Source organism: Garra rufa, unplaced genomic scaffold (assembly GCF_049309525.1).
Source record: "Garra rufa unplaced genomic scaffold, GarRuf1.0 hap1_unplaced_001, whole genome shotgun sequence".
NCBI lineage: Eukaryota > Metazoa > Chordata > Actinopteri > Cypriniformes > Cyprinidae > Garra > Garra rufa.
In genome coordinates, this window is record NW_027394276.1 from 18,401,189 (window position 1) to 18,473,277 (window position 72,089).

The window sequence follows — 72,089 nt, forward strand, 5'->3', positions numbered from 1 at the left end:
AGAAATGGATGATATATACTCACAATTGTGAGAAATAAAGCCAGAATTGCAATATAAACTCATAATTCAGGCTTTTTTTCTCAGAAATGGATGATATAACCTAGCAATTGTTAGCAATAAAGCCAGGCTTGCAATATAAACTCATAATTCAGGCTTTCTTTCTCAAAAATGGATAACATAAACTCACAATTGTGAGAAATAAAGTCAGAATTGCAATATAAACTCATAATTCAGGCTTTCTTTCACAAAAATGGATAACATAAACTCACAATTGTGAGAAATAAAGCCAGAATTGCAAAATAAACTCATAATTCAGGCTTTCTTTCTCAGAAATGCATCATATATACCCACAATTGTGAGAAATAAAGCCAGAATTGCAATATAAACTCATAATTCAGGCTTTCTTTCTCAGAAATGGAGGATATAACCTAGCAATTGTGAGCTATAAAGCCAGAATTGCAATATAAACTCATAATTCAGGCTTTCTTTCTCAAAAATGGATAACTTAAAATCACAATTGTGAGAAATAAAGCCAGAATTGCAATATACAGTAAACTCATAATTCAGGCTTTATTTCTCAGAAATGCATCATATATACCCACAATTGTGAGAAATAAAGCCAGAATTGCAATATAAACTCATAATTCAGGCTTTCTTTCTCAGAAATGGAGGATATAACCTAGCAATTGTGAGCTATAAAGCCAGAATTGCAATATAAACTCATAATTCAGGCTTTCTTTCTCAAAAATGGATAACATAAACTCACAATTGTGAGAAATAAAGCCAGAATTGCAATATAAACTCATAATTCAGGCTTTCTTTCTCAGAAATGGATGATATATACTCACTATTGTGAGAAATAAAGCCAGAATTGCAATATAATTTTTATAATTCAGGCTTTCTTTCTCAGAAATGGGTGATATATATAATCACTATTGTGAGAAATAAAGTGAGAATTGCAATATAAATTCATAATTCAGGCTTTCATTCTCAAAAATGGATAACAAACTCACAATTGTTAAAAATAAAGCCAGAATTGCAATATAAACTCATAATTCAGGCTTTCTTTCTCAATAATGGATAACTTAAACTCACAATTGTGAGAAATAAAGCCAGAATTGCAATATTAACTCACAATTCAGGCTTTCTTTCTCAAAAATGGATGATATATACTCACAATTGTGAGAAATAAAGCCAGAATTGCAATATTAACTCACAATTCAGGCTTTCTTTCTCAAAAATGGATAACATAAACTCACTATTGTGAGAAATAAAGCCAGAATTGCAATATAAACTCATAATTCAGGCTTTCTTTCTCAGAAATGGAGGATATAACCTAGCAATTGTGAGCTATAAAGCCAGAATTGCAATATAAACTCATAATTCAGGCTTTCTTTCTCAAAAATGGTTAACATAAACTCACAATTGTGAGAAATAAAGCCAGAATTGCAATATAAACTCATAATTCAGGCTTTCTTTCTCAGAAATGGATGATATATACTCACTATTGTGAGAAATAAAGCCAGAATTGCAATATAATTTTTATAATTCAGGCTTTCTTTCTCAGAAATGGGTGATATATATAATCACTATTGTGAGAAATAAAGTGAGAATTGCAATATAAACTCACAATTCAGGCTTTCTTTCTCAAAAATGGATAACTTAAACTCACAATTGTGAGAAATAAAGCCAGAATTGCAATATAAAATCACAATTCAGGCTTCCTTTCTCAAAAATGGATAACTTAAACTGACAATTGTGAGAAATAAAGCCAGAATTGCAATATAAACTCATAATTCAGCCTTTCTTTCTCAGAAATGGATAACATAAACTCACAATTGTGAGAAATAAAGCCAGAATTGCAATATAAACTCATAATTCAGGCTTTCTTTCTCAAAAATGGATGATATATTCTCACAATTGTGAGAAATAAAGCCAGAATTGCAATATAAACTCACAATTCAGGCTTTCTTTCTCAGAAATGGATGATATATACTCACAATTGTGAGCAATAAAGCCAGAATTGCAATTTAAACTCAAATTTCTGGCTTTCTTTCTCTAAAATGGATGATATATACTCACAATTGTGAGAAATAAAGCCAGAATTGCAATATAATTTTTATAATTCAGGCTTTCTTTCTCAGAAATGGATAACTTAAACTCACAATTGTGAGAAATAAAGCAAGAATTGCAATATAAACTCACAATTCAGGCTTTCTTTCTCAAAAATGGATAACTTAAACTCACAATTGTGAGAAATAAAGCCAGAATTGCAAAATAAATTCATAATTCAGGCTTTCTTTCTCAGAAATGGATGATATATACTCACAATTGTGAGAAATAAAGCCAGAATTGCAATATAAACTCATAATTCAGGCTTTTTTTCTCAGAAATGGATGATATAACCTAGCAATTGTTAGCAATAAAGCCAGGCTTGCAATATAAACTCATAATTCAGGCTTTCTTTCTCAAAAATGGATAACATAAACTCACAATTGTGAGAAATAAAGTCAGAATTGCAATATAAACTCATAATTCAGGCTTTCTTTCACAAAAATGGATAACATAAACTCACAATTGTGAGAAATAAAGCCAGAATTGCAAAATAAACTCATAATGCAGGCTTTCTTTCTCAGAAATGCATCATATATACCCACAATTGTGAGAAATAAAGCCAGAATTGCAATATAAACTCATAATTCAGGCTTTCTTTCTCAGAAATGGAGGATATAACCTAGCAATTGTGAGCTATAAAGCCAGAATTGCAATATAAACTCATAATTCAGGCTTTCTTTCTCAAAAATGGATAACTTAAAATCACAATTGTGAGAAATAAAGCCAGAATTGCAATATACAGTAAACTCATAATTCAGGCTTTATTTCTCAGAAATGCATCATATATACCCACAATTGTGAGAAATAAAGCCAGAATTGCAATATAAACTCATAATTCAGGCTTTCTTTCTCAGAAATGGAGGATATAACCTAGCAATTGTGAGCTATAAAGCCAGAATTGCAATATAAACTCATAATTCAGGCTTTCTTTCTCAAAAATGGATAACATAAACTCACAATTGTGAGAAATAAAGCCAGAATTGCAATATAAACTCATAATTCAGGCTTTCTTTCTCAGAAATGGATGATATATACTCACTATTGTGAGAAATAAAGCCAGAATTGCAATATAATTTTTATAATTCAGGCTTTCTTTCTCAGAAATGGGTGATATATATAATCACTATTGTGAGAAATAAAGTGAGAATTGCAATATAAATTCATAATTCAGGCTTTCATTCTCAAAAATGGATAACAAACTCACAATTGTTAAAAATAAAGCCAGAATTGCAATATAAACTCATAATTCAGGCTTTCTTTCTCAATAATGGATAACTTAAACTCACAATTGTGAGAAATAAAGCCAGAATTGCAATATTAACTCACAATTCAGGCTTTCTTTCTCAAAAATGGATGATATATACTCACAATTGTGAGAAATAAAGCCAGAATTGCAATATTAACTCACAATTCAGGCTTTCTTTCTCAAAAATGGATAACATAAACTCACTATTGTGAGAAATAAAGCCAGAATTGCAATACAATTTTTATAATTCAGGCTTTCTTTCTCAGAAATGGATAACTTAAACTCACAATTGTGAGAAATAAAGCAAGAATTGCAATATAAACTCACAATTCAGGCTTTCTTTCTCAAAAATGGATAACTTAAACTCACAATTGTGAGAAATAAAGCCAGAATTGCAAAATAAATTCATAATTCAGGCTTTCTTTCTCAGAAATGGATGATATATACTCACAATTGTGAGAAATAAAGCCAGAATTGCAATATAAACTCATAATTCAGGCTTTTTTTCTCAGAAATGGATGATATAACCTAGCAATTGTTAGCAATAAAGCCAGGCTTGCAATATAAACTCATAATTCAGGCTTTCTTTCTCAAAAATGGATAACATAAACTCACAATTGTGAGAAATAAAGTCAGAATTGCAATATAAACTCATAATTCAGGCTTTCTTTCACAAAAATGGATAACATAAACTCACAATTGTGAGAAATAAAGCCAGAATTGCAAAATAAACTCATAATTCAGGCTTTCTTTCTCAGAAATGCATCATATATACCCACAATTGTGAGAAATAAAGCCAGAATTGCAATATAAACTCATAATTCAGGCTTTCTTTCTCAGAAATGGAGGATATAACCTAGCAATTGTGAGCTATAAAGCCAGAATTGCAATATAAACTCATAATTCAGGCTTTCTTTCTCAAAAATGGATAACTTAAAATCACAATTGTGAGAAATAAAGCCAGAATTGCAATATACAGTAAACTCATAATTCAGGCTTTATTTCTCAGAAATGCATCATATATACCCACAATTGTGAGAAATAAAGCCAGAATTGCAATATAAACTCATAATTCAGGCTTTCTTTCTCAGAAATGGAGGATATAACCTAGCAATTGTGAGCTATAAAGCCAGAATTGCAATATAAACTCATAATTCAGGCTTTCTTTCTCAAAAATGGATAACATAAACTCACAATTGTGAGAAATAAAGCCAGAATTGCAATATAAACTCATAATTCAGGCTTTCTTTCTCAGAAATGGATGATATATACTCACTATTGTGAGAAATAAAGCCAGAATTGCAATATAATTTTTATAATTCAGGCTTTCTTTCTCAGAAATGGGTGATATATATAATCACTATTGTGAGAAATAAAGTGAGAATTGCAATATAAATTCATAATTCAGGCTTTCATTCTCAAAAATGGATAACAAACTCACAATTGTTAAAAATAAAGCCAGAATTGCAATATAAACTCATAATTCAGGCTTTCTTTCTCAATAATGGATAACTTAAACTCACAATTGTGAGAAATAAAGCCAGAATTGCAATATTAACTCACAATTCAGGCTTTCTTTCTCAAAAATGGATGATATATACTCACAATTGTGAGAAATAAAGCCAGAATTGCAATATTAACTCACAATTCAGGCTTTCTTTCTCAAAAATGGATAACATAAACTCACTATTGTGAGAAATAAAGCCAGAATTGCAATATAAACTCATAATTCAGGCTTTCTTTCTCAGAAATGGAGGATATAACCTAGCAATTGTGAGCTATAAAGCCAGAATTGCAATATAAACTCATAATTCAGGCTTTCTTTCTCAAAAATGGATAACATAAACTCACAATTGTGAGAAATAAAGCCAGAATTGCAATATAAACTCATAATTCAGGCTTTCTTTCTCAGAAATGGATGATATATACTCACTATTGTGAGAAATAAAGCCAGAATTGCAATATAATTTTTATAATTCAGGCTTTCTTTCTCAGAAATGGGTGATATATATAATCACTATTGTGAGAAATAAAGTGAGAATTGCAATATAAACTCACAATTCAGGCTTTCTTTCTCAAAAATGGATAACTTAAACTCACAATTGTGAGAAATAAAGCCAGAATTGCAATATAAAATCACAATTCAGGCTTCCTTTCTCAAAAATGGATAACTTAAACTGACAATTGTGAGAAATAAAGCCAGAATTGCAATATAAACTCATAATTCAGCCTTTCTTTCTCAGAAATGGATAACATAAACTCACAATTGTGAGAAATAAAGCCAGAATTGCAATATAAACTCATAATTCAGGCTTTCTTTCTCAGAAATGTATTATATATACTCACAATTGTCAGAAATAAAGCCAGAATTGCAATATAATTTTTATAAATCAGGCTTTCTTTCTCAGAAATGGGTGATATATATACTCACAATTGTGAGAAATAAAGCCAGAATTGCAATATAAACTCATAATTCAGGCTTTCTTTCTCAATAATGGATAACTTAAACTCACAATTGTGAGAAATAAAGCCAGAATTGCAATATATAAACTCATAATTCAGGCTTTCTTTCTCAAAAATGGATGATATATTCTCACAATTGTGAGAAATAAAGCCAGAATTGCAATATAAACTCACAATTCAGGCTTTCTTTCTCAGAAATGGATGATATATACTCACAAATGTCAGAAATAAAGCCAGAATTGCAATATAAACTCATAATTCAGGCTTTCTTTCTCAGAAATGGATGATATATACTCACAATTGTGAGAAATAAAGCCAGAATTGCAATATAAACTCATAATTCAGGCTTTCTTTCACAAAAAATGGATAACATAAACTCACAATTGTGAGAAATAAAGCCAGAATTGCAATATAAACTCATAATTCAGGCTTTCTTTCTCAAAAATGGATGATATATTCTCACAATTGTGAGAAATAAAGCCAGAATTGCAATATAAACTCACAATTCAGGCTTTCTTTCTCAGAAATGGATGATATATACTCACAATTGTGAGCAATAAAGCCAGAATTGCAATTTAAACTCAAATTTCTGGCTTTCTTTCTCTAAAATGGATGATATATACTCACAATTGTGAGAAATAAAGCCAGAATTGCAATATAATTTTTATAATTCAGGCTTTCTTTCTCAGAAATGGATAACTTAAACTCACAATTGTGAGAAATAAAGCAAGAATTGCAATATAAACTCACAATTCAGGCTTTCTTTCTCAAAAATGGATAACTTAAACTCACAATTGTGAGAAATAAAGCCAGAATTGCAAAATAAATTCATAATTCAGGCTTTCTTTCTCAGAAATGGATGATATATACTCACAATTGTGAGAAATAAAGCCAGAATTGCAATATAAACTCATAATTCAGGCTTTTTTTCTCAGAAATGGATGATATAACCTAGCAATTGTTAGCAATAAAGCCAGGCTTGCAATATAAACTCATAATTCAGGCTTTCTTTCTCAAAAATGGATAACATAAACTCACAATTGTGAGAAATAAAGTCAGAATTGCAATATAAACTCATAATTCAGGCTTTCTTTCACAAAAATGGATAACATAAACTCACAATTGTGAGAAATAAAGCCAGAATTGCAAAATAAACTCATAATTCAGGCTTTCTTTCTCAGAAATGCATCATATATACCCACAATTGTGAGAAATAAAGCCAGAATTGCAATATAAACTCATAATTCAGGCTTTCTTTCTCAGAAATGGAGGATATAACCTAGCAATTGTGAGCTATAAAGCCAGAATTGCAATATAAACTCATAATTCAGGCTTTCTTTCTCAAAAATGGATAACTTAAAATCACAATTGTGAGAAATAAAGCCAGAATTGCAATATACAGTAAACTCATAATTCAGGCTTTATTTCTCAGAAATGCATCATATATACCCACAATTGTGAGAAATAAAGCCAGAATTGCAATATAAACTCATAATTCAGGCTTTCTTTCTCAGAAATGGAGGATATAACCTAGCAATTGTGAGCTATAAAGCCAGAATTGCAATATAAACTCATAATTCAGGCTTTCTTTCTCAAAAATGGATAACATAAACTCACAATTGTGAGAAATAAAGCCAGAATTGCAATATAAACTCATAATTCAGGCTTTCTTTCTCAGAAATGGATGATATATACTCACTATTGTGAGAAATAAAGCCAGAATTGCAATATAATTTTTATAATTCAGGCTTTCTTTCTCAGAAATGGGTGATATATATAATCACTATTGTGAGAAATAAAGTGAGAATTGCAATATAAATTCATAATTCAGGCTTTCATTCTCAAAAATGGATAACAAACTCACAATTGTTAAAAATAAAGCCAGAATTGCAATATAAACTCATAATTCAGGCTTTCTTTCTCAATAATGGATAACTTAAACTCACAACTGTGAGAAATAAAGCCAGAATTGCAATATTAACTCACAATTCAGGCTTTCTTTCTCAAAAATGGATGATATATACTCACAATTGTGAGAAATAAAGCCAGAATTGCAATATTAACTCACAATTCAGGCTTTCTTTCTCAAAAATGGATAACATAAACTCACTATTGTGAGAAATAAAGCCAGAATTGCAATATAAACTCATAATTCAGGCTTTCTTTCTCAGAAATGGAGGATATAACCTAGCAATTGTGAGCTATACAGCCAGAATTGCAATATAAACTCATAATTCAGGCTTTCTTTCTCAAAAATGGATAACATAAACTCACAATTGTGAGAAATAAAGCCAGAATTGCAATATAAACTCATAATTCAGGCTTTCTTTCTCAGAAATGGATGATATATACTCACTATTGTGAGAAATAAAGCCAGAATTGCAATATAATTTTTATAATTCAGGCTTTCTTTCTCAGAAATGGGTGATATATATAATCACTATTGTGAGAAATAAAGTGAGAATTGCAATATAAATTCATAATTCAGGCTTTCATTCTCAAAAATGGATAACAAACTCACAATTGTTAAAAATAAAGCCAGAATTGCAATATAAACTCATAATTCAGGCTTTCTTTCTCAATAATGGATAACTTAAACTCACAATTGTGAGAAATAAAGCCAGAATTGCAATATTAACTCACAATTCAGGCTTTCTTTCTCAAAAATGGATGATATATACTCACAATTGTGAGAAATAAAGCCAGAATTGCAATATTAACTCACAATTCAGGCTTTCTTTCTCAAAAATGGATAACATAAACTCACTATTGTGAGAAATAAAGCCAGAATTGCAATATAAACTCATAATTCAGGCTTTCTTTCTCAGAAATGGAGGATATAACCTAGCAATTGTGAGCTATAAAGCCAGAATTGCAATATAAACTCATAATTCAGGCTTTCTTTCTCAAAAATGGATAACATAAACTCACAATTGTGAGAAATAAAGCCAGAATTGCAATATAAACTCATAATTCAGGCTTTCTTTCTCAGAAATGGATGATATATACTCACTATTGTGAGAAATAAAGCCAGAATTGCAATATAATTTTTATAATTCAGGCTTTCTTTCTCAGAAATGGGTGATATATATAATCACTATTGTGAGAAATAAAGTGAGAATTGCAATATAAACTCACAATTCAGGCTTTCTTTCTCAAAAATGGATAACTTAAACTCACAATTGTGAGAAATAAAGCCAGAATTGCAATATAAAATCACAATTCAGGCTTCCTTTCTCAAAAATGGATAACTTAAACTGACAATTGTGAGAAATAAAGCCAGAATTGCAATATAAACTCATAATTCAGCCTTTCTTTCTCAGAAATGGATAACATAAACTCACAATTGTGAGCAATAAAGCCAGAATTGCAATATAAACTCATAATTCAGGCTTTCTTTCTCAGAAATGTATTATATATACTCACAATTGTCAGAAATAAAGCCAGAATTGCAATATAATTTTTATAAATCAGGCTTTCTTTCTCAGAAATGGGTGATATATATACTCACAATTGTGAGAAATAAAGCCAGAATTGCAATATAAACTCATAATTCAGGCTTTCTTTCTCAATAATGGATAACTTAAACTCACAATTGTGAGAAATAAAGCCAGAATTGCAATATATAAACTCATAATTCAGGCTTTCTTTCTCAAAAATGGATGATATATTCTCACAATTGTGAGAAATAAAGCCAGAATTGCAATATAAACTCACAATTCAGGCTTTCTTTCTCAGAAATGGATGATATATACTCACAAATGTCAGAAATAAAGCCAGAATTGCAATATAAACTCATAATTCAGGCTTTCTTTCTCAGAAATGGATGATATATACTCACAATTGTGAGAAATAAAGCCAGAATTGCAATATAAACTCATAATTCAGGCTTTCTTTCACAAAAAATGGATAACATAAACTCACAATTGTGAGAAATAAAGCCAGAATTGCAATATAAACTCATAATTCAGGCTTTCTTTCTCAAAAATGGATGATATATTCTCACAATTGTGAGAAATAAAGCCAGAATTGCAATATAAACTCACAATTCAGGCTTTCTTTCTCAGAAATGGATGATATATACTCACAATTGTGAGCAATAAAGCCAGAATTGCAATTTAAACTCAAATTTCTGGCTTTCTTTCTCTAAAATGGATGATATATACTCACAATTGTGAGAAATAAAGCCAGAATTGCAATATAATTTTTATAATTCAGGCTTTCTTTCTCAGAAATGGATAACTTAAACTCACAATTGTGAGAAATAAAGCAAGAATTGCAATATAAACTCACAATTCAGGCTTTCTTTCTCAATAATGGATAACTTAAACTCACAATTGTGAGAAATAAAGCCAGAATTGCAATATTAACTCACAATTCAGGCTTTCTTTCTCAAAAATGGATGATATATACTCACAATTGTGAGAAATAAAGCCAGAATTGCAATATTAACTCACAATTCAGGCTTTCTTTCTCAAAAATGGATAACATAAACTCACTATTGTGAGAAATAAAGCCAGAATTGCAATATAAACTCATAATTCAGGCTTTCTTTCTCAGAAATGGAGGATATAACCTAGCAATTGTGAGCTATAAAGCCAGAATTGCAATATAAACTCATAATTCAGGCTTTCTTTCTCAAAAATGGATAACATAAACTCACAATTGTGAGAAATAAAGCCAGAATTGCAATATAAACTCATAATTCAGGCTTTCTTTCTCAGAAATGGATGATATATACTCACTATTGTGAGAAATAAAGCCAGAATTGCAATATAATTTTTATAATTCAGGCTTTCTTTCTCAGAAATGGGTGATATATATAATCACTATTGTGAGAAATAAAGTGAGAATTGCAATATAAACTCACAATTCAGGCTTTCTTTCTCAAAAATGGATAACTTAAACTCACAATTGTGAGAAATAAAGCCAGAATTGCAATATAAAATCACAATTCAGGCTTCCTTTCTCAAAAATGGATAACTTAAACTGACAATTGTGAGAAATAAAGCCAGAATTGCAATATAAACTCATAATTCAGCCTTTCTTTCTCAGAAATGGATAACATAAACTCACAATTGTGAGAAATAAAGCCAGAATTGCAATATAAACTCATAATTCAGGCTTTCTTTCTCAGAAATGTATTATATATACTCACAATTGTCAGAAATAAAGCCAGAATTGCAATATAATTTTTATAAATCAGGCTTTCTTTCTCAGAAATGGGTGATATATATACTCACAATTGTGAGAAATAAAGCCAGAATTGCAATATAAACTCATAATTCAGGCTTTCTTTCTCAATAATGGATAACTTAAACTCACAATTGTGAGAAATAAAGCCAGAATTGCAATATATAAACTCATAATTCAGGCTTTCTTTCTCAAAAATGGATGATATATTCTCACAATTGTGAGAAATAAAGCCAGAATTGCAATATAAACTCACAATTCAGGCTTTCTTTCTCAGAAATGGATGATATATACTCACAAATGTCAGAAATAAAGCCAGAATTGCAATATAAACTCATAATTCAGGCTTTCTTTCTCAGAAATGGATGATATATACTCACAATTGTGAGAAATAAAGCCAGAATTGCAATATAAACTCATAATTCAGGCTTTCTTTCACAAAAAATGGATAACATAAACTCACAATTGTGAGAAATAAAGCCAGAATTGCAATATAAACTCATAATTCAGGCTTTCTTTCTCAAAAATGGATGATATATTCTCACAATTGTGAGAAATAAAGCCAGAATTGCAATATAAACTCACAATTCAGGCTTTCTTTCTCAGAAATGGATGATATATACTCACAATTGTGAGCAATAAAGCCAGAATTGCAATTTAAACTCAAATTTCTGGCTTTCTTTCTCTAAAATGGATGATATATACTCACAATTGTGAGAAATAAAGCCAGAATTGCAATATAATTTTTATAATTCAGGCTTTCTTTCTCAGAAATGGATAACTTAAACTCACAATTGTGAGAAATAAAGCAAGAATTGCAATATAAACTCACAATTCAGGCTTTCTTTCTCAAAAATGGATAACTTAAACTCACAATTGTGAGAAATAAAGCCAGAATTGCAAAATAAATTCATAATTCAGGCTTTCTTTCTCAGAAATGGATGATATATACTCACAATTGTGAGAAATAAAGCCAGAATTGCAATATAAACTCATAATTCAGGCTTTTTTTCTCAGAAATGGATGATATAACCTAGCAATTGTTAGCAATAAAGCCAGGCTTGCAATATAAACTCATAATTCAGGCTTTCTTTCTCAAAAATGGATAACATAAACTCACAATTGTGAGAAATAAAGTCAGAATTGCAATATAAACTCATAATTCAGGCTTTCTTTCACAAAAATGGATAACATAAACTCACAATTGTGAGAAATAAAGCCAGAATTGCAAAATAAACTCATAATTCAGGCTTTCTTTCTCAGAAATGCATCATATATACCCACAATTGTGAGAAATAAAGCCAGAATTGCAATATAAACTCATAATTCAGGCTTTCTTTCTCAGAAATGGAGGATATAACCTAGCAATTGTGAGCTATAAAGCCAGAATTGCAATATAAACTCATAATTCAGGCTTTCTTTCTCAAAAATGGATAACTTAAAATCACAATTGTGAGAAATAAAGCCAGAATTGCAATATACAGTAAACTCATAATTCAGGCTTTATTTCTCAGAAATGCATCATATATACCCACAATTGTGAGAAATAAAGCCAGAATTGCAATATAAACTCATAATTCAGGCTTTCTTTCTCAGAAATGGAGGATATAACCTAGCAATTGTGAGCTATAAAGCCAGAATTGCAATATAAACTCATAATTCAGGCTTTCTTTCTCAAAAATGGATAACATAAACTCACAATTGTGAGAAATAAAGCCAGAATTGCAATATAAACTCATAATTCAGGCTTTCTTTCTCAGAAATGGATGATATATACTCACTATTGTGAGAAATAAAGCCAGAATTGCAATATAATTTTTATAATTCAGGCTTTCTTTCTCAGAAATGGGTGATATATATAATCACTATTGTGAGAAATAAAGTGAGAATTGCAATATAAATTCATAATTCAGGCTTTCATTCTCAAAAATGGATAACAAACTCACAATTGTTAAAAATAAAGCCAGAATTGCAATATAAACTCATAATTCAGGCTTTCTTTCTCAATAATGGATAACTTAAACTCACAACTGTGAGAAATAAAGCCAGAATTGCAATATTAACTCACAATTCAGGCTTTCTTTCTCAAAAATGGATGATATATACTCACAATTGTGAGAAATAAAGCCAGAATTGCAATATTAACTCACAATTCAGGCTTTCTTTCTCAAAAATGGATAACATAAACTCACTATTGTGAGAAATAAAGCCAGAATTGCAATATAAACTCATAATTCAGGCTTTCTTTCTCAGAAATGGAGGATATAACCTAGCAATTGTGAGCTATAAAGCCAGAATTGCAATATAAACTCATAATTCAGGCTTTCTTTCTCAAAAATGGATAACATAAACTCACAATTGTGAGAAATAAAGCCAGAATTGCAATATAAACTCATAATTCAGGCTTTCTTTCTCAGAAATGGATGATATATACTCACTATTGTGAGAAATAAAGCCAGAATTGCAATATAATTTTTATAATTCAGGCTTTCTTTCTCAGAAATGGGTGATATATATAATCACTATTGTGAGAAATAAAGTGAGAATTGCAATATAAATTCATAATTCAGGCTTTCATTCTCAAAAATGGATAACAAACTCACAATTGTTAAAAATAAAGCCAGAATTGCAATATAAACTCATAATTCAGGCTTTCTTTCTCAATAATGGATAACTTAAACTCACAATTGTGAGAAATAAAGCCAGAATTGCAATATTAACTCACAATTCAGGCTTTCTTTCTCAAAAATGGATGATATATACTCACAATTGTGAGAAATAAAGCCAGAATTGCAATATTAACTCACAATTCAGGCTTTCTTTCTCAAAAATGGATAACATAAACTCACTATTGTGAGAAATAAAGCCAGAATTGCAATATAAACTCATAATTCAGGCTTTCTTTCTCAGAAATGGAGGATATAACCTAGCAATTGTGAGCTATAAAGCCAGAATTGCAATATAAACTCATAATTCAGGCTTTCTTTCTCAAAAATGGATAACATAAACTCACAATTGTGAGAAATAAAGCCAGAATTGCAATATAAACTCATAATTCAGGCTTTCTTTCTCAGAAATGGATGATATATACTCACTATTGTGAGAAATAAAGCCAGAATTGCAATATAATTTTTATAATTCAGGCTTTCTTTCTCAGAAATGGGTGATATATATAATCACTATTGTGAGAAATAAAGTGAGAATTGCAATATAAACTCACAATTCAGGCTTTCTTTCTCAAAAATGGATAACTTAAACTCACAATTGTGAGAAATAAAGCCAGAATTGCAATATAAAATCACAATTCAGGCTTCCTTTCTCAAAAATGGATAACTTAAACTGACAATTGTGAGAAATAAAGCCAGAATTGCAATATAAACTCATAATTCAGCCTTTCTTTCTCAGAAATGGATAACATAAACTCACAATTGTGAGAAATAAAGCCAGAATTGCAATATAAACTCATAATTCAGGCTTTCTTTCTCAGAAATGTATTATATATACTCACAATTGTCAGAAATAAAGCCAGAATTGCAATATAATTTTTATAAATCAGGCTTTCTTTCTCAGAAATGGGTGATATATATACTCACAATTGTGAGAAATAAAGCCAGAATTGCAATATAAACTCATAATTCAGGCTTTCTTTCTCAATAATGGATAACTTAAACTCACAATTGTGAGAAATAAAGCCAGAATTGCAATATATAAACTCATAATTCAGGCTTTCTTTCTCAAAAATGGATGATATATTCTCACAATTGTGAGAAATAAAGCCAGAATTGCAATATAAACTCACAATTCAGGCTTTCTTTCTCAGAAATGGATGATATATACTCACAAATGTCAGAAATAAAGCCAGAATTGCAATATAAACTCATAATTCAGGCTTTCTTTCTCAGAAATGGATGATATATACTCACAATTGTGAGAAATAAAGCCAGAATTGCAATATAAACTCATAATTCAGGCTTTCTTTCACAAAAAATGGATAACATAAACTCACAATTGTGAGAAATAAAGCCAGAATTGCAATATAAACTCATAATTCAGGCTTTCTTTCTCAAAAATGGATGATATATTCTCACAATTGTGAGAAATAAAGCCAGAATTGCAATATAAACTCACAATTCAGGCTTTCTTTCTCAGAAATGGATGATATATACTCACAATTGTGAGCAATAAAGCCAGAATTGCAATTTAAACTCAAATTTCTGGCTTTCTTTCTCTAAAATGGATGATATATACTCACAATTGTGAGAAATAAAGCCAGAATTGCAATATAATTTTTATAATTCAGGCTTTCTTTCTCAGAAATGGATAACTTAAACTCACAATTGTGAGAAATAAAGCAAGAATTGCAATATAAACTCACAATTCAGGCTTTCTTTCTCAAAAATGGATAACTTAAACTCACAATTGTGAGAAATAAAGCCAGAATTGCAAAATAAATTCATAATTCAGGCTTTCTTTCTCAGAAATGGATGATATATACTCACAATTGTGAGAAATAAAGCCAGAATTGCAATATAAACTCATAATTCAGGTTTTTTTTCTCAGAAATGGATGATATAACCTAGCAATTGTTAGCAATAAAGCCAGGCTTGCAATATAAACTCATAATTCAGGCTTTCTTTCTCAAAAATGGATAACATAAACTCACAATTGTGAGAAATAAAGTCAGAATTGCAATATAAACTCATAATTCAGGCTTTCTTTCACAAAAATGGATAACATAAACTCACAATTGTGAGAAATAAAGCCAGAATTGCAAAATAAACTCATAATTCAGGCTTTCTTTCTCAGAAATGCATCATATATACCCACAATTGTGAGAAATAAAGCCAGAATTGCAATATAAACTCATAATTCAGGCTTTCTTTCTCAGAAATGGAGGATATAACCTAGCAATTGTGAGCTATAAAGCCAGAATTGCAATATAAACTCATAATTCAGGCTTTCTTTCTCAAAAATGGATAACTTAAAATCACAATTGTGAGAAATAAAGCCAGAATTGCAATATACAGTAAACTCATAATTCAGGCTTTATTTCTCAGAAATGCATCATATATACCCACAATTGTGAGAAATAAAGCCAGAATTGCAATATAAACTCATAATTCAGGCTTTCTTTCTCAGAAATGGAGGATATAACCTAGCAATTGTGAGCTATAAAGCCAGAATTGCAATATAAACTCATAATTCAGGCTTTCTTTCTCAAAAATGGATAACATAAACTCACAATTGTGAGAAATAAAGCCAGAATTGCAATATAAACTCATAATTCAGGCTTTCTTTCTCAGAAATGGATGATATATACTCACTATTGTGAGAAATAAAGCCAGAATTGCAATATAATTTTTATAATTCAGGCTTTCTTTCTCAGAAATGGATAACTTAAACTCACAATTGTGAGAAATAAAGCCAGAATTGCAATATAAACTCATAATTCAGGCTTTCTTTCTCAAAAATGGATGATATATTCTCACAATTGTGAGAAATAAAGCCAGAATTGCAATATAAACTCACAATTCAGGCTTTCTTTCTCAGAAATGGATGATATATACTCACAATTGTGAGCAATAAAGCCAGAATTGCAATTTAAACTCAAATTTCTGGCTTTCTTTCTCTAAAATGGATGATATATACTCACAATTGTGAGAAATAAAGCCAGAATTGCAATATAATTTTTATAATTCAGGCTTTCTTTCTCAGAAATGGATAACTTAAACTCACAATTGTGAGAAATAAAGCAAGAATTGCAATATAAACTCACAATTCAGGCTTTCTTTCTCAAAAATGGATAACTTAAACTCACAATTGTGAGAAATAAAGCCAGAATTGCAAAATAAATTCATAATTCAGGCTTTCTTTCTCAGAAATGGATGATATATACTCACAATTGTGAGAAATAAAGCCAGAATTGCAATATAAACTCATAATTCAGGCTTTTTTTCTCAGAAATGGATGATATAACCTAGCAATTGTTAGCAATAAAGCCAGGCTTGCAATATAAACTCATAATTCAGGCTTTCTTTCTCAAAAATGGATAACATAAACTCACAATTGTGAGAAATAAAGTCAGAATTGCAATATAAACTCATAATTCAGGCTTTCTTTCACAAAAATGGATAACATAAACTCACAATTGTGAGAAATAAAGCCAGAATTGCAAAATAAACTCATAATGCAGGCTTTCTTTCTCAGAAATGCATCATATATACCCACAATTGTGAGAAATAAAGCCAGAATTGCAATATAAACTCATAATTCAGGCTTTCTTTCTCAGAAATGGAGGATATAACCTAGCAATTGTGAGCTATAAAGCCAGAATTGCAATATAAACTCATAATTCAGGCTTTCTTTCTCAAAAATGGATAACTTAAAATCACAATTGTGAGAAATAAAGCCAGAATTGCAATATACAGTAAACTCATAATTCAGGCTTTATTTCTCAGAAATGCATCATATATACCCACAATTGTGAGAAATAAAGCCAGAATTGCAATATAAACTCATAATTCAGGCTTTCTTTCTCAGAAATGGAGGATATAACCTAGCAATTGTGAGCTATAAAGCCAGAATTGCAATATAAACTCATAATTCAGGCTTTCTTTCTCAAAAATGGATAACATAAACTCACAATTGTGAGAAATAAAGCCAGAATTGCAATATAAACTCATAATTCAGGCTTTCTTTCTCAGAAATGGATGATATATACTCACTATTGTGAGAAATAAAGCCAGAATTGCAATATAATTTTTATAATTCAGGCTTTCTTTCTCAGAAATGGGTGATATATATAATCACTATTGTGAGAAATAAAGTGAGAATTGCAATATAAATTCATAATTCAGGCTTTCATTCTCAAAAATGGATAACAAACTCACAATTGTTAAAAATAAAGCCAGAATTGCAATATAAACTCATAATTCAGGCTTTCTTTCTCAATAATGGATAACTTAAACTCACAATTGTGAGAAATAAAGCCAGAATTGCAATATTAACTCACAATTCAGGCTTTCTTTCTCAAAAATGGATGATATATACTCACAATTGTGAGAAATAAAGCCAGAATTGCAATATTAACTCACAATTCAGGCTTTCTTTCTCAAAAATGGATAACATAAACTCACTATTGTGAGAAATAAAGCCAGAATTGCAATACAATTTTTATAATTCAGGCTTTCTTTCTCAGAAATGGATAACTTAAACTCACAATTGTGAGAAATAAAGCAAGAATTGCAATATAAACTCACAATTCAGGCTTTCTTTCTCAAAAATGGATAACTTAAACTCACAATTGTGAGAAATAAAGCCAGAATTGCAAAATAAATTCATAATTCAGGCTTTCTTTCTCAGAAATGGATGATATATACTCACAATTGTGAGAAATAAAGCCAGAATTGCAATATAAACTCATAATTCAGGCTTTTTTTCTCAGAAATGGATGATATAACCTAGCAATTGTTAGCAATAAAGCCAGGCTTGCAATATAAACTGATAATTCAGGCTTTCTTTCTCAAAAATGGATAACATAAACTCACAATTGTGAGAAATAAAGTCAGAATTGCAATATAAACTCATAATTCAGGCTTTCTTTCACAAAAATGGATAACATAAACTCACAATTGTGAGAAATAAAGCCAGAATTGCAAAATAAACTCATAATTCAGGCTTTCTTTCTCAGAAATGCATCATATATACCCACAATTGTGAGAAATAAAGCCAGAATTGCAATATAAACTCATAATTCAGGCTTTCTTTCTCAGAAATGGAGGATATAACCTAGCAATTGTGAGCTATAAAGCCAGAATTGCAATATAAACTCATAATTCAGGCTTTCTTTCTCAAAAATGGATAACTTAAAATCACAATTGTGAGAAATAAAGCCAGAATTGCAATATACAGTAAACTCATAATTCAGGCTTTATTTCTCAGAAATGCATCATATATACCCACAATTGTGAGAAATAAAGCCAGAATTGCAATATAAACTCATAATTCAGGCTTTCTTTCTCAGAAATGGAGGATATAACCTAGCAATTGTGAGCTATAAAGCCAGAATTGCAATATAAACTCATAATTCAGGCTTTCTTTCTCAGAAATGGATAACTTAAACTCACAATTGTGAGAAATAAAGCAAGAATTGCAATATAAACTCACAATTCAGGCTTTCTTTCTCAATAATGGATAACTTAAACTCACAATTGTGAGAAATAAAGCCAGAATTGCAATATTAACTCACAATTCAGGCTTTCTTTCTCAAAAATGGATGATATATACTCACAATTGTGAGAAATAAAGCCAGAATTGCAATATTAACTCACAATTCAGGCTTTCTTTCTCAAAAATGGATAACATAAACTCACTATTGTGAGAAATAAAGCCAGAATTGCAATATAAACTCATAATTCAGGCTTTCTTTCTCAGAAATGGAGGATATAACCTAGCAATTGTGAGCTATAAAGCCAGAATTGCAATATAAACTCATAATTCAGGCTTTCTTTCTCAAAAATGGATAACATAAACTCACAATTGTGAGAAATAAAGCCAGAATTGCAATATAAACTCATAATTCAGGCTTTCTTTCTCAGAAATGGATGATATATACTCACTATTGTGAGAAATAAAGCCAGAATTGCAATATAATTTTTATAATTCAGGCTTTCTTTCTCAGAAATGGGTGATATATATAATCACTATTGTGAGAAATAAAGTGAGAATTGCAATATAAACTCACAATTCAGGCTTTCTTTCTCAAAAATGGATAACTTAAACTCACAATTGTGAGAAATAAAGCCAGAATTGCAATATAAAATCACAATTCAGGCTTCCTTTCTCAAAAATGGATAACTTAAACTGACAATTGTGAGAAATAAAGCCAGAATTGCAATATAAACTCATAATTCAGCCTTTCTTTCTCAGAAATGGATAACATAAACTCACAATTGTGAGAAATAAAGCCAGAATTGCAATATAAACTCATAATTCAGGCTTTCTTTCTCAGAAATGTATTATATATACTCACAATTGTCAGAAATAAAGCCAGAATTGCAATATAATTTTTATAAATCAGGCTTTCTTTCTCAGAAATGGGTGATATATATACTCACAATTGTGAGAAATAAAGCCAGAATTGCAATATAAACTCATAATTCAGGCTTTCTTTCTCAATAATGGATAACTTAAACTCACAATTGTGAGAAATAAAGCCAGAATTGCAATATATAAACTCATAATTCAGGCTTTCTTTCTCAAAAATGGATGATATATTCTCACAATTGTGAGAAATAAAGCCAGAATTGCAATATAAACTCACAATTCAGGCTTTCTTTCTCAGAAATGGATGATATATACTCACAAATGTCAGAAATAAAGCCAGAATTGCAATATAAACTCATAATTCAGGCTTTCTTTCTCAGAAATGGATGATATATACTCACAATTGTGAGAAATAAAGCCAGAATTGCAATATAAACTCATAATTCAGGCTTTCTTTCACAAAAAATGGATAACATAAACTCACAATTGTGAGAAATAAAGCCAGAATTGCAATATAAACTCATAATTCAGGCTTTCTTTCTCAAAAATGGATGATATATTCTCACAATTGTGAGAAATAAAGCCAGAATTGCAATATAAACTCACAATTCAGGCTTTCTTTCTCAGAAATGGATGATATATACTCACAATTGTGAGCAATAAAGCCAGAATTGCAATTTAAACTCAAATTTCTGGCTTTCTTTCTCTAAAATGGATGATATATACTCACAATTGTGAGAAATAAAGCCAGAATTGCAATATAATTTTTATAATTCAGGCTTTCTTTCTCAGAAATGGATAACTTAAACTCACAATTGTGAGAAATAAAGCAAGAATTGCAATATAAACTCACAATTCAGGCTTTCTTTCTCAAAAATGGATAACTTAAACTCACAATTGTGAGAAATAAAGCCAGAATTGCAAAATAAATTCATAATTCAGGCTTTCTTTCTCAGAAATGGATGATATATACTCACAATTGTGAGAAATAAAGCCAGAATTGCAATATAAACTCATAATTCAGGCTTTTTTTCTCAGAAATGGATGATATAACCTAGCAATTGTTAGCAATAAAGCCAGGCTTGCAATATAAACTCATAATTCAGGCTTTCTTTCTCAAAAATGGATAACATAAACTCACAATTGTGAGAAATAAAGTCAGAATTGCAATATAAACTCATAATTCAGGCTTTCTTTCACAAAAATGGATAACATAAACTCACAATTGTGAGAAATAAAGCCAGAATTGCAAAATAAACTCATAATTCAGGCTTTCTTTCTCAGAAATGCATCATATATACCCACAATTGTGAGAAATAAAGCCAGAATTGCAATATAAACTCATAATTCAGGCTTTCTTTCTCAGAAATGGAGGATATAACCTAGCAATTGTGAGCTATAAAGCCAGAATTGCAATATAAACTCATAATTCAGGCTTTCTTTCTCAAAAATGGATAACTTAAAATCACAATTGTGAGAAATAAAGCCAGAATTGCAATATACAGTAAACTCATAATTCAGGCTTTATTTCTCAGAAATGCATCATATATACCCACAATTGTGAGAAATAAAGCCAGAATTGCAATATAAACTCATAATTCAGGCTTTCTTTCTCAGAAATGGAGGATATAACCTAGCAATTGTGAGCTATAAAGCCAGAATTGCAATATAAACTCATAATTCAGGCTTTCTTTCTCAAAAATGGATAACATAAACTCACAATTGTGAGAAATAAAGCCAGAATTGCAATATAAACTCATAATTCAGGCTTTCTTTCTCAGAAATGGATGATATATACTCACTATTGTGAGAAATAAAGCCAGAATTGCAATATAATTTTTATAATTCAGGCTTTCTTTCTCAGAAATGGGTGATATATATAATCACTATTGTGAGAAATAAAGTGAGAATTGCAATATAAATTCATAATTCAGGCTTTCATTCTCAAAAATGGATAACAAACTCACAATTGTTAAAAATAAAGCCAGAATTGCAATATAAACTCATAATTCAGGCTTTCTTTCTCAATAATGGATAACTTAAACTCACAACTGTGAGAAATAAAGCCAGAATTGCAATATTAACTCACAATTCAGGCTTTCTTTCTCAAAAATGGATGATATATACTCACAATTGTGAGAAATAAAGCCAGAATTGCAATATTAACTCACAATTCAGGCTTTCTTTCTCAAAAATGGATAACATAAACTCACTATTGTGAGAAATAAAGCCAGAATTGCAATATAAACTCATAATTCAGGCTTTCTTTCTCAGAAATGGAGGATATAACCTAGCAATTGTGAGCTATAAAGCCAGAATTGCAATATAAACTCATAATTCAGGCTTTCTTTCTCAAAAATGGATAACATAAACTCACAATTGTGAGAAATAAAGCCAGAATTGCAATATAAACTCATAATTCAGGCTTTCTTTCTCAGAAATGGATGATATATACTCACTATTGTGAGAAATAAAGCCAGAATTGCAATATAATTTTTATAATTCAGGCTTTCTTTCTCAGAAATGGGTGATATATATAATCACTATTGTGAGAAATAAAGTGAGAATTGCAATATAAATTCATAATTCAGGCTTTCATTCTCAAAAATGGATAACAAACTCACAATTGTTAAAAATAAAGCCAGAATTGCAATATAAACTCATAATTCAGGCTTTCTTTCTCAATAATGGATAACTTAAACTCACAATTGTGAGAAATAAAGCCAGAATTGCAATATTAACTCACAATTCAGGCTTTCTTTCTCAAAAATGGATGATATATACTCACAATTGTGAGAAATAAAGCCAGAATTGCAATATTAACTCACAATTCAGGCTTTCTTTCTCAAAAATGGATAACATAAACTCACTATTGTGAGAAATAAAGCCAGAATTGCAATATAAACTCATAATTCAGGCTTTCTTTCTCAGAAATGGAGGATATAACCTAGCAATTGTGAGCTATAAAGCCAGAATTGCAATATAAACTCATAATTCAGGCTTTCTTTCTCAAAAATGGATAACATAAACTCACAATTGTGAGAAATAAAGCCAGAATTGCAATATAAACTCATAATTCAGGCTTTCTTTCTCAGAAATGGATGATATATACTCACTATTGTGAGAAATAAAGCCAGAATTGCAATATAATTTTTATAATTCAGGCTTTCTTTCTCAGAAATGGGTGATATATATAATCACTATTGTGAGAAATAAAGTGAGAATTGCAATATAAACTCACAATTCAGGCTTTCTTTCTCAAAAATGGATAACTTAAACTCACAATTGTGAGAAATAAAGCCAGAATTGCAATATAAAATCACAATTCAGGCTTCCTTTCTCAAAAATGGATAACTTAAACTGACAATTGTGAGAAATAAAGCCAGAATTGCAATATAAACTCATAATTCAGCCTTTCTTTCTCAGAAATGGATAACATAAACTCACAATTGTGAGAAATAAAGCCAGAATTGCAATATAAACTCATAATTCAGGCTTTCTTTCTCAGAAATGTATTATATATACTCACAATTGTCAGAAATAAAGCCAGAATTGCAATATAATTTTTATAAATCAGGCTTTCTTTCTCAGAAATGGGTGATATATATACTCACAATTGTGAGAAATAAAGCCAGAATTGCAATATAAACTCATAATTCAGGCTTTCTTTCTCAATAATGGATAACTTAAACTCACAATTGTGAGAAATAAAGCCAGAATTGCAATATATAAACTCATAATTCAGGCTTTCTTTCTCAAAAATGGATGATATATTCTCACAATTGTGAGAAATAAAGCCAGAATTGCAATATAAACTCACAATTCAGGCTTTCTTTCTCAGAAATGGATGATATATACTCACAAATGTCAGAAATAAAGCCAGAATTGCAATATAAACTCATAATTCAGGCTTTCTTTCTCAGAAATGGATGATATATACTCACAATTGTGAGAAATAAAGCCAGAATTGCAATATAAACTCATAATTCAGGCTTTCTTTCACAAAAAATGGATAACATAAACTCACAATTGTGAGAAATAAAGCCAGAATTGCAATATAAACTCATAATTCAGGCTTTCTTTCTCAAAAATGGATGATATATTCTCACAATTGTGAGAAATAAAGCCAGAATTGCAATATAAACTCACAATTCAGGCTTTCTTTCTCAGAAATGGATGATATATACTCACAATTGTGAGCAATAAAGCCAGAATTGCAATTTAAACTCAAATTTCTGGCTTTCTTTCTCTAAAATGGATGATATATACTCACAATTGTGAGAAATAAAGCCAGAATTGCAATATAATTTTTATAATTCAGGCTTTCTTTCTCAGAAATGGATAACTTAAACTCACAATTGTGAGAAATAAAGCAAGAATTGCAATATAAACTCACAATTCAGGCTTTCTTTCTCAAAAATGGATAACTTAAACTCACAATTGTGAGAAATAAAGCCAGAATTGCAAAATAAATTCATAATTCAGGCTTTCTTTCTCAGAAATGGATGATATATACTCACAATTGTGAGAAATAAAGCCAGAATTGCAATATAAACTCATAATTCAGGTTTTTTTTCTCAGAAATGGATGATATAACCTAGCAATTGTTAGCAATAAAGCCAGGCTTGCAATATAAACTCATAATTCAGGCTTTCTTTCTCAAAAATGGATAACATAAACTCACAATTGTGAGAAATAAAGTCAGAATTGCAATATAAACTCATAATTCAGGCTTTCTTTCACAAAAATGGATAACATAAACTCACAATTGTGAGAAATAAAGCCAGAATTGCAAAATAAACTCATAATTCAGGCTTTCTTTCTCAGAAATGCATCATATATACCCACAATTGTGAGAAATAAAGCCAGAATTGCAATATAAACTCATAATTCAGGCTTTCTTTCTCAGAAATGGAGGATATAACCTAGCAATTGTGAGCTATAAAGCCAGAATTGCAATATAAACTCATAATTCAGGCTTTCTTTCTCAAAAATGGATAACTTAAAATCACAATTGTGAGAAATAAAGCCAGAATTGCAATATACAGTAAACTCATAATTCAGGCTTTATTTCTCAGAAATGCATCATATATACCCACAATTGTGAGAAATAAAGCCAGAATTGCAATATAAACTCATAATTCAGGCTTTCTTTCTCAGAAATGGAGGATATAACCTAGCAATTGTGAGCTATAAAGCCAGAATTGCAATATAAACTCATAATTCAGGCTTTCTTTCTCAAAAATGGATAACATAAACTCACAATTGTGAGAAATAAAGCCAGAATTGCAATATAAACTCATAATTCAGGCTTTCTTTCTCAGAAATGGATGATATATACTCACTATTGTGAGAAATAAAGCCAGAATTGCAATATAATTTTTATAATTCAGGCTTTCTTTCTCAGAAATGGATAACTTAAACTCACAATTGTGAGAAATAAAGCCAGAATTGCAATATAAACTCATAATTCAGGCTTTCTTTCTCAAAAATGGATGATATATTCTCACAATTGTGAGAAATAAAGCCAGAATTGCAATATAAACTCACAATTCAGGCTTTCTTTCTCAGAAATGGATGATATATACTCACAATTGTGAGCAATAAAGCCAGAATTGCAATTTAAACTCAAATTTCTGGCTTTCTTTCTCTAAAATGGATGATATATACTCACAATTGTGAGAAATAAAGCCAGAATTGCAATATAATTTTTATAATTCAGGCTTTCTTTCTCAGAAATGGATAACTTAAACTCACAATTGTGAGAAATAAAGCAAGAATTGCAATATAAACTCACAATTCAGGCTTTCTTTCTCAAAAATGGATAACTTAAACTCACAATTGTGAGAAATAAAGCCAGAATTGCAAAATAAATTCATAATTCAGGCTTTCTTTCTCAGAAATGGATGATATATACTCACAATTGTGAGAAATAAAGCCAGAATTGCAATATAAACTCATAATTCAGGCTTTTTTTCTCAGAAATGGATGATATAACCTAGCAATTGTTAGCAATAAAGCCAGGCTTGCAATATAAACTCATAATTCAGGCTTTCTTTCTCAAAAATGGATAACATAAACTCACAATTGTGAGAAATAAAGTCAGAATTGCAATATAAACTCATAATTCAGGCTTTCTTTCACAAAAATGGATAACATAAACTCACAATTGTGAGAAAAAGAGCCAGAATTGCAAAATAAACTCATAATGCAGGCTTTCTTTCTCAGAAATGCATCATATATACCCACAATTGTGAGAAATAAAGCCAGAATTGCAATATAAACTCATAATTCAGGCTTTCTTTCTCAGAAATGGAGGATATAACCTAGCAATTGTGAGCTATAAAGCCAGAATTGCAATATAAACTCATAATTCAGGCTTTCTTTCTCAAAAATGGATAACTTAAAATCACAATTGTGAGAAATAAAGCCAGAATTGCAATATACAGTAAACTCATAATTCAGGCTTTATTTCTCAGAAATGCATCATATATACCCACAATTGTGAGAAATAAAGCCAGAATTGCAATATAAACTCATAATTCAGGCTTTCTTTCTCAGAAATGGAGGATATAACCTAGCAATTGTGAGCTATAAAGCCAGAATTGCAATATAAACTCATAATTCAGGCTTTCTTTCTCAAAAATGGATAACATAAACTCACAATTGTGAGAAATAAAGCCAGAATTGCAATATAAACTCATAATTCAGGCTTTCTTTCTCAGAAATGGATGATATATACTCACTATTGTGAGAAATAAAGCCAGAATTGCAATATAATTTTTATAATTCAGGCTTTCTTTCTCAGAAATGGGTGATATATATAATCACTATTGTGAGAAATAAAGTGAGAATTGCAATATAAATTCATAATTCAGGCTTTCATTCTCAAAAATGGATAACAAACTCACAATTGTTAAAAATAAAGCCAGAATTGCAATATAAACTCATAATTCAGGCTTTCTTTCTCAATAATGGATAACTTAAACTCACAATTGTGAGAAATAAAGCCAGAATTGCAATATTAACTCACAATTCAGGCTTTCTTTCTCAAAAATGGATGATATATACTCACAATTGTGAGAAATAAAGCCAGAATTGCAATATTAACTCACAATTCAGGCTTTCTTTCTCAAAAATGGATAACATAAACTCACTATTGTGAGAAATAAAGCCAGAATTGCAATACAATTTTTATAATTCAGGCTTTCTTTCTCAGAAATGGATAACTTAAACTCACAATTGTGAGAAATAAAGCAAGAATTGCAATATAAACTCACAATTCAGGCTTTCTTTCTCAAAAATGGATAACTTAAACTCACAATTGTGAGAAATAAAGCCAGAATTGCAAAATAAATTCATAATTCAGGCTTTCTTTCTCAGAAATGGATGATATATACTCACAATTGTGAGAAATAAAGCCAGAATTGCAATATAAACTCATAATTCAGGCTTTTTTTCTCAGAAATGGATGATATAACCTAGCAATTGTTAGCAATAAAGCCAGGCTTGCAATATAAACTGATAATTCAGGCTTTCTTTCTCAAAAATGGATAACATAAACTCACAATTGTGAGAAATAAAGTCAGAATTGCAATATAAACTCATAATTCAGGCTTTCTTTCACAAAAATGGATAACATAAACTCACAATTGTGAGAAATAAAGCCAGAATTGCAAAATAAACTCATAATTCAGGCTTTCTTTCTCAGAAATGCATCATATATACCCACAATTGTGAGAAATAAAGCCAGAATTGCAATATAAACTCATAATTCAGGCTTTCTTTCTCAGAAATGGAGGATATAACCTAGCAATTGTGAGCTATAAAGCCAGAATTGCAATATAAACTCATAATTCAGGCTTTCTTTCTCAAAAATGGATAACTTAAAATCACAATTGTGAGAAATAAAGCCAGAATTGCAATATACAGTAAACTCATAATTCAGGCTTTATTTCTCAGAAATGCATCATATATACCCACAATTGTGAGAAATAAAGCCAGAATTGCAATATAAACTCATAATTCAGGCTTTCTTTCTCAGAAATGGAGGATATAACCTAGCAATTGTGAGCTATAAAGCCAGAATTGCAATATAAACTCATAATTCAGGCTTTCTTTCTCAAAAATGGATAACATAAACTCACAATTGTGAGAAATAAAGCCAGAATTGCAATATAAACTCATAATTCAGGCTTTCTTTCTCAGAAATGGATGATATATACTCACTATTGTGAGAAATAAAGCCAGAATTGCAATATAATTTTTATAATTCAGGCTTTCTTTCTCAGAAATGGGTGATATATATAATCACTATTGTGAGAAATAAAGTGAGAATTGCAATATAAATTCATAATTCAGGCTTTCATTCTCAAAAATGGATAACAAACTCACAATTGTTAAAAATAAAGCCAGAATTGCAATATAAACTCATAATTCAGGCTTTCTTTCTCAATAATGGATAACTTAAACTCACAATTGTGAGAAATAAAGCCAGAATTGCAATATTAACTCACAATTCAGGCTTTCTTTCTCAAAAATGGATGATATATACTCACAATTGTGAGAAATAAAGCCAGAATTGCAATATTAACTCACAATTCAGGCTTTCTTTCTCAAAAATGGATAACATAAACTCACTATTGTGAGAAATAAAGCCAGAATTGCAATATAAACTCATAATTCAGGCTTTCTTTCTCAGAAATGGAGGATATAACCTAGCAATTGTGAGCTATAAAGCCAGAATTGCAATATAAACTCATAATTCAGGCTTTCTTTCTCAAAAATGGATAACATAAACTCACAATTGTGAGAAATAAAGCCAGAATTGCAATATAAACTCATAATTCAGGCTTTCTTTCTCAGAAATGGATGATATATACTCACTATTGTGAGAAATAAAGCCAGAATTGCAATATAATTTTTATAATTCAGGCTTTCTTTCTCAGAAATGGGTGATATATATAATCACTATTGTGAGAAATAAAGTGAGAATTGCAATATAAACTCACAATTCAGGCTTTCTTTCTCAAAAATGGATAACTTAAACTCACAATTGTGAGAAATAAAGCCAGAATTGCAATATAAAATCACAATTCAGGCTTCCTTTCTCAAAAATGGATAACTTAAACTGACAATTGTGAGAAATAAAGCCAGAATTGCAATATAAACTCATAATTCAGCCTTTCTTTCTCAGAAATGGATAACATAAACTCACAATTGTGAGAAATAAAGCCAGAATTGCAATATAAACTCATAATTCAGGCTTTCTTTCTCAGAAATGTATTATATATACTCACAATTGTCAGAAATAAAGCCAGAATTGCAATATAATTTTTATAAATCAGGCTTTCTTTCTCAGAAATGGGTGATATATATACTCACAATTGTGAGAAATAAAGCCAGAATTGCAATATAAACTCATAATTCAGGCTTTCTTTCTCAATAATGGATAACTTAAACTCACAATTGTGAGAAATAAAGCCAGAATTGCAATATATAAACTCATAATTCAGGCTTTCTTTCTCAAAAATGGATGATATATTCTCACAATTGTGAGAAATAAAGCCAGAATTGCAATATAAACTCACAATTCAGGCTTTCTTTCTCAGAAATGGATGATATATACTCACAAATGTCAGAAATAAAGCCAGAATTGCAATATAAACTCATAATTCAGGCTTTCTTTCTCAGAAATGGATGATATATACTCACAATTGTGAGAAATAAAGCCAGAATTGCAATATAAACTCATAATTCAGGCTTTCTTTCACAAAAAATGGATAACATAAACTCACAATTGTGAGAAATAAAGCCAGAATTGCAATATAAACTCATAATTCAGGCTTTCTTTCTCAAAAATGGATGATATATTCTCACAATTGTGAGAAATAAAGCCAGAATTGCAATATAAACTCACAATTCAGGCTTTCTTTCTCAGAAATGGATGATATATACTCACAATTGTGAGCAATAAAGCCAGAATTGCAATTTAAACTCAAATTTCTGGCTTTCTTTCTCTAAAATGGATGATATATACTCACAATTGTGAGAAATAAAGCCAGAATTGCAATATAATTTTTATAATTCAGGCTTTCTTTCTCAGAAATGGATAACTTAAACTCACAATTGTGAGAAATAAAGCAAGAATTGCAATATAAACTCACAATTCAGGCTTTCTTTCTCAAAAATGGATAACTTAAACTCACAATTGTGAGAAATAAAGCCAGAATTGCAAAATAAATTCATAATTCAGGCTTTCTTTCTCAGAAATGGATGATATATACTCACAATTGTGAGAAATAAAGCCAGAATTGCAATATAAACTCATAATTCAGGCTTTTTTTCTCAGAAATGGATGATATAACCTAGCAATTGTTAGCAATAAAGCCAGGCTTGCAATATGAACTCATAATTCAGGCTTTCTTTCTCAAAAATGGATAACATAAACTCACAATTGTGAGAAATAAAGTCAGAATTGCAATATAAACTCATAATTCAGGCTTTCTTTCACAAAAATGGATAACATAAACTCACAATTGTGAGAAATAAAGCCAGAATTGCAAAATAAACTCATAATTCAGGCTTTCTTTCTCAGAAATGCATCATATATACCCACAATTGTGAGAAATAAAGCCAGAATTGCAATATAAACTCATAATTCAGGCTTTCTTTCTCAGAAATGGAGGATATAACCTAGCAATTGTGAGCTATAAAGCCAGAATTGCAATATAAACTCATAATTCAGGCTTTCTTTCTCAAAAATGGATAACTTAAAATCACAATTGTGAGAAATAAAGCCAGAATTGCAATATACAGTAAACTCATAATTCAGGCTTTATTTCTCAGAAATGCATCATATATACCCACAATTGTGAGAAATAAAGCCAGAATTGCAATATAAACTCATAATTCAGGCTTTCTTTCTCAGAAATGGAGGATATAACCTAGCAATTGTGAGCTATAAAGCCAGAATTGCAATATAAACTCATAATTCAGGCTTTCTTTCTCAAAAATGGATAACATAAACTCACAATTGTGAGAAATAAAGCCAGAATTGCAATATAAACTCATAATTCAGGCTTTCTTTCTCAGAAATGGATGATATATACTCACTATTGTGAGAAATAAAGCCAGAATTGCAATATAATTTTTATAATTCAGGCTTTCTTTCTCAGAAATGGGTGATATATATAATCACTATTGTGAGAAATAAAGTGAGAATTGCAATATAAATTCATAATTCAGGCTTTCATTCTCAAAAATGGATAACAAACTCACAATTGTTAAAAATAAAGCCAGAATTGCAATATAAACTCATAATTCAGGCTTTCTTTCTCAATAATGGATAACTTAAACTCACAACTGTGAGAAATAAAGCCAGAATTGCAATATTAACTCACAATTCAGGCTTTCTTTCTCAAAAATGGATGATATATACTCACAATTGTGAGAAATAAAGCCAGAATTGCAATATTAACTCACAATTCAGGCTTTCTTTCTCAAAAATGGATAACATAAACTCACTATTGTGAGAAATAAAGCCAGAATTGCAATATAAACTCATAATTCAGGCTTTCTTTCTCAGAAATGGAGGATATAACCTAGCAATTGTGAGCTATAAAGCCAGAATTGCAATATAAACTCATAATTCAGGCTTTCTTTCTCAAAAATGGATAACATAAACTCACAATTGTGAGAAATAAAGCCAGAATTGCAATATAAACTCATAATTCAGGCTTTCTTTCTCAGAAATGGATGATATATACTCACTATTGTGAGAAATAAAGCCAGAATTGCAATATAATTTTTATAATTCAGGCTTTCTTTCTCAGAAATGGGTGATATATATAATCACTATTGTGAGAAATAAAGTGAGAATTGCAATATAAACTCACAATTCAGGCTTTCTTTCTCAAAAATGGATAACTTAAACTCACAATTGTGAGAAATAAAGCCAGAATTGCAATATAAAATCACAATTCAGGCTTCCTTTCTCAAAAATGGATAACTTAAACTGACAATTGTGAGAAATAAAGCCAGAATTGCAATATAAACTCATAATTCAGCCTTTCTTTCTCAGAAATGGATAACATAAACTCACAATTGTGAGAAATAAAGCCAGAATTGCAATATAAACTCATAATTCAGGCTTTCTTTCTCAGAAATGTATTATATATACTCACAATTGTCAGAAATAAAGCCAGAATTGCAATATAATTTTTATAAATCAGGCTTTCTTTCTCAGAAATGGGTGATATATATACTCACAATTGTGAGAAATAAAGCCAGAATTGCAATATAAACTCATAATTCAGGCTTTCTTTCTCAATAATGGATAACTTAAACTCACAATTGTGAGAAATAAAGCCAGAATTGCAATATATAAACTCATAATTCAGGCTTTCTTTCTCAAAAATGGATGATATATTCTCACAATTGTGAGAAATAAAGCCAGAATTGCAATATAAACTCACAATTCAGGCTTTCTTTCTCAGAAATGGATGATATATACTCACAAATGTCAGAAATAAAGCCAGAATTGCAATATAAACTCATAATTCAGGCTTTCTTTCTCAGAAATGGATGATATATACTCACAATTGTGAGAAATAAAGCCAGAATTGCAATATAAACTCATAATTCAGGCTTTCTTTCACAAAAAATGGATAACATAAACTCACAATTGTGAGAAATAAAGCCAGAATTGCAATATAAACTCATAATTCAGGCTTTCTTTCTCAAAAATGGATGATATATTCTCACAATTGTGAGAAATAAAGCCAGAATTGCAATATAAACTCACAATTCAGGCTTTATTTCTCAGAAATGGATGATATATACTCACAATTGTGAGCAATAAAGCCAGAATTGCAATTTAAACTCATATTTCTGGCTTTCTTTCTCAAAAATGGATGATATATACTCACAATTGTGAGAAATAAAGCCAGAATTGCAATATAATTTTTATAATTCAGGCTTTCTTTCTCAGAAATGGATAACTTAAACTCACAATTGTGAGAAATAAAGCAAGAATTGCAATATAAACTCACAATTCAGGCTTTCTTTCACAAAAATGGATAACATAAACTCACAATTGTGAGAAATAAAGCCAGAATTGCAAAATAAACTCATAATTCAGGCTTTCTTTCTCAGAAATGCATCATATATACCCACAATTGTGAGAAATAAAGCCAGAATTGCAATATAAACTCATAATTCAGGCTTTCTTTCTCAGAAATGGAGGATATAACCTAGCAATTGTGAGCTATAAAGCCAGAATTGCAATATAAACTCATAATTCAGGCTTTCTTTCTCAAAAATGGATAACTTAAAATCACAATTGTGAGAAATAAAGCCAGAATTGCAATATACAGTAAACTCATAATTCAGGCTTTCTTTCTCAGAAATGCATCATATATACCCACAATTGTGAGAAATAAAGCCAGAATTGCAATATAAACTCATAATTCAGGCTTTCTTTCTCAGAAATGGAGGATATAACCTAGCAATTGTGAGCTATAAAGCCAGAATTGCAATATAAACTCATAATTCAGGCTTTCTTTCTCAAAAATGGATAACATAAACTCACAAATGTGAGAAATAAAGCCAGAATTGCAATATAAACTCATAATTCAGGCTTTCTTTCTCAGAAATGGATGATATATACTCACTATTGTGAGAAATAAAGCCAGAATTGCAATATAATTTTTATAATTCAGGCTTTCTTTCTCAGAAATGGGTGATATATATAATCACTATTGTGAGAAATAAAGTGAGAATTGCAATATAAATTCATAATTCAGGCTTTCATTCTCAAAAATGGATAACAAACTCACAATTGTTAAAAATAAAGCCAGAATTGCAATATAAACTCATAATTCAGGCTTTCTTTCTCAATAATGGATAACTTAAACTCACAATTGTGAGAAATAAAGCCAGAATTGCAATATTAACTCACAATTCAGGCTTTCTTTCTCAAAAATGGATGATATATACTCACAATTGTGAGAAATAAAGCCAGAATTGCAATATTAACTCACAATTCAGGCTTTCTTTCTCAAAAATGGATAACATAAACTCACTATTGTGAGAAATAAAGCCAGAATTGCAATATAAACTCATAATTCAGGCTTTCTTTCTCAGAAATGGAGGATATAACCTAGCAATTGTGAGCTATAAAGCCAGAATTGCAATATAAACTCATAATTCAGGCTTTCTTTCTCAAAAATGGATAACATAAACTCACAATTGTGAGAAATAAAGCCAGAATTGCAATATAAACTCATAATTCAGGCTTTCTTTCTCAGAAATGGATGATATATACTCACTATTGTGAGAAATAAAGCCAGAATTGCAATATAATTTTTATAATTCAGGCTTTCTTTCTCAGAAATGGGTGATATATATAATCACTATTGTGAGAAATAAAGTGAGAATTGCAATATAAACTCACAATTCAGGCTTTCTTTCTCAAAAATGGATAACTTAAACTCACAATTGTGAGAAATAAAGCCAGAATTGCAATATAAAATCACAATTCAGGCTTCCTTTCTCAAAAATGGATAACTTAAACTGACAATTGTGAGAAATAAAGCCAGAATTGCAATATAAACTCATAATTCAGCCTTTCTTTCTCAGAAATGGATAACATAAACTCACAATTGTGAGAAATAAAGCCAGAATTGCAATATAAACTCATAATTCAGGCTTTCTTTCTCAGAAATGTATTATATATACTCACAATTGTCAGAAATAAAGCCAGAATTGCAATATAATTTTTTATAAATCAGGCTTTCTTTCTCAGAAATGGGTGATATATATACTCACAATTGTGAGAAATAAAGCCAGAATTGCAATATAAACTCATAATTCAGGCTTTCTTTCTCAATAATGGATAACTTAAACTCACAATTGTGAGAAATAAAGCCAGAATTGCAATATAAACTCATAATTCAGGCTTTCTTTCTCAAAAATGGATGATATATTCTCACAATTGTGAGAAATAAAGCCAGAATTGCAATATAAACTCACAATTCAGGCTTTCTTTCTCAGAAATGGATGATATATACTCACAAATGTCAGAAATAAAGCCAGAATTGCAATATAAACTCATAATTCAGGCTTTCTTTCTCAGAAATGGATGATATATACTCACAATTGTGAGAAATAAAGCCAGAATTGCAATATAAACTCATAATTCAGGCTTTCTTTCTCAAAAATGGATGATATATTCTCACAATTGTGAGAAATAAAGCCAGAATTGCAATATAAACTCACAATTCAGGCTTTCTTTCTCAGAAATGGATGATATATACTCACAATTGTGAGCAATAAAGCCAGAATTGCAATTTAAACTCATATTTCTGGCTTTCTTTCTCAAAAATGGATGATATATACTCACAATTGTGAGAAATAAAGCCAGAATTGAAATATAATTTTTATAATTCAGGCTTTCTTTCTCAGAAATGGATAACTTAAACTCACAATTGTGAGAAATAAAGCAAGAATTGCAATATAAACTCACAATTCAGGCTTTCTTTCTCAAAAATGGATAACTTAAACTCACAATTGTGAGAAATAAAGCCAGAATTGCAAAATAAATTCATAATTCAGGCTTTCTTTCTCAGAAATGGATGATATATACTCACAATTGTGAAAAATAAAGCCAGAATTGCAATATAAACTCATAATTCAGGCTTTTTTTCTCAGAAATGGATGATATAACCTAGCAATTGTTAGCAATAAAGCCAGGCTTGCAATATAAACTCATAATTCAGGCTTTCTTTCTCAAAAATGGATAACATAAACTCACAATTGTGAGAAATAAAGCCAGAATTGCAAAATAAACTCATAATTCAGGCTTTCTTTCTCAGAAATGCATCATATATACCCACAATTGTGAGAAATAAAGCCAGAATTGCAATATAAACTCATAATTCAGGCTTTCTTTCTCAGAAATGGAGGATATAACCTAGCAATTGTGAGCTATAAAGCCAGAATTGCAATATAAACTCATAATTCAGGCTTTCTTTCTCAAAAATGGATAACTTAAAATCACAATTGTGAGAAATAAAGCCAGAATTGCAATATACAGTAAACTCATAATTCAGGCTTTATTTCTCAGAAATGCATCATATATACCCACAATTGTGAGAAATAAAGCCAGAATTGCAATATAAACTCATAATTCAGGCTTTCTTTCTCAATAATGGATAACTTAAACTCACAATTGTGAGAAATAAAGCCAGAATTGCAATATAAACTCATAATTCAGCCTTTCTTTCTCAGAAATGGATAACATAAACTCACAATTGTGAGAAATAAAGCCAGAATTGCAATATAAACTCATAATTCAGGCTTTCTTTCTCAGAAATGTATTATATATACTCACAATTGTCAGAAATAAAGCCAGAATTGCAATATAATTTTTATAAATCAGGCTTTCTTTCTCAGAAATGGGTGATATATATACTCACAATTGTGAGAAATAAAGCCAGAATTGCAATATAAACTCATAATTCAGGCTTTCTTTCTCAATAATGGATAACTTAAACTCACAATTGTGAGAAATAAAGCCAGAATTGCAATATAAACTCATAATTCAGGCTTTCTTTCTCAAAAATGGATGATATATTCTCACAATTGTGAGAAATAAAGCCAGAATTGCAATATAAACTCACAATTCAGGCTTTCTTTCTCAGAAATGGATGATATGTACTCACAAATGTCAGAAATAAAGCCAGAATTGCAATATAAACTCATAATTCAGGCTTTCTTTCTCAGAAATGGATGATATATACTCACAATTGTGAGAAATAAAGCCAGAATTGCAATATAAACTCATAATTCAGGCTTTCTTTCACAAAAAATGGATAACATAAACTCACAATTGTGAGAAATAAAGCCAGAATTGCAATATAAACTCATAATTCAGGCTTTCTTTCTCAAAAATGGATGATATATTCTCACAATTGTGAGAAATAAAGCCAGAATTGCAATATAAACTCACAATTCAGGCTTTCTTTCTCAGAAATGGATGATATATACTCACAATTGTGAGCAATAAAGCCAGAATTGCAATTTAAACTCAAATTTCTGGCTTTCTTTCTCTAAAATGGATGATATATACTCACAATTGTGAGAAATAAAGCCAGAATTGCAATATATTTTTTTTAATTCAGGCTTTCTTTCTCAGAAATGGATAACTTAAACTCACAATTGTGAGAAATAAAGCAAGAATTGCAATATAAACTCACAATTCAGGCTTTCTTTCTCAAAAATGGATAACTTAAACTCACAATTGTGAGAAATAAAGCCAGAATTGCAAAATAAATTCATAATTCAGGCTTTCTTTCTCAGAAATGGATGATATATACTCACAATTGTGAGAAATAAAGCCAGAATTGCAATATAAACTCATAATTCAGGCTTTTTTTCTCAGAAATGGATGATATAACCTAGCAATTGTTAGCAATAAAGCCAGGCTTGCAATATAAACTCATAATTCAGGCTTTCTTTCTCAAAAATGGATAACATAAACTCACAATTGTGAGAAATAAAGTCAGAATTGCAATATAAACTCATAATTCAGGCTTTCTTTCACAAAAATGGATAACATAAACTCACAATTGTGAGAAATAAAGCCAGAATTGCAAAATAAACTCATAATTCAGGCTTTCTTTCTCAGAAATGCATCATATATACCCACAATTGTGAGAAATAAAGCCAGAATTGCAATATAAACTCATAATTCAGGCTTTCTTTCTCAGAAATGGAGGATATAACCTAGCAATTGTGAGCTATAAAGCCAGAATTGCAATATAAACTCATAATTCAGGCTTTCTTTCTCAAAAATGGATAACTTAAAATCACAATTGTGAGAAATAAAGCCAGAATTGCAATATACAGTAAACTCATAATTCAGGCTTTATTTCTCAGAAATGCATCATATATACCCACAATTGTGAGAAATAAAGCCAGAATTGCAATATAAACTCATAATTCAGGCTTTCTTTCTCAGAAATGGAGGATATAACCTAGCAATTGTGAGCTATAAAGCCAGAATTGCAATATAAACTCATAATTCAGGCTTTCTTTCTCAAAAATGGATAACATAAACTCACAATTGTGAGAAATAAAGCCAGAATTGCAATATAAACTCATAATTCAGGCTTTCTTTCTCAGAAATGGGTGATATATATAATCACTATTGTGAGAAATAAAGTGAGAATTGCAATATAAATTCATAATTCAGGCTTTCATTCTCAAAAATGGATAACAAACTCACAATTGTTAAAAATAAAGCCAGAATTGCAATATAAACTCATAATTCAGGCTTTCTTTCTCAATAATGGATAACTTAAACTCACAATTGTGAGAAATAAAGCCAGAATTGCAATATTAACTCACAATTCAGGCTTTCTTTCTCAAAAATGGATGATATATACTCACAATTGTGAGAAATAAAGCCAGAATTGCAATATTAACTCACAATTCAGGCTTTCTTTCTCAAATATGGATAACATAAACTCACTATTGTGAGAAATAAAGCCAGAATTGCAATATAAACTCATAATTCAGGCTTTCTTTCTCAGAAATGGAGGATATAACCTAGCAATTGTGAGCTATAAAGCCAGAATTGCAATATAAACTCATAATTCAGGCTTTCTTTCTCAAAAATGGATAACATAAACTCACAATTGTGAGAAATAAAGCCAGAATTGCAATATAAACTCATAATTCAGGCTTTCTTTCTCAGAAATGGATGATATATACTCACTATTGTGAGAAATAAAGCCAGAATTGCAATATAATTTTTATAATTCAGGCTTTCTTTCTCAGAAATGGGTGATATATATAATCACTATTGTGAGAAATAAAGTGAGAATTGCAATATAAACTCACAATTCAGGCTTTCTTTCTCAAAAATGGATAACTTAAACTCACAATTGTGAGAAATAAAGCCAGAATTGCAATATAAAATCACAATTCAGGCTTCCTTTCTCAAAAATGGATAACTTAAACTGACAATTGTGAGAAATAAAGCCAGAATTGCAATATAAACTCATAATTCAGCCTTTCTTTCTCAGAAATGGATAACATAAACTCACAATTGTGAGAAATAAAGCCAGAATTGCAATATAAACTCATAATTCAGGCTTTCTTTCTCAGAAATGTATTATATATACTCACAATTGTCAGAAATAAAGCCAGAATTGCAATATAATTTTTATAAATCAGGCTTTCTTTCTCAGAAATGGGTGATATATATACTCACAATTGTGAGAAATAAAGCCAGAATTGCAATATAAACTCATAATTCAGGCTTTCTTTCTCAATAATGGATAACTTAAACTCACAATTGTGAGAAATAAAGCCAGAATTGCAATATATAAACTCATAATTCAGGCTTTCTTTCTCAAAAATGGATGATATATTCTCACAATTGTGAGAAATAAAGCCAGAATTGCAATATAAACTCACAATTCAGGCTTTCTTTCTCAGAAATGGATGATATATACTCACAAATGTCAGAAATAAAGCCAGAATTGCAATATAAACTCATAATTCAGGCTTTCTTTCTCAGAAATGGATGATATATACTCACAATTGTGAGAAATAAAGCCAGAATTGCAATATAAACTCATAATTCAGGCTTTCTTTCACAAAAAATGGATAACATAAACTCACAATTGTGAGAAATAAAGCCAGAATTGCAATATAAACTCATAATTCAGGCTTTCTTTCTCAAAAATGGATGATATATTCTCACAATTGTGAGAAATAAAGCCAGAATTGCAATATAAACTCACAATTCAGGCTTTCTTTCTCAGAAATGGATGATATATACTCACAATTGTGAGCAATAAAGCCAGAATTGCAATTTAAACTCAAATTTCTGGCTTTCTTTCTCTAAAATGGATGATATATACTCACAATTGTGAGCAATAAAGCCAGAATTGCAATATAATTTTTATAATTCAGGCTTTCTTTCTCAGAAATGGATAACTTAAACTCACAATTGTGAGAAATAAAGCAAGAATTGCAATATAAACTCACAATTCAGGCTTTCTTTCTCAAAAATGGATAACTTAAACTCACAATTGTGAGAAATAAAGCCAGAATTGCAAAATAAATTCATAATTCAGGCTTTCTTTCTCAGAAATGGATGATATATACTCACAATTGTGAGAAATAAAGCCAGAATTGCAATATAAACTCATAATTCAGGCTTTTTTTCTCAGAAATGGATGATATAACCTAGCAATTGTTAGCAATAAAGCCAGGCTTGCAATATAAACTCATAATTCAGGCTTTCTTTCTCAAAAATGGATAACATAAACTCACAATTGTGAGAAATAAAGTCAGAATTGCAATATAAACTCATAATTCAGGCTTTCTTTCACAAAAATGGATAACATAAACTCACAATTGTGAGAAATAAAGCCAGAATTGCAAAATAAACTCATAATTCAGGCTTTCTTTCTCAGAAATGCATCATATATACCCACAATTGTGAGAAATAAAGCCAGAATTGCAATATAAACTCATAATTCAGGCTTTCTTTCTCAGAAATGGAGGATATAACCTAGCAATTGTGAGCTATAAAGCCAGAATTGCAATATAAACTCATAATTCAGGCTTTCTTTCTCAAAAATGGATAACTTAAAATCACAATTGTGAGAAATAAAGCCAGAATTGCAATATACAGTAAACTCATAATTCAGGCTTTATTTCTCAGAAATGCATCATATATACCCACAATTGTGAGAAATAAAGCCAGAATTGCAATATAAACTCATAATTCAGGCTTTCTTTCTCAGAAATGGAGGATATAACCTAGCAATTGTGAGCTATAAAGCCAGAATTGCAATATAAACTCATAATTCAGGCTTTCTTTCTCAAAAATGGATAACATAAACTCACAATTGTGAGAAATAAAGCCAGAATTGCAATATAAACTCATAATTCAGGCTTTCTTTCTCAGAAATGGATGATATATACTCACTATTGTGAGAAATAAAGCCAGAATTGCAATATAATTTTTATAATTCAGGCTTTCTTTCTCAGAAATGGGTGATATATATAATCACTATTGTGAGAAATAAAGTGAGAATTGCAATATAAATTCATAATTCAGGCTTTCATTCTCAAAAATGGATAACAAACTCACAATTGTTAAAAATAAAGCCAGAATTGCAATATAAACTCATAATTCAGGCTTTCTTTCTCAATAATGGATAACTTAAACTCACAATTGTGAGAAATAAAGCCAGAATTGCAATATTAACTCACAATTCAGGCTTTCTTTCTCAAAAATGGATGATATATACTCACAATTGTGAGAAATAAAGCCAGAATTGCAATATTAACTCACAATTCAGGCTTTCTTTCTCAAAAATGGATAACATAAACTCACTATTGTGAGAAATAAAGCCAGAATTGCAATATAAACTCATAATTCAGGCTTTCTTTCTCAGAAATGGAGGATATAACCTAGCAATTGTGAGCTATAAAGCCAGAATTGCAATATAAACTCATAATTCAGGCTTTCTTTCTCAAAAATGGATAACATAAACTCACAATTGTGAGAAATAAAGCCAGAATTGCAATATAAACTCATAATTCAGGCTTTCTTTCTCAGAAATGGATGATATATACTCACTATTGTGAGAAATAAAGCCAGAATTGCAATATAATTTTTATAATTCAGGCTTTCTTTCTCAGAAATGGGTGATATATATAATCACTATTGTGAGAAATAAAGTGAGAATTGCAATATAAACTCACAATTCAGGCTTTCTTTCTCAAAAATGGATAACTTAAACTCACAATTGTGAGAAATAAAGCCAGAATTGCAATATAAAATCACAATTCAGGCTTCCTTTCTCAAAAATGGATAACTTAAACTGACAATTGTGAGAAATAAAGCCAGAATTGCAATATAAACTCATAATTCAGCCTTTCTTTCTCAGAAATGGATAACATAAACTCACAATTGTGAGAAATAAAGCCAGAATTGCAATATAAACTCATAATTCAGGCTTTCTTTCTCAGAAATGTATTATATATACTCACAATTGTCAGAAATAAAGCCAGAATTGCAATATAATTTTTATAAATCAGGCTTTCTTTCTCAGAAATGGGTGATATATATACTCACAATTGTGAGAAATAAAGCCAGAATTGCAATATAAACTCATAATTCAGGCTTTCTTTCTCAATAATGGATAACTTAAACTCACAATTGTGAGAAATAAAGCCAGAATTGCAATATATAAACTCATAATTCAGGCTTTCTTTCTCAAAAATGGATGATATATTCTCACAATTGTGAGAAATAAAGCCAGAATTGCAATATAAACTCACAATTCAGGCTTTCTTTCTCAGAAATGGATGATATATACTCACAAATGTCAGAAATAAAGCCAGAATTGCAATATAAACTCATAATTCAGGCTTTCTTTCTCAGAAATGGATGATATATACTCACAATTGTGAGAAATAAAGCCAGAATTGCAATATAAACTCATAATTCAGGCTTTCTTTCTCAAAAATGGATGATATATTCTCACAATTGTGAGAAATAAAGCCAGAATTGCAATATAAACTCACAATTCAGGCTTTCTTTCTCAGAAATGGATGATATATACTCACAATTGTGAGCAATAAAGCCAGAATTGCAATTTAAACTCATATTTCTGGCTTTCTTTCTCAAAAATGGATGATATATACTCACAATTGTGAGAAATAAAGCCAGAATTGAAATATAATTTTTATAATTCAGGCTTTCTTTCTCAGAAATGGATAACTTAAACTCACAATTGTGAGAAATAAAGCAAGAATTGCAATATAAACTCACAATTCAGGCTTTCTTTCTCAAAAATGGATAACTTAAACTCACAATTGTGAGAAATAAAGCCAGAATTGCAAAATAAATTCATAATTCAGGCTTTCTTTCTCAGAAATGGATGATATATACTCACAATTGTGAAAAATAAAGCCAGAATTGCAATATAAACTCATAATTCAGGCTTTTTTTCTCAGAAATGGATGATATAACCTAGCAATTGTTAGCAATAAAGCCAGGCTTGCAATATAAACTCATAATTCAGGCTTTCTTTCTCAAAAATGGATAACATAAACTCACAATTGTGAGAAATAAAGCCAGAATTGCAAAATAAACTCATAATTCAGGCTTTCTTTCTCAGAAATGCATCATATATACCCACAATTGTGAGAAATAAAGCCAGAATTGCAATATAAACTCATAATTCAGGCTTTCTTTCTCAGAAATGGAGGATATAACCTAGCAATTGTGAGCTATAAAGCCAGAATTGCAATATAAACTCATAATTCAGGCTTTCTTTCTCAAAAATGGATAACTTAAAATCACAATTGTGAGAAATAAAGCCAGAATTGCAATATACAGTAAACTCATAATTCAGGCTTTATTTCTCAGAAATGCATCATATATACCCACAATTGTGAGAAATAAAGCCAGAATTGCAATATAAACTCATAATTCAGGCTTTCTTTCTCAATAATGGATAACTTAAACTCACAATTGTGAGAAATAAAGCCAGAATTGCAATATAAACTCATAATTCAGCCTTTCTTTCTCAGAAATGGATAACATAAACTCACAATTGTGAGAAATAAAGCCAGAATTGCAATATAAACTCATAATTCAGGCTTTCTTTCTCAGAAATGTATTATATATACTCACAATTGTCAGAAATAAAGCCAGAATTGCAATATAATTTTTATAAATCAGGCTTTCTTTCTCAGAAATGGGTGATATATATACTCACAATTGTGAGAAATAAAGCCAGAATTGCAATATAAACTCATAATTCAGGCTTTCTTTCTCAATAATGGATAACTTAAACTCACAATTGTGAGAAATAAAGCCAGAATTGCAATATAAACTCATAATTCAGGCTTTCTTTCTCAAAAATGGATGATATATTCTCACAATTGTGAGAAATAAAGCCAGAATTGCAATATAAACTCACAATTCAGGCTTTCTTTCTCAGAAATGGATGATATGTACTCACAAATGTCAGAAATAAAGCCAGAATTGCAATATAAACTCATAATTCAGGCTTTCTTTCTCAGAAATGGATGATATATACTCACAATTGTGAGAAATAAAGCCAGAATTGCAATATAAACTCATAATTCAGGCTTTCTTTCACAAAAAATGGATAACATAAACTCACAATTGTGAGAAATAAAGCCAGAATTGCAATATAAACTCATAATTCAGGCTTTCTTTCTCAAAAATGGATGATATATTCTCACAATTGTGAGAAATAAAGCCAGAATTGCAATATAAACTCACAATTCAGGCTTTCTTTCTCAGAAATGGATGATATATACTCACAATTGTGAGCAATAAAGCCAGAATTGCAATTTAAACTCAAATTTCTGGCTTTCTTTCTCTAAAATGGATGATATATACTCACAATTGTGAGAAATAAAGCCAGAATTGCAATATATTTTTTTTAATTCAGGCTTTCTTTCTCAGAAATGGATAACTTAAACTCACAATTGTGAGAAATAAAGCAAGAATTGCAATATAAACTCACAATTCAGGCTTTCTTTCTCAAAAATGGATAACTTAAACTCACAATTGTGAGAAATAAAGCCAGAATTGCAAAATAAATTCATAATTCAGGCTTTCTTTCTCAGAAATGGATGATATATACTCACAATTGTGAGAAATAAAGCCAGAATTGCAATATAAACTCATAATTCAGGCTTTTTTTCTCAGAAATGGATGATATAACCTAGCAATTGTTAGCAATAAAGCCAGGCTTGCAATATAAACTCATAATTCAGGCTTTCTTTCTCAAAAATGGATAACATAAACTCACAATTGTGAGAAATAAAGTCAGAATTGCAATATAAACTCATAATTCAGGCTTTCTTTCACAAAAATGGATAACATAAACTCACAATTGTGAGAAATAAAGCCAGAATTGCAAAATAAACTCATAATTCAGGCTTTCTTTCTCAGAAATGCATCATATATACCCACAATTGTGAGAAATAAAGCCAGAATTGCAATATAAACTCATAATTCAGGCTTTCTTTCTCAGAAATGGAGGATATAACCTAGCAATTGTGAGCTATAAAGCCAGAATTGCAATATAAACTCATAATTCAGGCTTTCTTTCTCAAAAATGGATAACTTAAAATCACAATTGTGAGAAATAAAGCCAGAATTGCAATATACAGTAAACTCATAATTCAGGCTTTATTTCTCAGAAATGCATCATATATACCCACAATTGTGAGAAATAAAGCCAGAATTGCAATATAAACTCATAATTCAGGCTTTCTTTCTCAGAAATGGAGGATATAACCTAGCAATTGTGAGCTATAAAGCCAGAATTGCAATATAAACTCATAATTCAGGCTTTCTTTCTCAAAAATGGATAACATAAACTCACAATTGTGAGAAATAAAGCCAGAATTGCAATATAAACTCATAATTCAGGCTTTCTTTCTCAGAAATGGGTGATATATATAATCACTATTGTGAGAAATAAAGTGAGAATTGCAATATAAATTCATAATTCAGGCTTTCATTCTCAAAAATGGATAACAAACTCACAATTGTTAAAAATAAAGCCAGAATTGCAATATAAACTCATAATTCAGGCTTTCTTTCTCAATAATGGATAACTTAAACTCACAATTGTGAGAAATAAAGCCAGAATTGCAATATTAACTCACAATTCAGGCTTTCTTTCTCAAAAATGGATGATATATACTCACAATTGTGAGAAATAAAGCCAGAATTGCAATATTAACTCACAATTCAGGCTTTCTTTCTCAAATATGGATAACATAAACTCACTATTGTGAGAAATAAAGCCAGAATTGCAATATAAACTCATAATTCAGGCTTTCTTTCTCAGAAATGGAGGATATAACCTAGCAATTGTGAGCTATAAAGCCAGAATTGCAATATAAACTCATAATTCAGGCTTTCTTTCTCAAAAATGGATAACATAAACTCACAATTGTGAGAAATAAAGCCAGAATTGCAATATAAACTCATAATTCAGGCTTTCTTTCTCAGAAATGGATGATATATACTCACTATTGTGAGAAATAAAGCCAGAATTGCAATATAATTTTTATAATTCAGGCTTTCTTTCTCAGAAATGGGTGATATATATAATCACTATTGTGAGAAATAAAGTGAGAATTGCAATATAAACTCACAATTCAGGCTTTCTTTCTCAAAAATGGATAACTTAAACTCACAATTGTGAGAAATAAAGCCAGAATTGCAATATAAAATCACAATTCAGGCTTCCTTTCTCAAAAATGGATAACTTAAACTGACAATTGTGAGAAATAAAGCCAGAATTGCAATATAAACTCATAATTCAGCCTTTCTTTCTCAGAAATGGATAACATAAACTCACAATTGTGAGAAATAAAGCCAGAATTGCAATATAAACTCATAATTCAGGCTTTCTTTCTCAGAAATGTATTATATATACTCACAATTGTCAGAAATAAAGCCAGAATTGCAATATAATTTTTATAAATCAGGCTTTCTTTCTCAGAAATGGGTGATATATATACTCACAATTGTGAGAAATAAAGCCAGAATTGCAATATAAACTCATAATTCAGGCTTTCTTTCTCAATAATGGATAACTTAAACTCACAATTGTGAGAAATAAAGCCAGAATTGCAATATATAAACTCATAATTCAGGCTTTCTTTCTCAAAAATGGATGATATATTCTCACAATTGTGAGAAATAAAGCCAGAATTGCAATATAAACTCACAATTCAGGCTTTCTTTCTCAGAAATGGATGATATATACTCACAAATGTCAGAAATAAAGCCAGAATTGCAATATAAACTCATAATTCAGGCTTTCTTTCTCAGAAATGGATGATATATACTCACAATTGTGAGAAATAAAGCCAGAATTGCAATATAAACTCATAATTCAGGCTTTCTTTCACAAAAAATGGATAACATAAACTCACAATTGTGAGAAATAAAGCCAGAATTGCAATATAAACTCATAATTCAGGCTTTCTTTCTCAAAAATGGATGATATATTCTCACAATTGTGAGAAATAAAGCCAGAATTGCAATATAAACTCACAATTCAGGCTTTCTTTCTCAGAAATGGATGATATATACTCACAATTGTGAGCAATAAAGCCAGAATTGCAATTTAAACTCAAATTTCTGGCTTTCTTTCTCTAAAATGGATGATATATACTCACAATTGTGAGAAATAAAGCCAGAATTGCAATATAATTTTTATAATTCAGGCTTTCTTTCTCAGAAATGGATAACTTAAACTCACAATTGTGAGAAATAAAGCAAGAATTGCAATATAAACTCACAATTCAGGCTTTCTTTCTCAAAAATGGATAACTTAAACTCACAATTGTGAGAAATAAAGCCAGAATTGCAAAATAAATTCATAATTCAGGCTTTCTTTCTCAGAAATGGATGATATATACTCACAATTGTGAGAAATAAAGCCAGAATTGCAATATAAACTCATAATTCAGGCTTTTTTTCTCAGAAATGGATGATATAACCTAGCAATTGTTAGCAATAAAGCCAGGCTTGCAATATAAACTCATAATTCAGGCTTTCTTTCTCAAAAATGGATAACATAAACTCACAATTGTGAGAAATAAAGTCAGAATTGCAATATAAACTCATAATTCAGGCTTTCTTTCACAAAAATGGATAACATAAACTCACAATTGTGAGAAATAAAGCCAGAATTGCAAAATAAACTCATAATTCAGGCTTTCTTTCTCAGAAATGGAGGATATAACCTAGCAATTGTGAGCTATAAAGCCAGAATTGCAATATAAACTCATAATTCAGGCTTTCTTTCTCAAAAATGGATAACTTAAAATCACAATTGTGAGAAATAAAGCCAGAATTGCAATATACAGTAAACTCATAATTCAGGCTTTATTTCTCAGAAATGCATCATATATACCCACAATTGTGAGAAATAAAGCCAGAATTGCAATATAAACTCATAATTCAGGCTTTCTTTCTCAGAAATGGAGGATATAACCTAGCAATTGTGAGCTATAAAGCCAGAATTGCAATATAAACTCATAATTCAGGCTTTCTTTCTCAAAAATGGATAACATAAACTCACAATTGTGAGAAATAAAGCCAGAATTGCAATATAAACTCATAATTCAGGCTTTCTTTCTCAGAAATGGATGATATATACTCACTATTGTGAGAAATAAAGCCAGAATTGCAATATAATTTTTATAATTCAGGCTTTCTTTCTCAGAAATGGGTGATATATATAATCACTATTGTGAGAAATAAAGTGAGAATTGCAATATAAATTCATAATTCAGGCTTTCATTCTCAAAAATGGATAACAAACTCACAATTGTTAAAAATAAAGCCAGAATTGCAATATAAACTCATAATTCAGGCTTTCTTTCTCAATAATGGATAACTTAAACTCACAATTGTGAGAAATAAAGCCAGAATTGCAATATTAACTCACAATTCAGGCTTTCTTTCTCAAAAATGGATGATATATACTCACAATTGTGAGAAATAAAGCCAGAATTGCAATATTAACTCACAATTCAGGCTTTCTTTCTCAAAAATGGATAACATAAACTCACTATTGTGAGAAATAAAGCCAGAATTGCAATATAAACTCATAATTCAGGCTTTCTTTCTCAGAAATGGAGGATATAACCTAGCAATTGTGAGCTATAAAGCCAGAATTGCAATATAAACTCATAATTCAGGCTTTCTTTCTCAAAAATGGATAACATAAACTCACAATTGTGAGAAATAAAGCCAGAATTGCAATATAAACTCATAATTCAGGCTTTCTTTCTCAGAAATGGATGATATATACTCACTATTGTGAGAAATAAAGCCAGAATTGCAATATAATTTTTATAATTCAGGCTTTCTTTCTCAGAAATGGGTGATATATATAATCACTATTGTGAGAAATAAAGTGAGAATTGCAATATAAACTCACAATTCAGGCTTTCTTTCTCAAAAATGGATAACTTAAACTCACAATTGTGAGAAATAAAGCCAGAATTGCAATATAAAATCACAATTCAGGCTTCCTTTCTCAAAAATGGATAACTTAAACTGACAATTGTGAGAAATAAAGCCAGAATTGCAATATAAACTCATAATTCAGCCTTTCTTTCTCAGAAATGGATAACATAAACTCACAATTGTGAGAAATAAAGCCAGAATTGCAATATAAACTCATAATTCAGGCTTTCTTTCTCAGAAATGTATTATATATACTCACAATTGTCAGAAATAAAGCCAGAATTGCAATATAATTTTTATAAATCAGGCTTTCTTTCTCAGAAATGGGTGATATATATACTCACAATTGTGAGAAATAAAGCCAGAATTGCAATATAAACTCATAATTCAGGCTTTCTTTCTCAATAATGGATAACTTAAACTCACAATTGTGAGAAATAAAGCCAGAATTGCAATATATAAACTCATAATTCAGGCTTTCTTTCTCAAAAATGGATGATATATTCTCACAATTGTGAGAAATAAAGCCAGAATTGCAATATAAACTCACAATTCAGGCTTTCTTTCTCAGAAATGGATGATATATACTCACAAATGTCAGAAATAAAGCCAGAATTGCAATATAAACTCATAATTCAGGCTTTCTTTCTCAGAAATGGATGATATATACTCACAATTGTGAGAAATAAAGCCAGAATTGCAATATAAACTCATAATTCAGGCTTTCTTTCACAAAAAATGGATAACATAAACTCACAATTGTGAGAAATAAAGCCAGAATTGCAATATAAACTCATAATTCAGGCTTTCTTTCTCAAAAATGGATGATATATTCTCACAATTGTGAGAAATAAAGCCAGAATTGCAATATAAACTCACAATTCAGGCTTTCTTTCTCAGAAATGGATGATATATACTCACAATTGTGAGCAATAAAGCCAGAATTGCAATTTAAACTCATATTTCTGGCTTTCTTTCTCAAAAATGGATGATATATACTCACAATTGTGAGAAATAAAGCCAGAATTGCAATATAATTTTTATAATTCAGGCTTTCTTTCTCAGAAATGGATAACTTAAACTCACAATTGTGAGAAATAAAGCAAGAATTGCAATATAAACTCACAATTCAGGCTTTCTTTCTCAAAAATGGATAACTTAAACTCACAATTGTGAGAAATAAAGCCAGAATTGCAAAATAAATTCATAATTCAGGCTTTCTTTCTCAGAAATGGATGATATATACTCACAATTGTGAAAAATAAAGCCAGAATTGCAATATAAACTCATAATTCAGGCTTTTTTTCTCAGAAATGGATGATATAACCTAGCAATTGTTAGCAATAAAGCCAGGCTTGCAATATAAACTCATAATTCAGGCTTTCTTTCTCAAAAATGGATAACATAAACTCACAATTGTGAGAAATAAAGTCAGAATTGCAATATAAACTCATAATTCAGGCTTTCTTTCACAAAAATGGATAACATAAACTCACAATTGTGAGAAATAAAGCCAGAATTGCAATATACAGTAAACTCATAATTCAGGCTTTATTTCTCAGAAATGCATCATATATACCCACAATTGTGAGAAATAAAGCCAGAATTGCAATATAAACTCATAATTCAGGCTTTCTTTCTCAGAAATGGAGGATATAACCTAGCAATTGTGAGCTATAAAGCCAGAATTGCAATATAAACTCATAATTCAGGCTTTCTTTCTCAAAAATGGATAACATAAACTCACAATTGTGAGAAATAAAGCCAGAATTGCAATATAAACTCATAATTCAGGCTTTCTTTCTCAGAAATGGATGATATATACTCACTATTGTGAGAAATAAAGCCAGAATTGCAATATAATTTTTATAATTCAGGCTTTCTTTCTCAGAAATGGGTGATATATATAATCACTATTGTGAGAAATAAAGTGAGAATTGCAATATAAATTCATAATTCAGGCTTTCATTCTCAAAAATGGATAACAAACTCACAATTGTTAAAAATAAAGCCAGAATTGCAATATAAACTCATAATTCAGGCTTTCTTTCTCAATAATGGATAACTTAAACTCACAATTGTGAGAAATAAAGCCAGAATTGCAATATTAACTCACAATTCAGGCTTTCTTTCTCAAAAATGGATGATATATACTCACAATTGTGAGAAATAAAGCCAGAATTGCAATATTAACTCACAATTCAGGCTTTCTTTCTCAAATATGGATAACATAAACTCACTATTGTGAGAAATAAAGCCAGAATTGCAATATAAACTCATAATTCAGGCTTTCTTTCTCAGAAATGGAGGATATAACCTAGCAATTGTGAGCTATAAAGCCAGAATTGCAATATAAACTCATAATTCAGGCTTTCTTTCTCAAAAATGGATAACATAAACTCACAATTGTGAGAAATAAAGCCAGAATTGCAATATAAACTCATAATTCAGGCTTTCTTTCTCAGAAATGGATGATATATACTCACTATTGTGAGAAATAAAGCCAGAATTGCAATATAATTTTTTATAATTCAGGCTTTCTTTCTCAGAAATGGGTGATATATATAATCACTATTGTGAGAAATAAAGTGAGAATTGCAATATAAACTCACAATTCAGGCTTTCTTTCTCAAAAATGGATAACTTAAACTCACAATTGTGAGAAATAAAGCCAGAATTGCAATATAAAATCACAATTCAGGCTTCCTTTCTCAAAAATGGATAACTTAAACTGACAATTGTGAGAAATAAAGCCAGAATTGCAATATAAACTCATAATTCAGCCTTTCTTTCTCAGAAATGGATAACATAAACTCACAATTGTGAGAAATAAAGCCAGAATTGCAATATAAACTCATAATTCAGGCTTTCTTTCTCAGAAATGTATTATATATACTCACAATTGTCAGAAATAAAGCCAGAATTGCAATATAATTTTTATAAATCAGGCTTTCTTTCTCAGAAATGGGTGATATATATACTCACAATTGTGAGAAATAAAGCCAGAATTGCAATATAAACTCATAATTCAGGCTTTCTTTCTCAATAATGGATAACTTAAACTCACAATTGTGAGAAATAAAGCCAGAATTGCAATATATAAACTCATAATTCAGGCTTTCTTTCTCAAAAATGGATGATATATTCTCACAATTGTGAGAAATAAAGCCAGAATTGCAATATAAACTCACAATTCAGGCTTTCTTTCTCAGAAATGGATGATATATACTCACAAATGTCAGAAATAAAGCCAGAATTGCAATATAAACTCATAATTCAGGCTTTCTTTCTCAGAAATGGATGATATATACTCACAATTGTGAGAAATAAAGCCAGAATTGCAATATAAACTCATAATTCAGGCTTTCTTTCACAAAAAATGGATAACATAAACTCACAATTGTGAGAAATAAAGCCAGAATTGCAATATAAACTCATAATTCAGGCTTTCTTTCTCAAAAATGGATGATATATTCTCACAATTGTGAGAAATAAAGCCAGAATTGCAATATAAACTCACAATTCAGGCTTTCTTTCTCAGAAATGGATGATATATACTCACAATTGTGAGCAATAAAGCCAGAATTGCAATTTAAACTCAAATTTCTGGCTTTCTTTCTCTAAAATGGATGATATATACTCACAATTGTGAGAAATAAAGCCAGAATTGCAATATAATTTTTATAATTCAGGCTTTCTTTCTCAGAAATGGATAACTTAAACTCACAATTGTGAGAAATAAAGCAAGAATTGCAATATAAACTCACAATTCAGGCTTTCTTTCTCAAAAATGGATAACTTAAACTCACAATTGTGAGAAATAAAGCCAGAATTGCAAAATAAATTCATAATTCAGGCTTTCTTTCTCAGAAATGGATGATATATACTCACAATTGTGAGAAATAAAGCCAGAATTGCAATATAAACTCATAATTCAGGCTTTTTTTCTCAGAAATGGATGATATAACCTAGCAATTGTTAGCAATAAAGCCAGGCTTGCAATATAAACTCATAATTCAGGCTTTCTTTCTCAAAAATGGATAACATAAACTCACAATTGTGAGAAATAAAGTCAGAATTGCAATATACAGTAAACTCATAATTCAGGCTTTCTTTCACAAAAATGGATAACATAAACTCACAATTGTGAGAAATAAAGCCAGAATTGCAAAATAAACTCATAATTCAGGCTTTCTTTCTCAGAAATGCATCATATATACCCACAATTGTGAGAAATAAAGCCAGAATTGCAATATAAACTCATAATTCAGGCTTTCTTTCTCAGAAATGGAGGATATAACCTAGCAATTGTGAGCTATAAAGCCAGAATTGCAATATAAACTCATAATTCAGGCTTTCTTTCTCAAAAATGGATAACTTAAAATCACAATTGTGAGAAATAAAGCCAGAATTGCAATATACAGTAAACTCATAATTCAGGCTTTATTTCTCAGAAATGCATCATATATACCCACAATTGTGAGAAATAAAGCCAGAATTGCAATATAAACTCATAATTCAGGCTTTCTTTCTCAGAAATGGAGGATATAACCTAGCAATTGTGAGCTATAAAGCCAGAATTGCAATATAAACTCATAATTCAGGCTTTCTTTCTCAAAAATGGATAACATAAACTCACAATTGTGAGAAATAAAGCCAGAATTGCAATATAAACTCATAATTCAGGCTTTCTTTCTCAGAAATGGATGATATATACTCACTATTGTGAGAAATAAAGCCAGAATTGCAATATAATTTTTATAATTCAGGCTTTCTTTCTCAGAAATGGGTGATATATATAATCACTATTGTGAGAAATAAAGTGAGAATTGCAATATAAATTCATAATTCAGGCTTTCATTCTCAAAAATGGATAACAAACTCACAATTGTTAAAAATAAAGCCAGAATTGCAATATAAACTCATAATTCAGGCTTTCTTTCTCAATAATGGATAACTTAAACTCACAATTGTGAGAAATAAAGCCAGAATTGCAATATTAACTCACAATTCAGGCTTTCTTTCTCAAAAATGGATGATATATACTCACAATTGTGAGAAATAAAGCCAGAATTGCAATATTAACTCACAATTCAGGCTTTCTTTCTCAAAAATGGATAACATAAACTCACTATTGTGAGAAATAAAGCCAGAATTGCAATATAAACTCATAATTCAGGCTTTCTTTCTCAGAAATGGAGGATATAACCTAGCAATTGTGAGCTATAAAGCCAGAATTGCAATATAAACTCATAATTCAGGCTTTCTTTCTCAAAAATGGATAACATAAACTCACAATTGTGAGAAATAAAGCCAGAATTGCAATATAAACTCATAATTCAGGCTTTCTTTCTCAGAAATGGATGATATATACTCACTATTGTGAGAAATAAAGCCAGAATTGCAATATAATTTTTATAATTCAGGCTTTCTTTCTCAGAAATGGGTGATATATATAATCACTATTGTGAGAAATAAAGTGAGAATTGCAATATAAACTCACAATTCAGGCTTTCTTTCTCAAAAATGGATAACTTAAACTCACAATTGTGAGAAATAAAGCCAGAATTGCAATATAAAATCACAATTCAGGCTTCCTTTCTCAAAAATGGATAACTTAAACTGACAATTGTGAGAAATAAAGCCAGAATTGCAATATAAACTCATAATTCAGCCTTTCTTTCTCAGAAATGGATAACATAAACTCACAATTGTGAGAAATAAAGCCAGAATTGCAATATAAACTCATAATTCAGGCTTTCTTTCTCAGAAATGTATTATATATACTCACAATTGTCAGAAATAAAGCCAGAATTGCAATATAATTTTTATAAATCAGGCTTTCTTTCTCAGAAATGGGTGATATATATACTCACAATTGTGAGAAATAAAGCCAGAATTGCAATATAAACTCATAATTCAGGCTTTCTTTCTCAATAATGGATAACTTAAACTCACAATTGTGAGAAATAAAGCCAGAATTGCAATATATAAACTCATAATTCAGGCTTTCTTTCTCAAAAATGGATGATATATTCTCACAATTGTGAGAAATAAAGCCAGAATTGCAATATAAACTCACAATTCAGGCTTTCTTTCTCAGAAATGGATGATATATACTCACAAATGTCAGAAATAAAGCCAGAATTGCAATATAAACTCATAATTCAGGCTTTCTTTCTCAGAAATGGATGATATATACTCACAATTGTGAGAAATAAAGCCAGAATTGCAATATAAACTCATAATTCAGGCTTTCTTTCACAAAAAATGGATAACATAAACTCACAATTGTGAGAAATAAAGCCAGAATTGCAATATAAACTCATAATTCAGGCTTTCTTTCTCAAAAATGGATGATATATTCTCACAATTGTGAGAAATAAAGCCAGAATTGCAATATAAACTCACAATTCAGGCTTTCTTTCTCAGAAATGGATGATATATACTCACAATTGTGAGCAATAAAGCCAGAATTGCAATTTAAACTCATATTTCTGGCTTTCTTTCTCAAAAATGGATGATATATACTCACAATTGTGAGAAATAAAGCCAGAATTGCAATATAATTTTTATAATTCAGGCTTTCTTTCTCAGAAATGGATAACTTAAACTCACAATTGTGAGAAATAAAGCAAGAATTGCAATATAAACTCACAATTCAGGCTTTCTTTCTCAAAAATGGATAACTTAAACTCACAATTGTGAGAAATAAAGCCAGAATTGCAAAATAAATTCATAATTCAGGCTTTCTTTCTCAGAAATGGATGATATATACTCACAATTGTGAAAAATAAAGCCAGAATTGCAATATAAACTCATAATTCAGGCTTTTTTTCTCAGAAATGGATGATATAACCTAGCAATTGTTAGCAATAAAGCCAGGCTTGCAATATAAACTCATAATTCAGGCTTTCTTTCTCAAAAATGGATAACATAAACTCACAATTGTGAGAAATAAAGTCAGAATTGCAATATAAACTCATAATTCAGGCTTTCTTTCACAAAAATGGATAACATAAACTCACAATTGTGAGAAATAAAGCCAGAATTGCAATATACAGTAAACTCATAATTCAGGCTTTATTTCTCAGAAATGCATCATATATACCCACAATTGTGAGAAATAAAGCCAGAATTGCAATATAAACTCATAATTCAGGCTTTCTTTCTCAGAAATGGAGGATATAACCTAGCAATTGTGAGCTATAAAGCCAGAATTGCAATATAAACTCATAATTCAGGCTTTCTTTCTCAAAAATGGATAACATAAACTCACAATTGTGAGAAATAAAGCCAGAATTGCAATATAAACTCATAATTCAGGCTTTCTTTCTCAGAAATGGATGATATATACTCACTATTGTGAGAAATAAAGCCAGAATTGCAATATAATTTTTATAATTCAGGCTTTCTTTCTCAGAAATGGGTGATATATATAATCACTATTGTGAGAAATAAAGTGAGAATTGCAATATAAATTCATAATTCAGGCTTTCATTCTCAAAAATGGATAACAAACTCACAATTGTTAAAAATAAAGCCAGAATTGCAATATAAACTCATAATTCAGGCTTTCTTTCTCAATAATGGATAACTTAAACTCACAATTGTGAGAAATAAAGCCAGAATTGCAATATTAACTCACAATTCAGGCTTTCTTTCTCAAAAATGGATGATATATACTCACAATTGTGAGAAATAAAGCCAGAATTGCAATATTAACTCACAATTCAGGCTTTCTTTCTCAAATATGGATAACATAAACTCACTATTGTGAGAAATAAAGCCAGAATTGCAATATAAACTCATAATTCAGGCTTTCTTTCTCAGAAATGGAGGATATAACCTAGCAATTGTGAGCTATAAAGCCAGAATTGCAATATAAACTCATAATTCAGGCTTTCTTTCTCAAAAATGGATAACATAAACTCACAATTGTGAGAAATAAAGCCAGAATTGCAATATAAACTCATAATTCAGGCTTTCTTTCTCAGAAATGGATGATATATACTCACTATTGTGAGAAATAAAGCCAGAATTGCAATATAATTTTTTATAATTCAGGCTTTCTTTCTCAGAAATGGGTGATATATATAATCACTATTGTGAGAAATAAAGTGAGAATTGCAATATAAACTCACAATTCAGGCTTTCTTTCTCAAAAATGGATAACTTAAACTCACAATTGTGAGAAATAAAGCCAGAATTGCAATATAAAATCACAATTCAGGCTTCCTTTCTCAAAAATGGATAACTTAAACTGACAATTGTGAGAAATAAAGCCAGAATTGCAATATAAACTCATAATTCAGCCTTTCTTTCTCAGAAATGGATAACATAAACTCACAATTGTGAGAAATAAAGCCAGAATTGCAATATAAACTCATAATTCAGGCTTTCTTTCTCAGAAATGTATTATATATACTCACAATTGTCAGAAATAAAGCCAGAATTGCAATATAATTTTTATAAATCAGGCTTTCTTTCTCAGAAATGGGTGATATATATACTCACAATTGTGAGAAATAAAGCCAGAATTGCAATATAAACTCATAATTCAGGCTTTCTTTCTCAATAATGGATAACTTAAACTCACAATTGTGAGAAATAAAGCCAGAATTGCAATATATAAACTCATAATTCAGGCTTTCTTTCTCAAAAATGGATGATATATTCTCACAATTGTGAGAAATAAAGCCAGAATTGCAATATAAACTCACAATTCAGGCTTTCTTTCTCAGAAATGGATGATATATACTCACAAATGTCAGAAATAAAGCCAGAATTGCAATATAAACTCATAATTCAGGCTTTCTTTCTCAGAAATGGATGATATATACTCACAATTGTGAGAAATAAAGCCAGAATTGCAATATAAACTCATAATTCAGGCTTTCTTTCACAAAAAATGGATAACATAAACTCACAATTGTGAGAAATAAAGCCAGAATTGCAATATAAACTCATAATTCAGGCTTTCTTTCTCAAAAATGGATGATATATTCTCACAATTGTGAGAAATAAAGCCAGAATTGCAATATAAACTCACAATTCAGGCTTTCTTTCTCAGAAATGGATGATATATACTCACAATTGTGAGCAATAAAGCCAGAATTGCAATTTAAACTCAAATTTCTGGCTTTCTTTCTCTAAAATGGATGATATATACTCACAATTGTGAGAAATAAAGCCAGAATTGCAATATAATTTTTATAATTCAGGCTTTCTTTCTCAGAAATGGATAACTTAAACTCACAATTGTGAGAAATAAAGCAAGAATTGCAATATAAACTCACAATTCAGGCTTTCTTTCTCAAAAATGGATAACTTAAACTCACAATTGTGAGAAATAAAGCCAGAATTGCAAAATAAATTCATAATTCAGGCTTTCTTTCTCAGAAATGGATGATATATACTCACAATTGTGAGAAATAAAGCCAGAATTGCAATATAAACTCATAATTCAGGCTTTTTTTCTCAGAAATGGATGATATAACCTAGCAATTGTTAGCAATAAAGCCAGGCTTGCAATATAAACTCATAATTCAGGCTTTCTTTCTCAAAAATGGATAACATAAACTCACAATTGTGAGAAATAAAGTCAGAATTGCAATATAAACTCATAATTCAGGCTTTCTTTCACAAAAATGGATAACATAAACTCACAATTGTGAGAAATAAAGCCAGAATTGCAAAATAAACTCATAATTCAGGCTTTCTTTCTCAGAAATGCATCATATATACCCACAATTGTGAGAAATAAAGCCAGAATTGCAATATAAACTCATAATTCAGGCTTTCTTTCTCAGAAATGGAGGATATAACCTAGCAATTGTGAGCTATAAAGCCAGAATTGCAATATAAACTCATAATTCAGGCTTTCTTTCTCAAAAATGGATAACTTAAAATCACAATTGTGAGAAATAAAGCCAGAATTGCAATATACAGTAAACTCATAATTCAGGCTTTATTTCTCAGAAATGCATCATATATACCCACAATTGTGAGAAATAAAGCCAGAATTGCAATATAAACTCATAATTCAGGCTTTCTTTCTCAGAAATGGAGGATATAACCTAGCAATTGTGAGCTATAAAGCCAGAATTGCAATATAAACTCATAATTCAGGCTTTCTTTCTCAAAAATGGATAACATAAACTCACAATTGTGAGAAATAAAGCCAGAATTGCAATATAAACTCATAATTCAGGCTTTCTTTCTCAGAAATGGATGATATATACTCACTATTGTGAGAAATAAAGCCAGAATTGCAATATAATTTTTATAATTCAGGCTTTCTTTCTCAGAAATGGGTGATATATATAATCACTATTGTGAGAAATAAAGTGAGAATTGCAATATAAATTCATAATTCAGGCTTTCATTCTCAAAAATGGATAACAAACTCACAATTGTTAAAAATAAAGCCAGAATTGCAATATAAACTCATAATTCAGGCTTTCTTTCTCAATAATGGATAACTTAAACTCACAATTGTGAGAAATAAAGCCAGAATTGCAATATTAACTCACAATTCAGGCTTTCTTTCTCAAAAATGGATGATATATACTCACAATTGTGAGAAATAAAGCCAGAATTGCAATATTAACTCACAATTCAGGCTTTCTTTCTCAAAAATGGATAACATAAACTCACTATTGTGAGAAATAAAGCCAGAATTGCAATATAAACTCATAATTCAGGCTTTCTTTCTCAGAAATGGAGGATATAACCTAGCAATTGTGAGCTATAAAGCCAGAATTGCAATATAAACTCATAATTCAGGCTTTCTTTCTCAAAAATGGATAACATAAACTCACAATTGTGAGAAATAAAGCCAGAATTGCAATATAAACTCATAATTCAGGCTTTCTTTCTCAGAAATGGATGATATATACTCACTATTGTGAGAAATAAAGCCAGAATTGCAATATAATTTTTATAATTCAGGCTTTCTTTCTCAGAAATGGGTGATATATATAATCACTATTGTGAGAAATAAAGTGAGAATTGCAATATAAACTCACAATTCAGGCTTTCTTTCTCAAAAATGGATAACTTAAACTCACAATTGTGAGAAATAAAGCCAGAATTGCAATATAAAATCACAATTCAGGCTTCCTTTCTCAAAAATGGATAACTTAAACTGACAATTGTGAGAAATAAAGCCAGAATTGCAATATAAACTCATAATTCAGCCTTTCTTTCTCAGAAATGGATAACATAAACTCACAATTGTGAGAAATAAAGCCAGAATTGCAATATAAACTCATAATTCAGGCTTTCTTTCTCAGAAATGTATTATATATACTCACAATTGTCAGAAATAAAGCCAGAATTGCAATATAATTTTTATAAATCAGGCTTTCTTTCTCAGAAATGGGTGATATATATACTCACAATTGTGAGAAATAAAGCCAGAATTGCAATATAAACTCATAATTCAGGCTTTCTTTCTCAATAATGGATAACTTAAACTCACAATTGTGAGAAATAAAGCCAGAATTGCAATATATAAACTCATAATTCAGGCTTTCTTTCTCAAAAATGGATGATATATTCTCACAATTGTGAGAAATAAAGCCAGAATTGCAATATAAACTCACAATTCAGGCTTTCTTTCTCAGAAATGGATGATATATACTCACAAATGTCAGAAATAAAGCCAGAATTGCAATATAAACTCATAATTCAGGCTTTCTTTCTCAGAAATGGATGATATATACTCACAATTGTGAGAAATAAAGCCAGAATTGCAATATAAACTCATAATTCAGGCTTTCTTTCACAAAAAATGGATAACATAAACTCACAATTGTGAGAAATAAAGCCAGAATTGCAATATAAACTCATAATTCAGGCTTTCTTTCTCAAAAATGGATGATATATTCTCACAATTGTGAGAAATAAAGCCAGAATTGCAATATAAACTCACAATTCAGGCTTTCTTTCTCAGAAATGGATGATATATACTCACAATTGTGAGCAATAAAGCCAGAATTGCAATTTAAACTCATATTTCTGGCTTTCTTTCTCAAAAATGGATGATATATACTCACAATTGTGAGAAATAAAGCCAGAATTGCAATATAATTTTTATAATTCAGGCTTTCTTTCTCAGAAATGGATAACTTAAACTCACAATTGTGAGAAATAAAGCAAGAATTGCAATATAAACTCACAATTCAGGCTTTCTTTCTCAAAAATGGATAACTTAAACTCACAATTGTGAGAAATAAAGCCAGAATTGCAAAATAAATTCATAATTCAGGCTTTCTTTCTCAGAAATGGATGATATATACTCACAATTGTGAAAAATAAAGCCAGAATTGCAATATAAACTCATAATTCAGGCTTTTTTTCTCAGAAATGGATGATATAACCTAGCAATTGTTAGCAATAAAGCCAGGCTTGCAATATAAACTCATAATTCAGGCTTTCTTTCTCAAAAATGGATAACATAAACTCACAATTGTGAGAAATAAAGTCAGAATTGCAATATAAACTCATAATTCAGGCTTTCTTTCACAAAAATGGATAACATAAACTCACAATTGTGAGAAATAAAGCCAGAATTGCAATATACAGTAAACTCATAATTCAGGCTTTATTTCTCAGAAATGCATCATATATACCCACAATTGTGAGAAATAAAGCCAGAATTGCAATATAAACTCATAATTCAGGCTTTCTTTCTCAGAAATGGAGGATATAACCTAGCAATTGTGAGCTATAAAGCCAGAATTGCAATATAAACTCATAATTCAGGCTTTCTTTCTCAAAAATGGATAACATAAACTCACAATTGTGAGAAATAAAGCCAGAATTGCAATATAAACTCATAATTCAGGCTTTCTTTCTCAGAAATGGATGATATATACTCACTATTGTGAGAAATAAAGCCAGAATTGCAATATAATTTTTATAATTCAGGCTTTCTTTCTCAGAAATGGGTGATATATATAATCACTATTGTGAGAAATAAAGTGAGAATTGCAATATAAATTCATAATTCAGGCTTTCATTCTCAAAAATGGATAACAAACTCACAATTGTTAAAAATAAAGCCAGAATTGCAATATAAACTCATAATTCAGGCTTTCTTTCTCAATAATGGATAACTTAAACTCACAATTGTGAGAAATAAAGCCAGAATTGCAATATTAACTCACAATTCAGGCTTTCTTTCTCAAAAATGGATGATATATACTCACAATTGTGAGAAATAAAGCCAGAATTGCAATATTAACTCACAATTCAGGCTTTCTTTCTCAAATATGGATAACATAAACTCACTATTGTGAGAAATAAAGCCAGAATTGCAATATAAACTCATAATTCAGGCTTTCTTTCTCAGAAATGGAGGATATAACCTAGCAATTGTGAGCTATAAAGCCAGAATTGCAATATAAACTCATAATTCAGGCTTTCTTTCTCAAAAATGGATAACATAAACTCACAATTGTGAGAAATAAAGCCAGAATTGCAATATAAACTCATAATTCAGGCTTTCTTTCTCAGAAATGGATGATATATACTCACTATTGTGAGAAATAAAGCCAGAATTGCAATATAATTTTTATAATTCAGGCTTTCTTTCTCAGAAATGGGTGATATATATAATCACTATTGTGAGAAATAAAGTGAGAATTGCAATATAAACTCACAATTCAGGCTTTCTTTCTCAAAAATGGATAACTTAAACTCACAATTGTGAGAAATAAAGCCAGAATTGCAATATAAAATCACAATTCAGGCTTCCTTTCTCAAAAATGGATAACTTAAACTGACAATTGTGAGAAATAAAGCCAGAATTGCAATATAAACTCATAATTCAGCCTTTCTTTCTCAGAAATGGATAACATAAACTCACAATTGTGAGAAATAAAGCCAGAATTGCAATATAAACTCATAATTCAGGCTTTCTTTCTCAGAAATGTATTATATATACTCACAATTGTCAGAAATAAAGCCAGAATTGCAATATAATTTTTATAAATCAGGCTTTCTTTCTCAGAAATGGGTGATATATATACTCACAATTGTGAGAAATAAAGCCAGAATTGCAATATAAACTCATAATTCAGGCTTTCTTTCTCAATAATGGATAACTTAAACTCACAATTGTGAGAAATAAAGCCAGAATTGCAATATATAAACTCATAATTCAGGCTTTCTTTCTCAAAAATGGATGATATATTCTCACAATTGTGAGAAATAAAGCCAGAATTGCAATATAAACTCACAATTCAGGCTTTCTTTCTCAGAAATGGATGATATATACTCACAAATGTCAGAAATAAAGCCAGAATTGCAATATAAACTCATAATTCAGGCTTTCTTTCTCAGAAATGGATGATATATACTCACAATTGTGAGAAATAAAGCCAGAATTGCAATATAAACTCATAATTCAGGCTTTCTTTCACAAAAAATGGATAACATAAACTCACAATTGTGAGAAATAAAGCCAGAATTGCAATATAAACTCATAATTCAGGCTTTCTTTCTCAAAAATGGATGATATATTCTCACAATTGTGAGAAATAAAGCCAGAATTGCAATATAAACTCACAATTCAGGCTTTCTTTCTCAGAAATGGATGATATATACTCACAATTGTGAGCAATAAAGCCAGAATTGCAATTTAAACTCAAATTTCTGGCTTTCTTTCTCTAAAATGGATGATATATACTCACAATTGTGAGAAATAAAGCCAGAATTGCAATATAATTTTTATAATTCAGGCTTTCTTTCTCAGAAATGGATAACTTAAACTCACAATTGTGAGAAATAAAGCAAGAATTGCAATATAAACTCACAATTCAGGCTTTCTTTCTCAAAAATGGATAACTTAAACTCACAATTGTGAGAAATAAAGCCAGAATTGCAAAATAAATTCATAATTCAGGCTTTCTTTCTCAGAAATGGATGATATATACTCACAATTGTGAGAAATAAAGCCAGAATTGCAATATAAACTCATAATTCAGGCTTTTTTTCTCAGAAATGGATGATATAACCTAGCAATTGTTAGCAATAAAGCCAGGCTTGCAATATAAACTCATAATTCAGGCTTTCTTTCTCAAAAATGGATAACATAAACTCACAATTGTGAGAAATAAAGTCAGAATTGCAATATAAACTCATAATTCAGGCTTTCTTTCACAAAAATGGATAACATAAACTCACAATTGTGAGAAATAAAGCCAGAATTGCAAAATAAACTCATAATTCAGGCTTTCTTTCTCAGAAATGCATCATATATACCCACAATTGTGAGAAATAAAGCCAGAATTGCAATATAAACTCATAATTCAGGCTTTCTTTCTCAGAAATGGAGGATATAACCTAGCAATTGTGAGCTATAAAGCCAGAATTGCAATATAAACTCATAATTCAGGCTTTCTTTCTCAAAAATGGATAACTTAAAATCACAATTGTGAGAAATAAAGCCAGAATTGCAATATACAGTAAACTCATAATTCAGGCTTTATTTCTCAGAAATGCATCATATATACCCACAATTGTGAGAAATAAAGCCAGAATTGCAATATAAACTCATAATTCAGGCTTTCTTTCTCAGAAATGGAGGATATAACCTAGCAATTGTGAGCTATAAAGCCAGAATTGCAATATAAACTCATAATTCAGGCTTTCTTTCTCAAAAATGGATAACATAAACTCACAATTGTGAGAAATAAAGCCAGAATTGCAATATAAACTCATAATTCAGGCTTTCTTTCTCAGAAATGGATGATATATACTCACTATTGTGAGAAATAAAGCCAGAATTGCAATATAATTTTTATAATTCAGGCTTTCTTTCTCAGAAATGGGTGATATATATAATCACTATTGTGAGAAATAAAGTGAGAATTGCAATATAAATTCATAATTCAGGCTTTCATTCTCAAAAATGGATAACAAACTCACAATTGTTAAAAATAAAGCCAGAATTGCAATATAAACTCATAATTCAGGCTTTCTTTCTCAATAATGGATAACTTAAACTCACAATTGTGAGAAATAAAGCCAGAATTGCAATATTAACTCACAATTCAGGCTTTCTTTCTCAAAAATGGATGATATATACTCACAATTGTGAGAAATAAAGCCAGAATTGCAATATTAACTCACAATTCAGGCTTTCTTTCTCAAAAATGGATAACATAAACTCACTATTGTGAGAAATAAAGCCAGAATTGCAATATAAACTCATAATTCAGGCTTTCTTTCTCAGAAATGGAGGATATAACCTAGCAATTGTGAGCTATAAAGCCAGAATTGCAATATAAACTCATAATTCAGGCTTTCTTTCTCAAAAATGGATAACATAAACTCACAATTGTGAGAAATAAAGCCAGAATTGCAATATAAACTCATAATTCAGGCTTTCTTTCTCAGAAATGGATGATATATACTCACTATTGTGAGAAATAAAGCCAGAATTGCAATATAATTTTTATAATTCAGGCTTTCTTTCTCAGAAATGGGTGATATATATAATCACTATTGTGAGAAATAAAGTGAGAATTGCAATATAAACTCACAATTCAGGCTTTCTTTCTCAAAAATGGATAACTTAAACTCACAATTGTGAGAAATAAAGCCAGAATTGCAATATAAAATCACAATTCAGGCTTCCTTTCTCAAAAATGGATAACTTAAACTGACAATTGTGAGAAATAAAGCCAGAATTGCAATATAAACTCATAATTCAGCCTTTCTTTCTCAGAAATGGATAACATAAACTCACAATTGTGAGAAATAAAGCCAGAATTGCAATATAAACTCATAATTCAGGCTTTCTTTCTCAGAAATGTATTATATATACTCACAATTGTCAGAAATAAAGCCAGAATTGCAATATAATTTTTATAAATCAGGCTTTCTTTCTCAGAAATGGGTGATATATATACTCACAATTGTGAGAAATAAAGCCAGAATTGCAATATAAACTCATAATTCAGGCTTTCTTTCTCAATAATGGATAACTTAAACTCACAATTGTGAGAAATAAAGCCAGAATTGCAATATATAAACTCATAATTCAGGCTTTCTTTCTCAAAAATGGATGATATATTCTCACAATTGTGAGAAATAAAGCCAGAATTGCAATATAAACTCACAATTCAGGCTTTCTTTCTCAGAAATGGATGATATATACTCACAAATGTCAGAAATAAAGCCAGAATTGCAATATAAACTCATAATTCAGGCTTTCTTTCTCAGAAATGGATGATATATACTCACAATTGTGAGAAATAAAGCCAGAATTGCAATATAAACTCATAATTCAGGCTTTCTTTCACAAAAAATGGATAACATAAACTCACAATTGTGAGAAATAAAGCCAGAATTGCAATATAAACTCATAATTCAGGCTTTCTTTCTCAAAAATGGATGATATATTCTCACAATTGTGAGAAATAAAGCCAGAATTGCAATATAAACTCACAATTCAGGCTTTCTTTCTCAGAAATGGATGATATATACTCACAATTGTGAGCAATAAAGCCAGAATTGCAATTTAAACTCATATTTCTGGCTTTCTTTCTCAAAAATGGATGATATATACTCACAATTGTGAGAAATAAAGCCAGAATTGCAATATAATTTTTATAATTCAGGCTTTCTTTCTCAGAAATGGATAACTTAAACTCACAATTGTGAGAAATAAAGCAAGAATTGCAATATAAACTCACAATTCAGGCTTTCTTTCTCAAAAATGGATAACTTAAACTCACAATTGTGAGAAATAAAGTCAGAATTGCAAAATAAATTCATAATTCAGGCTTTCTTTCTCAGAAATGGATGATATATACTCACAATTGTGAAAAATAAAGCCAGAATTGCAATATAAACTCATAATTCAGGCTTTTTTTCTCAGAAATGGATGATATAACCTAGCAATTGTTAGCAATAAAGCCAGGCTTGCAATATAAACTCATAATTCAGGCTTTCTTTCTCAAAAATGGATAACATAAACTCACAATTGTGAGAAATAAAGTCAGAATTGCAATATAAACTCATAATTCAGGCTTTCTTTCACAAAAATGGATAACATAAACTCACAATTGTGAGAAATAAAGCCAGAATTGCAAAATAAACTCATAATTCAGGCTTTCTTTCTCAGAAATGCATCATATATACCCACAATTGTGAGAAATAAAGCCAGAATTGCAATATAAACTCATAATTCAGGCTTTCTTTCTCAGAAATGGAGGATATAACCTAGCAATTGTGAGCTATAAAGCCAGAATTGCAATATAAACTCATAATTCAGGCTTTCTTTCTCAAAAATGGATAACTTAAAATCACAATTGTGAGAAATAAAGCCAGAATTGCAATATACAGTAAACTCATAATTCAGGCTTTCTTTCTCAGAAATGCATCATATATACCCACAATTGTGAGAAATAAAGCCAGAATTGCAATATAAACTCATAATTCAGGCTTTCTTTCTCAGAAATGGAGGATATAACCTAGCAATTGTGAGCTATAAAGCCAGAATTGCAATATAAACTCATAATTCAGGCTTTCTTTCTCAAAAATGGATAACATAAACTCACAATTGTGAGAAATAAAGCCAGAATTGCAATATAAACTCATAATTCAGGCTTTCTTTCTCAGAAATGGATGATATATACTCACTATTGTGAGAAATAAAGCCAGAATTGCAATATAATTTTTATAATTCAGGCTTTCTTTCTCAGAAATGGGTGATATATATAATCACTATTGTGAGAAATAAAGTGAGAATTGCAATATAAATTCATAATTCAGGCTTTCATTCTCAAAAATGGATAACAAACTCACAATTGTTAAAAATAAAGCCAGAAATGCAATATAAACTCATAATTCAGGCTTTCTTTCTCAATAATGGATAACTTACACTCACAATTGTGAGAAATAAAGCCAGAATTGCAATATTAACTCACAATTCAGGCTTTCCTTCTCAAAAATGGATGATATATACTCACAATTGTGAGAAATAAAGCCAGAATTGCAATATTAACTCACAATTCAGGCTTTCTTTCTCAAAAATGGATAACATAAACTCACTATTGTGAGAAATAAAGCCAGAATTGCAATATAAACTCATAATTCAGGCTTTCTTTCTCAGAAATGGAGGATATAACCTAGCAATTGTGAGCTATAAAGCCAGAATTGCAATATAAACTCATAATTCAGGCTTTCTTTCTCAAAAATGGATAACATAAACTCACAATTGTGAGAAATAAAGCCAGAATTGCAATATAAACTCATAATTCAGGCTTTCTTTCTCAGAAATGGATGATATATACTCACTATTGTGAGAAATAAAGCCAGAATTGCAATATAATTTTTATAATTCAGGCTTTCTTTCTCAGAAATGGGTGATATATATAATCACTATTGTGAGAAATAAAGTGAGAATTGCAATATAAACTCACAATTCAGGCTTTCTTTCTCAAAAATGGATAACTTAAACTCACAATTGTGAGAAATAAAGCCAGAATTGCAATATAAAATCACAATTCAGGCTTCCTTTCTCAAAAATGGATAACTTAAACTGACAATTGTGAGAAATAAAGCCAGAATTGCAATATAAACTCATAATTCAGCCTTTCTTTCTCAGAAATGGATAACATAAACTCACAATTGTGAGAAATAAAGCCAGAATTGCAATATAAACTCATAATTCAGGCTTTCTTTCTCAGAAATGTATTATATATACTCACAATTGTCAGAAATAAAGCCAGAATTGCAATATAATTTTTATAAATCAGGCTTTCTTTCTCAGAAATGGGTGATATATATACTCACAATTGTGAGAAATAAAGCCAGAATTGCAATATAAACTCATAATTCAGGCTTTCTTTCTCAATAATGGATAACTTAAACTCACAATTGTGAGAAATAAAGCCAGAATTGCAATATATAAACTCATAATTCAGGCTTTCTTTCTCAAAAATGGATGATATATTCTCACAATTGTGAGAAATAAAGCCAGAATTGCAATATAAACTCACAATTCAGGCTTTCTTTCTCAGAAATGGATGATATATACTCACAAATGTCAGAAATAAAGCCAGAATTGCAATATAAACTCATAATTCAGGCTTTCTTTCTCAGAAATGGATGATATATACTCACAATTGTGAGAAATAAAGCCAGAATTGCAATATAAACTCATAATTCAGGCTTTCTTTCACAAAAAATGGATAACATAAACTCACAATTGTGAGAAATAAAGCCAGAATTGCAATATAAACTCATAATTCAGGCTTTCTTTCTCAAAAATGGATGATATATTCTCACAATTGTGAGAAATAAAGCCAGAATTGCAATATAAACTCACAATTCAGGCTTTCTTTCTCAGAAATGGATGATATATACTCACAATTGTGAGCAATAAAGCCAGAATTGCAATTTAAACTCAAATTTCTGGCTTTCTTTCTCTAAAATGGATGATATATACTCACAATTGTGAGAAATAAAGCCAGAATTGCAATATAATTTTTATAATTCAGGCTTTCTTTCTCAGAAATGGATAACTTAAACTCACAATTGTGAGAAATAAAGCAAGAATTGCAATATAAACTCACAATTCAGGCTTTCTTTCTCAAAAATGGATAACTTAAACTCACAATTGTGAGAAATAAAGCCAGAATTGCAAAATAAATTCATAATTCAGGCTTTCTTTCTCAGAAATGGATGATATATACTCACAATTGTGAGAAATAAAGCCAGAATTGCAATATAAACTCATAATTCAGGCTTTTTTTCTCAGAAATGGATGATATAACCTAGCAATTGTTAGCAATAAAGCCAGGCTTGCAATATAAACTCATAATTCAGGCTTTCTTTCTCAAAAATGGATAACATAAACTCACAATTGTGAGAAATAAAGTCAGAATTGCAATATAAACTCATAATTCAGGCTTTCTTTCACAAAAATGGATAACATAAACTCACAATTGTGAGAAATAAAGCCAGAATTGCAAAATAAACTCATAATTCAGGCTTTCTTTCTCAGAAATGCATCATATATACCCACAATTGTGAGAAATAAAGCCAGAATTGCAATATAAACTCATAATTCAGGCTTTCTTTCTCAGAAATGGAGGATATAACCTAGCAATTGTGAGCTATAAAGCCAGAATTGCAATATAAACTCATAATTCAGGCTTTCTTTCTCAAAAATGGATAACTTAAAATCACAATTGTGAGAAATAAAGCCAGAATTGCAATATACAGTAAACTCATAATTCAGGCTTTATTTCTCAGAAATGCATCATATATACCCACAATTGTGAGAAATAAAGCCAGAATTGCAATATAAACTCATAATTCAGGCTTTCTTTCTCAGAAATGGAGGATATAACCTAGCAATTGTGAGCTATAAAGCCAGAATTGCAATATAAACTCATAATTCAGGCTTTCTTTCTCAAAAATGGATAACATAAACTCACAATTGTGAGAAATAAAGCCAGAATTGCAATATAAACTCATAATTCAGGCTTTCTTTCTCAGAAATGGATGATATATACTCACTATTGTGAGAAATAAAGCCAGAATTGCAATATAATTTTTATAATTCAGGCTTTCTTTCTCAGAAATGGGTGATATATATAATCACTATTGTGAGAAATAAAGTGAGAATTGCAATATAAATTCATAATTCAGGCTTTCATTCTCAAAAATGGATAACAAACTCACAATTGTTAAAAATAAAGCCAGAATTGCAATATAAACTCATAATTCAGGCTTTCTTTCTCAATAATGGATAACTTAAACTCACAATTGTGAGAAATAAAGCCAGAATTGCAATATTAACTCACAATTCAGGCTTTCTTTCTCAAAAATGGATGATATATACTCACAATTGTGAGAAATAAAGCCAGAATTGCAATATTAACTCACAATTCAGGCTTTCTTTCTCAAAAATGGATAACATAAACTCACTATTGTGAGAAATAAAGCCAGAATTGCAATATAAACTCATAATTCAGGCTTTCTTTCTCAGAAATGGAGGATATAACCTAGCAATTGTGAGCTATAAAGCCAGAATTGCAATATAAACTCATAATTCAGGCTTTCTTTCTCAAAAATGGATAACATAAACTCACAATTGTGAGAAATAAAGCCAGAATTGCAATATAAACTCATAATTCAGGCTTTCTTTCTCAGAAATGGATGATATATACTCACTATTGTGAGAAATAAAGCCAGAATTGCAATATAATTTTTATAATTCAGGCTTTCTTTCTCAGAAATGGGTGATATATATAATCACTATTGTGAGAAATAAAGTGAGAATTGCAATATAAACTCACAATTCAGGCTTTCTTTCTCAAAAATGGATAACTTAAACTCACAATTGTGAGAAATAAAGCCAGAATTGCAATATAAAATCACAATTCAGGCTTCCTTTCTCAAAAATGGATAACTTAAACTGACAATTGTGAGAAATAAAGCCAGAATTGCAATATAAACTCATAATTCAGCCTTTCTTTCTCAGAAATGGATAACATAAACTCACAATTGTGAGAAATAAAGCCAGAATTGCAATATAAACTCATAATTCAGGCTTTCTTTCTCAGAAATGTATTATATATACTCACAATTGTCAGAAATAAAGCCAGAATTGCAATATAATTTTTATAAATCAGGCTTTCTTTCTCAGAAATGGGTGATATATATACTCACAATTGTGAGAAATAAAGCCAGAATTGCAATATAAACTCATAATTCAGGCTTTCTTTCTCAATAATGGATAACTTAAACTCACAATTGTGAGAAATAAAGCCAGAATTGCAATATATAAACTCATAATTCAGGCTTTCTTTCTCAAAAATGGATGATATATTCTCACAATTGTGAGAAATAAAGCCAGAATTGCAATATAAACTCACAATTCAGGCTTTCTTTCTCAGAAATGGATGATATATACTCACA